The sequence below is a fragment of the Panicum hallii genome, chromosome 1 (assembly GCF_002211085.1).
Source record: "Panicum hallii strain FIL2 chromosome 1, PHallii_v3.1, whole genome shotgun sequence".
Taxonomy (NCBI): Eukaryota; Viridiplantae; Streptophyta; class Magnoliopsida; order Poales; family Poaceae; genus Panicum; species Panicum hallii.
Window position 1 is genome coordinate 44,166,149 of NC_038042.1, and position 68,861 is coordinate 44,235,009.

General features: G+C 45.1%; 8 protein-coding genes across 14 annotated transcripts in view; 5 read left to right on the top strand and 3 right to left on the bottom strand.

The window, feature by feature from the left end:
* LOC112892365 (chromatin assembly factor 1 subunit A) overlaps positions 1-5,554 on the top strand; it is a 10,956-nt gene extending 5,402 nt beyond the window's left edge. Inside the window, exons 5-13 of the mRNA XM_025959550.1 lie at positions 799-875; positions 1,375-1,454; positions 2,163-2,223; positions 3,119-3,186; positions 3,283-3,364; positions 3,479-3,565; positions 3,763-3,840; positions 5,021-5,140; positions 5,220-5,554. Of these exons, the coding sequence (XP_025815335.1) occupies positions 799-875; positions 1,375-1,454; positions 2,163-2,223; positions 3,119-3,186; positions 3,283-3,364; positions 3,479-3,565; positions 3,763-3,840; positions 5,021-5,140; positions 5,220-5,396 (830 nt within the window). The 3' untranslated portion in view covers positions 5,397-5,554. The remainder of the gene's footprint in view (positions 1-798; positions 876-1,374; positions 1,455-2,162; positions 2,224-3,118; positions 3,187-3,282; positions 3,365-3,478; positions 3,566-3,762; positions 3,841-5,020; positions 5,141-5,219) is intronic.
* LOC112892376 (stearoyl-[acyl-carrier-protein] 9-desaturase 5, chloroplastic-like) lies at positions 5,510-7,396 on the bottom strand. Of its 2 annotated transcripts, none has more exons than XM_025959559.1 (3): positions 7,102-7,396; positions 6,370-6,874; positions 5,510-6,275 (listed from the first exon to the last, which is right to left on the bottom strand). In XM_025959559.1, the coding sequence occupies exons 1-3, from the start codon at positions 7,242-7,244 to the stop codon at positions 5,709-5,711; spliced, it is 1,215 nt and encodes a 404-aa protein (XP_025815344.1). In that variant the 5' UTR covers positions 7,245-7,396; the 3' UTR covers positions 5,510-5,708. The 2 variants fall into 2 exon arrangements, with proteins under 2 accessions (XP_025815344.1, XP_025815350.1); XM_025959565.1 differs by having other exon boundaries at positions 7,105-7,124.
* A 1,906-nt stretch (positions 7,397-9,302) lies between these two features.
* LOC112890063 (F-box/kelch-repeat protein At1g67480-like) lies at positions 9,303-11,289 on the bottom strand. Its single transcript, XM_025956909.1, has 2 exons — positions 10,491-11,289; positions 9,303-10,258 (listed from the first exon to the last, which is right to left on the bottom strand). The coding sequence occupies exons 1-2, from the start codon at positions 11,018-11,020 to the stop codon at positions 9,631-9,633; spliced, it is 1,158 nt and encodes a 385-aa protein (XP_025812694.1). The 5' UTR covers positions 11,021-11,289; the 3' UTR covers positions 9,303-9,630.
* A 15,281-nt stretch (positions 11,290-26,570) lies between these two features.
* LOC112889822 (exocyst complex component EXO70B1-like) lies at positions 26,571-32,124 on the top strand. Of its 6 annotated transcripts, XR_003228206.1 has the most exons (4): positions 26,571-28,889; positions 31,057-31,150; positions 31,345-31,363; positions 31,540-31,734. XR_003228206.1 is itself a non-coding variant. In XM_025956617.1 (2 exons), the coding sequence occupies exon 1, from the start codon at positions 26,799-26,801 to the stop codon at positions 28,860-28,862; it is 2,064 nt and encodes a 687-aa protein (XP_025812402.1). In that variant the 5' UTR covers positions 26,571-26,798; the 3' UTR covers positions 28,863-28,889; positions 31,867-32,124. The 6 variants fall into 6 exon arrangements, 4 of the variants coding, with proteins under 4 accessions (XP_025812402.1, XP_025812410.1, XP_025812389.1 ...); XR_003228204.1 differs by lacking the exon at positions 31,540-31,734 and having other exon boundaries at positions 31,345-31,519; XM_025956617.1 differs by lacking the exons at positions 31,057-31,150; positions 31,345-31,363; positions 31,540-31,734 and adding an exon at positions 31,867-32,124.
* Positions 32,125-34,338: 2,214 nt separating this feature from the next.
* Positions 34,339-35,472, bottom strand: LOC112874900. Its single transcript, XM_025938480.1, has one exon. It carries the CDS (start codon positions 35,276-35,278, stop codon positions 34,625-34,627), a length of 654 nt encoding a protein of 217 aa, XP_025794265.1. The 5' UTR covers positions 35,279-35,472; the 3' UTR covers positions 34,339-34,624.
* A 7,707-nt stretch (positions 35,473-43,179) lies between these two features.
* Positions 43,180-47,483, top strand: LOC112879722. The gene is made up of 4 exons (XM_025944100.1): positions 43,180-43,525; positions 44,415-44,844; positions 44,922-45,047; positions 45,854-47,483. The coding sequence occupies exons 2-4, from the start codon at positions 44,422-44,424 to the stop codon at positions 47,183-47,185; spliced, it is 1,881 nt and encodes a 626-aa protein (XP_025799885.1). The 5' UTR covers positions 43,180-43,525; positions 44,415-44,421; the 3' UTR covers positions 47,186-47,483.
* Positions 47,484-50,175: 2,692 nt separating this feature from the next.
* On the top strand, positions 50,176-55,735 carry LOC112878818 (ubiquitin-like modifier-activating enzyme 5). The gene is made up of 14 exons (XM_025943046.1): positions 50,176-50,359; positions 50,469-50,534; positions 50,635-50,748; positions 51,187-51,315; positions 51,482-51,550; positions 51,941-52,087; positions 52,227-52,263; positions 52,875-52,957; positions 53,186-53,260; positions 53,735-53,809; positions 54,229-54,315; positions 54,404-54,519; positions 55,095-55,144; positions 55,237-55,735. Exons 1-14 carry the CDS (start codon positions 50,276-50,278, stop codon positions 55,374-55,376), a joined length of 1,272 nt encoding a protein of 423 aa, XP_025798831.1. The 5' UTR covers positions 50,176-50,275; the 3' UTR covers positions 55,377-55,735.
* Positions 55,736-65,100: 9,365 nt separating this feature from the next.
* Positions 65,101-66,123, top strand: LOC112876683 (chaperone protein DnaJ-like). The gene has a single exon (XM_025940849.1). The coding sequence runs from the start codon at positions 65,381-65,383 to the stop codon at positions 65,696-65,698; it is 318 nt and encodes a 105-aa protein (XP_025796634.1). The 5' UTR covers positions 65,101-65,380; the 3' UTR covers positions 65,699-66,123.
* The last annotated feature ends 2,738 nt before the right edge of the window (positions 66,124-68,861 follow it).

Below are 68,861 nucleotides of genomic sequence, written 5' to 3' on the forward strand. Positions count from 1 at the left end.
AATCATCCAATATGACCTGTTGTGTTTACTTGATTGTGTGACACTACTTAGATTTTTTGTCATTTGTACAAACCAAACTATGTAAAGTTAACAAGTGGCTTTACTTTCCTTTAGGAACTTAGGCTGTCAAGCAAATGAGCTCCCATGTAACCAATATAGTACTCTTTTAGATAAGATTCAGGATGAAACAACAACTTTCTACGAATCTGGTTAGGCTACTTGAACATGGGCATGACCATCTACCTCCGATCACAATGAGGATATGTTTCTGCTCACACCAGCTACACGTATTGAAATAAAATATGTCCATTCAGAAGACCAACAGATTTCTTTGTTTATCCAACAGATTTTTTCTCCAACTTATATACAAAGAGAGTAGAAAAGCATGATCTGTGGAATGTATTTTTTTTTCATGGCACTAAGATATTTTAGGCATCCGACTTGTAGGTCAAGACTTTACATGTCTGACTTAAGGTTTCATCATGAGATGAACAAATTGGGAGTATTTTCCTGGCAAGTGAATTATATACAACACTGAGTTCCAATTGTTTCCACTCTTGACTGTTTTGCCAAACTCTGATATGTTTGTTATGCTTTTAAGAACTCATGTGAGCCGTATTCTTAACTTGGTAAATAGATGATAGTTGTATAAAATTACTACAGTATCTGAAATTCTGAATATACCAACATAACTTCTTGTTTGGTGCTTTTACTAATACCATCTCATCTAATTGTAAAACAACAATACAATGATGTTCAATTGTTCATCCTGTGCTGAGCCATGTGCTTTTACTACAGGTAATAGCACCATCGAAGGTGCCATCAACTGGCTTTCTGAGCACCAGGAAGATGCAGATATTGATGAAATGCCTCTGGTATGATGATATTTTTTTCAACTTATCTTTGTAGTTTGTTCCTTTTGTTACTTCGATGGTGCTATTTGATCCCTATTTGAAAAGTTCGATGTTCTTGATACATCACTTAGTTGTCTTGCTATTGTGTTTTCATTAGGATGTGCTTCATAGTAGTTGTTTTGTTAACCTTTTTCATTATAGTTCCTATGTTATATTCTTGAAATCTCTGCAAGCAGCTAGTTTGATCCAAGTTGGTTTTTCCGGGTTGATGCTCAATTGCGTTGCCAAAATTTGTCCATTTATGCTTGTTTGTACATGCACAATTAGGAAGGACATTGGCCTTCAAATGTTTCATCAAACTTGCACACTAGGTTTCATTTGTTCCATCAAGCTTTCATCAGTTATTCTTAGTGGGGCATTGAAATATTCTATTCCTATGTTATATTAACACTTCAGCAGGAAGATTTCTTTTTTACCAGCTCATACTTCTACAGGTTACTTATCTTCTTTCATCTCGTAGGTACCAGCTAATTCAAAAACGGAGGCTAACAAACCCAGCCTGACTCCTGAGGAAATGAAGATTAAAGCGCAGGAGCTAAGGTGCTTTTATCAACCATTCTTTTGTGGGCTGAGTTAAACATTTGCTTCCAATTTGTTAGGATTTTTCATTTTGAGTGCTGTTTTTTTTTCTAGTTCTGTATCAGTTCACTTGCATTTAAATATTTTCTGTGCTTTGCATGGTTCAGCTAATATTCCATCTCGATACATAGCTGTGGAACAGTAAGAAACAATTTCACTTTAATTTCTTTTGAAAACAGAACCAGTATATTTGTGTCGATGAGCAAACTAATTTTATTAAGTGTATAATTATGACTTCTGCAAATTTCTGGTGACTTTGTTGCATTATGGCCCTGCTGCCAGGGGTCTTGTGCCTTTTTCCAGTGCTTAAAGGATGCTGACACAGGTTACACATGGAATCCTGAAAGCATTAGCCACATACATTGTACTGGGATAAACATATTTTTCTTAAAATCAGATTGAACATTTCTTTATAACGCTGCTGTTAGAAGATAATCTTTTTTAATATTTGCTTCTAGTTGTGGAATGCTATTATTCTTGAACGTTAAGGTTTACTCTCCTCTGTTTTAAACATATGACGAATAGGACAAGCTGATTAGTTCAATTTTTTAACTAATAGCTTGTCCTAAACACCATATATCTAAAAACGGAGGGAGTATTTTGGCGTATATGAAATATCGTTATTCTTTGGAAGACATCTTACGCTGAAAATTTTCCCTCCATTTATAGGGAACGCGCTCGTAAGAAGAAAGAGGAAGAAGAGAGAAGAATGGAAAGAGAAAGGGAAAAGGTATGGTCTCAACTCTCTTTTTTACCTTACTAGCTGGGTGCTGCTTACATTGATCGCAGTTCATGAACATATATTGAAACATGTGGAATAAATCAGTCAGGAAGCCATGATCTTTGTGAACACCATGTACATACTTGTATACACAAATCAATCCACAGAAAATCTGCAAAACCAAAGTGTAGAACCAAACCAGCATCTACTCCAAGTTTTTAAGTAGTAGAGATTGACATGTATTCATCTAGAGTGGCATTAAAAATGTATAGGAAAATACCATGAAAAAAATTTAACAGTGCGGTTTTATATCCCTTAATGTGCTTATTTTACCCCTTGAACCTTGCTTAGTATGCCTGGCGTTGACTACTGGATATCAACTCATCAGCATGACTTTTCAGACTTCGGAGTTCACTGTTTTGATACATTGATCAGCTGTGGGATTCACACTTACTACTATTGCCTACCCTACTATTGTGGTGATTTACAATCAGTGCAGTTTAGTAAAACAAGCTAGAGTGTTCCATTGATCTGTATTGTCTATGAATCAATCGACTGATCCAGTAACAGGGGATGTATTCAATTCTACCATTAAGTTTGATGCATGATGTTCACTGCTAGGCAGACTGAACATAGAGGTTCACTAGGAGGTGGTCAAATTTTGCTGTTTGGTTCCTAGGGTAGTTTGCTAAATCAGAAACTGGCATCTGGTGATATGATGTGCATTTCTTGGGTATCAGAACAAATAGAGCACATCGTCATTTTAATCTATACCATATAACATGCTTCTCCATCAGGGCTTTTTTAAGATCATTTTTTATTTAATTATTCAAAAAGGATTCTGGACAACACAAACTGAACAGAAAGTCAATTTACTTTGGCTCACATTTTTTACATTTTTCAGGAAAGAATACGAATTGGTAAAGAACTTCTTGAAGCCAAAAGAATTGAGGAACAGAATGAAAGGAAACGGTTGGTTTCTTTCCTTCTCCGTATTTGTGCTTGCACATGCTTCTGTTTGATTTTCTTGTACTCACTCCTGACTAATTTCTTTCCCTCCATTGGCAGCATGATAGAGTTACGAAGACTTGAGAAGGAAGAGGAGAAAAGGGCTAGAGAAAAAATCCGCCAGAAACTGGAAGAAGATAAGGTTTCTAATTTCTCCACCTCATCTTTAAGAATCTTTCTCGCTTTGTCATTCAAGTTTCTAATTGATGTAGATAATACTAATAATTTGGCCTCAAATTTTTTTTTCCTTTCGCAGGCTGAAAGGAGAAGGAAACTAGGATTGCCACCAGAAGACCCAGCAGCTTCCAAACCAAGTGCACCACCTCCTGTTGAAGAGAAGAAGGTAAATTTTTTTGAATTTTCTTTACCATCATAACTATTGTTTAAGCAGCATTCGCTACCATTTTTGAGCTCATGGTGCCTGACTATTGTTAAGAGTACTGAACTTCTTAGGGGAACATAACTTTGCTAGAAGATTAATCTTAATTGACTTGTCATTTTAATTTAACTCACTGCTCACTGTGATATGTGAATATTCAGAGTGCATTGCCTATCAGGCCAGCCACAAAGGCAGAACGGATGAGGGATTGTCTACGAAATCTTAAGCAACAGAACAAGGTAAAATGCGTAGGTTTTTCCCCTTGAGCCCTCTTTTTATTTCGTTTTATACACATCTGCCTGGGAAATCCATCTATTTGCTGGCATCTTTTTATTGATTAGTGGAGCAGCTTGGCACATTTACTTGTTCATTAGGTATTGATAAATATGATTGTAGATGAAAAAAAGAGACATACTAATTTTTAACACTGAAGTAATTAATCAGTGACAAGGTTCAAGTCTTGTAGGTCTGTGTGCTTTTAACCTTGTATATGTAAGTGGGCAAGCAGATGATAGACCTATGCTTGATGGCCGAATTAGTCTTCCAGACTTTGCACGTAGGAGAAATGTAACAGAATTATAAGATGTCTGCACATTACCTAGTAAGTTGCTCATTTAGAGGATGGACACAGTTTTTCGAACACAAAGAACTTCTGTAGTAAAAGGTGAAAAGATTAGGTTTCATCAGACTTCTGGCGATATCCCCTGCCAGCTGTTGGCTCAAGACATGATAATAGTCGTTAAACAGCATGAAACAGGAAATCTTATAGGATGTTTATTGGTAAAAGGATTAGAGTTGGTTTGATACTATTTTTTTTTGTCTAGTTTGAATGATAACTTGTAGAATGATGAATATGAAGTCTGGGTGGCTGGGGGTAGTCAGCAACCTCGTACTTTCTTCCATATATCACGTGAGTGCAGGATGTGCGCCTATCATGACCACTGCTTGCACCCACCACTCCAACTTCTTCACCTCTGACCGCCCTCCCTGTTGCCACCCATTGCTTGCCTCCTGGGTCTCCCTTTTGGCACACCACTTGACACCATTGCCAGTCATGCTTCTGCTGCCACAGCCCATTGCTGATGATGGAATACCCTCTGCCTTGCTACAGTCCCTCCACTCACTGCCCGCTCTAGACATCTTACTTGCTAGTCCTGTCGTCTTGTCACCATGGTGCTGACTGCCCTTCAAACTCGTGGCAAGCAATCACGCTTCTATGTAATCACACTGCCACCACTGCTGCACACTCTCTTTGCATGGTTGGGTGATCTGGTGAATCCTCACACTTAACTGGGGTAGCCTAACCCTAATCTCAGCCATCTAGTCTCCATTGTTGTAAAACATGTTAGCACCAGAAATTTTTTTCACAACATCAACATTGACGTTTCAATTTGTATAACCGTGCAATCATTTTGACAGGATGATGATGCCAAAGTGAAGAGGGCATTTCAAACACTCCTTACTTATATTGGAAATGTTGCCAAAAATCCTGATGAGGAGAAATTCAGAAAGATCAGACTCACCAATGCTACATTTCAGGTAAAACTATTGAATCTTGAAATTGGCAAAGTGCTTGTTATCCTGTTGAAGAACATGGGATTGTTAATTCACCTTACAGGAGAGGGTTGGAAATCTGCATGGGGGCATAGAGTTCCTTGAGCTCTGCGGATTCGAGAAACTTGAGGGCAATGAGTTCTTGTTTCTACCAAGGGACAAGGTTGACAAGGCCATCCTGAACACTGCTGGAGCCGAGCTGAATTCTGCGATCACCAACCCTTTCTTTGGAGTCCTTTGAGTTGTCGAGAACCTCAATGTACACAAACCTCTTGGCTTCACCTTTGCTTTACATGCAACTGTGTTTAACACATGGCATGGCCTGGATGGTAGTAGATTTGCAAGTCCCATACATATTTCACGAATGATTGCAGTTTACATCCATATATTCCTTCCGTACATTGCCGAGGCGAATTTTACCCTGCTATAGCATCCAAAACAAGTGTGCTATTTCTTTCTTACCCCCATCATTTTCTTAAGAATCACCAGATCAGGTCATTAAACCGCCATCTATCTTACGAACCTGGCAAATCGATCGATCGATCTGGGAGAGTCAGAGCTGAACTTGGCGGTCGTAGATCCAGCTGAAGGGCGCGAACTCGGCGTCGTCCTTTCCCCTGGCGGCCTGCGCCCTCTCCTCGAGCCTCCTGAACCGGGGCCCCAGCGAGCACACGAACTCCTGCGCGCGGCGCCCTTCGCCGGAGAGCCCCGTGAGGTCGGCGACGCCCCAGCGGCGGACCAGGAACTCGATGATGTCGGCGTAGTCCCTGGCCGTGTACACGCCCAGCCGCTGCGCGACGGCGCTGAAGCGCGCGAAGAGCCCGTCGTCCCGGCCGTCGTACATGAGGTGCGCCGGCATGGCCACCTTCTTGCGCATCATGTCGGCGAAGGCCCGCGCCGTGTAGTCCGGGTCCACCTCGAACAGCTTCGCCACGATCCGCTCGTACGCCGACTCGTGCCGCTTCTCGTCGGCGGCGATGGTGCCGCAGATCTGCGCCAGCTTGGCGTCGCCGTACCGCCTGGCGTGGCGCGCCGTGTTGCCGTGCGAGATGAAGGTGGCGCGCTCCTGGAACGACGTGTAGATGAACCCCATGTACGGGTTCATCTCCGTCTTGGGGTCCTGCATGCAGCGGTAGAGGCAGCCATGGCATCAGCAGGTCCATCGGGAACATGGCGGAATCATGCATGCATGGCAGAATCCGAGGATGGCTTGCCATTCCGGAGCCGATGAGGTACTGGATGGTCTTCTCGATCTGCCTCATGTCGACCCTGCCGGAGAGGAAGAGGTACTTGTTCATGAGGTCGCCGTGGCGGTTCTCCTCGGCGGTCCACGCCCTGGTCCAGACGGCCCAGCTGGTGGGGCTGGCGCCGGTCTCGTCGCGGACGCCGCCATCGAGGGTGTTGAGCATGGTCTGGTAGGTCGGGAGCGCCTCCTCGGTGACCATGTCGCCGACGAGGCAGACCAAGTAGTCGTCGGGGATCTCGCGGGCGCGCGCGCGGAGCTCGCGGACCTCGTCGCCGAACGACTCGGAGGACGCGTCCGGCAGGTAGTCCTGCGGCTGCCAGGAGCTCTCCACGGGCTTGAGGAGCGGCAGGATGGTGTCCGCCGCCCACGAGTTGAGCGACTCGAAGATCTCACGCTTCTGCGGCGGCAGCGAGTGCGCCACCGGCCGGTGCACCTCGCGGGGAGGGGCGAAGGGCTTCCGGGGAGCGCGCACCCTTGGCGAAATTTAAGAGGCAAACAGACAGGCCCATACAATTTTAGTTCCCACTGCTTGCTTAGATTAAAACAGAAAATGTTAGCAAAGATGTGCAGCGGACGAATTTGATCCGAATTTTGCAGGAAAACAAAACAGAATCCAGCAACCCAAGAGACGGGAAAACAAAACAGAATCCCTGGCTATAATGTTCAGAGGAGCATAAAAGCATAAAGTAGTGCCGCTCACTGCTGGGCCGCCGAAGCCATGGCCACCACCAGGGACAAGCAGGCTCTCCTCCTCCTGTTCCCCCGGCAAGGAGGCGCTGCCGCCGTCGGGGCACCGAATAACGCGCCGCGGGAAGGGAGGACCGCTGCCGCCATGAGAGGCATGGCTGCCACCTTCAGTCTCCGGCCGAGTGCGTGTATGGATGCCGGTGGGTGCCCTAGTCTAGTGTGTGCTTGGTGCTCACACCTTCATCACTAGTAAAGCGTGGCGCGTGTTTGCAGGTGCTTGCGAAGCTCAACCTGGTCACCTCGCGCGCTCCTTGTCGGAAACTCGGAACGCATGCCCAAGCTGCCAATAGCATGAAGAATGCATGACGGGGAGTGCACGGTTCCTCTCCGGGGAAAGGAATAATGCATGCACATGGTGGATTTGTGGAGACCGTCTAAATCACGCAGATACATATAGTAAGGAATTATTGAAGGAACTATCACAGAGATACCGCATCAATTTAAGCGAAAATTTCTTTTTGAATAATCCGCCACCGGTAGGAACTCCATTGAACAAGAATTTCGAGAAAAAAGTGTCAAGTTTTTTTTTCGAATAACTATGCAAGTCCTTACATAGTTATTGATTACATAAAACTAATAAAACTCGTACTCTCGGATAGCTTAACATAGGAAATCATAGTTATGATTACATGAAACTAAAAAAACTCGTACTCGAAGATGCACCTATTTCCCTCTTTCCATATATTACACGTCGTATACATTGATAGGGCCGCATTTCTGGTGGAACTTCTAGAGCTCCTAGTTAGTCTGTCTAAATTTCCCGCTGCATATCGGCAAAACTCTAAACAATTCCCAAAACTCTGTAATTCGAGTAACGAGATCAGGGCATATAAAAAATCTATGCGCAAAAGAAGCCTCTAAGAATAAGGACTGGCATGGTTTTCCTTGTTTGCTGCAGAATCTTAATCCTGCATCCCATGAATGAAATTTGAGCTTCTCCTGATCTCTCACTGAACTCCCACTGAAAGAATCTTGATCCTACACTCCAGCTGGGCAACACCAATATATATGGACCAAGTAGTCCTTAGTGGTGGATCTTGTATCACAATATATAGTGCAAAAAAAGCAATAATGATGAGACATGGAAAGAGAGGAGGAAGGAGAGAGATGGAGAGAAAAAGGGGAAGGAGAGAGATAAATTGCTATTTTATTTCTTATGAGTACTTTTTGCTATAGATCATTATATGGACCACTTCTATAACAGTTCAGGTAGGTTGATTGGAATACTTTAAACCCTATGGACTATTTTTAAAGTACATTGTGGACGAGCATCTCCAGAAGTATCCAATACATATCCAAAGAATCTCATACTGGGAATTAACATAAAAACTACTGCTCCAACGGTGGGCCAAACCTGTTCCCAATATTTCCACGCGTCCAAAAACAGGAGCAGACCGAGCTAGATTTCCGCCACTTTGGTGCACTCCCAATTGATGATTCCCGCCAAAATCGAGATCCTCCCGCGTCGAGGTCGTCTCTGTGCGCGCTAATTTTTGGATGCCCTCTGCGCCTTGCTGAAGATCGCCAGGACGCCGTGCCCTGCTGGAGACGCCGCCGCCGCCTCCGGTTATTGGGTCCATGACCGCGCCTCCCGTCGTCGAGTCCAGGACAGCGGCTCCAATCGTCCGGTCAACAGCGCGGGTTCCGTTCGTCGAGTCCAGGGCACCGCCTCCGTTTGTGCAGTCCAGGGTGCTCGACTCCTTCGTTCAGGTAGAGGCGTAGAGCAAAATTGGTTCTACGAAACCTGAAGAGCATACAGGTCCTTTCGTCCCTTTGATTTGCTAGAATGTCTTTATTATTTGCTCCAGGAATTAGTTCATCGGATTGCACTAAAGAAACAATGGTTATGGTTGTTGAGCGCTAATTGAAAAAAAAAGTCAAAGAGCTGGACCCACGAATTGGCAGAAATTGAAGTTTTTTACAACCAATTTTTGGGAACTGTTGGGTGAGAGGATTTTTTTTTCTCCTCCCAATACTTTTTGGCAAGGTCCCAAAATCAAGTTTTTTTTGTCTCTATTTTTTAGGCACGCTTGGAGATGCTCCAGCACGGGCTCTGCTTTCAGCTGCTCAGTTGTTTGCATATATGCAGAGTTAATAAGCTAAAAGCAACATATGAATCATGCCCAAGAACTTGGCAAAAGAAATACCATAGACTGATATAAGTAAACCAGTTTGCTAGCCACAATGCAACCATGAACTATTACAACTGAGCAGCAGCTATGAACACAGCTGCCTGCTGTTATAACGTGGGTGAACAGTAAAATGACCATATCAATTGAAGGCCCTATGGCCAGAACTAGAGTTCAATACAAGTGAAGTGATAATACATCATGGTGCTATGGCAATTCAATGAACCGACACATAAATGTCAAATTATTGTTTAAGAGTGCAACGAGCCAATAAAATACGGGAAGAGGAACCAAGCAGGATTCCATCCTATAAGGACAGTAAACTGCCACCACCTTCGCACTCTAGGGCATCATCATGCTTTGATGGTCACGCTGCACAGGCAAGACCCTGAGGGCTTCAGCTCTGACGTGCACCACTCAGACCCCGTAGGTGCAGTGGGATCATACATCAGCGTCTGATACCCAGGCTCTTCCTCCAGCGGGAAGAGCAGCAGCTTGTCATCATGTATACCCAATGAAAAACGAGTGCTTGAGCTACCTGTAAGTGGCACTGGGATCTTCTGCCACGAGTTATCGGCTGGGTTAAAGATTGCCAAAGACCTCTGGTTCTTCCATTCGATGCAGAAGAGCTTCTCACCAAGAACGGCGTGAGCCGTGACCATCACGCAGCCGTTCTTAAACTCACCCCAGGCATGATTGATAGGATTGTACACGTCAACGAAACGGGAGTTGCCAATTGTGAAGCTTGAACGGCCACCCATGACATAAAGCTTCCCTTCAATGCTGCACCCGAAACAGCCCCACCTTGGTCTGCGCAGGCTCTCAATCAGTGTCCATCTATTCTGTTCTGGGTCATAAACTTCGACGCTAGACAAACTGTCTCCATTTGGACCAAATCCACCAGCAACATATATCACCCCATTGACCTCTGCGCAGGCGAAGTCACATCGAGCCACATTCATCTTAGCAAGCAAAGTCCACCTGAGGAATGAGAGCTTTAAATGAATAAGCCTAATAACTTGAAATGCTATGACCTTAATTATTAATATGCATTTGAATAATATCAATGCTGATGAGTTTCTCTTGAGTGCATAGATTCTTTCAATTGCTAGTTTAGCCTTTGAACTTTGTGATAATAGTAAGATCATTCGATTCAATAGAATCTATCATAGTATAATTAACTTTATTGATATATAGGAGGATCCAACCATACCTGTTGAGGCAAGAATCATACTGGTAAACCTCATCTGAAACATATTCCTTCCCATGGTCAGCAGCATAGCCAGCAATAACAACGAGCTTCCCACCAATAACAACCACACCAAACCCAGCTTTGGTTAGTCCAGGCATACGCGGAAGAGGGCTTTGTGTTTGCCCTGAACACTCCAAAATCTCCCAGTGGGACCTTTTTGTGCCAGCTTCTGGAGTTAAGACATACACCCACTCCTCAAGTTTCCCAACCTCCTTTCTTACAGCTATTAAGTCCTTGCTCTCAAGAAATGACATCCACCGCTTGGAAACTGCACCCATAACAGGAAAATGACTACGAGGAACAAGGGCAAGACATATCTTTGCCAAGTCTTCAGGCAAGCCTGGTATTAAATCAGAGTATGAATCATGATCCTCTTCGGGCATAAACCCTGAATAAAGTTTGGGTCTTGTAGGAGGCTTGAGCAGCATCCTAGCACGGATGCACGTCTGTGGTTGAGCAAACTGTTCTTGTGACCCAACAAATGCAAGCATTATGAGATGCAGTAGGAAGCACCTCAAAGTTCGCCTCCTCTTGCAAACCAATAGGAATAAAAACCCTTGGCTTACTTAAAAAGCCTTGTCTACTATAAATGACAATGGCTGAAAGGGAAGGATTCGTGGAATCCGTCGCCTATGGGAATGGTCAGAGACAAGGGTTTGAATGATGCCGAAATGATGTTCTTCAACTTTGATGTCTCTGTTTTCATTACCCTTGCTGTCTCAAATGCCATCCGATATTGAGAGACTGTGAAATGGTTTTTCCTGATAGAATCAACAGTACTCTCCTTATTGACAAGGTAGAAACAGTTTCCTCCCTCACACATGGCCCCAATACCTAAAGAAAATATGAACACAAGCTGTTAGCAGGAGGTAAAACTTTAGTTGCCAGGTACCTACAGAGAGAGCAGGAGACACATACCTATGTCCATATAAATTTGTATCACAATTAGCCAGCAGTAGCATCCATTTTTTAAGTCTAATCGGCTGCAATCATTATAGAAACTTAGACCAAGGAAAAAATCAGATTGACTTAGGATAATGAACTTGATTTCATAGGGCACAAACATTCCAAGTAATTGCAGGTTACTGTCTAGGCAGAGGCTTCGAAACGACAGAGTAAACCATTCATGGCAACAGTCATACTATTGATGCTATTTCAAAGCTTGACAAGAGAAAAGGAGTATCTGACTAGTCCATATCTTCAGTGGTATTACAAAGAGAAAGGAATATATATCTAATCGTAGGGGATAGCAATAAATCCTGATTCCACCCACAAGCAGAAAAGATGGACTTGCTAACGATAACTCATTCGACTTTTTCTAGAAAAATGATTGGGGACTCGAGGCAAAGAATTCCTCAATCTCTCCTACGCAGGCAAAATTATGCTGAAGGCAAAAACGCAATAGCTGTGTTATAATTGTGGCAATAGAAGAGGCAAACACATATCAGAAACAGTTATAACCAGAACAAATAACATCCACCGGACAAGCTAAGCATTCAGAAACGGGGAGGCAGGCGTAAGGTGGTTCAGCTGAATCCCAAGATTCTGGGAAATTAAACTAGCGTCAGTACTCCACCACGCAGCAAGCAAATCCGTAACAGACAGGAATGGGGATTTGGATTCGACTGCCCTGCAGCGTGAGATGACTCCCGAGGACATAAACGAGCAATAATCTGTGGACAGACAAGCCAGAGCTTTTCCTTACCGGCGTGAGGAGGAACCAACCCAAGCCCGCCCGGATGGACCAGCGGCGTCCCGGGGAGGACGGCCACGGAAGGGGAGGGGAGGGGAGGGGAGAGGCGCGGCGACGGCGAAATGGAGGGATCTGGATCGAGGGGAGGGCGGTGGAGGGGAGCCGACAGAAACTTTGGGGGTTCGGCGGGCACGGTTGGTGAGGGAACGGTGGATGAGCACGGTTGGGTTGGCACGGGTCGAGCTCGAGCTGGATAATGAATTTATAGGAGAGCCGCCGCTAGAAAACGGCACGGAGGGAATGATCAGTGTATTCCCGTTTTTCCGGTGTTTATCTGAAAATCAGAGTCAACGACTCCACTCTTTTTTCCCAACCCTTTTTCACGCATTTTTCCAATTCATTTCAATCATCCCACGTCCCATCTCTTCTCCTAAGGAGGACCACACTGAAAAGTAGTCTATAGAAAATAAATAATTGCTCGAAACTATCAAAATACATTGTGCAACCAGCGTGTACAGTAGTCCATAGTAAAGGTACTGGTATGAATTTGTGCAGCACATAAAAAATAAATAAATATTAGTCTCTCTCTTCTCATATATCATCTCTCTCCGCGCTTGCTTGACGACTGATTTTTACTCAATTGTAGAATCCACCTTACTACCTCCTTTCACTTCAACATTGTGCAATCGGTAACAACGGAAGACGACCACTTTATGTAGATCATATTTATATGGAGTACTTGCTCCAAATACTTTGGCTCCATCCTTAAACAAGAAGACAGTGGTCAAATCCTTTCTCATGCCTCTCCATAGAGCCCCTCCTTCCATCTCACAGGTCGCTGCTCATCGCCATTTGCATCTCCACCGTGTGATCCCGATCCTTTCATATGGCAATGGCCGATGACATATTGTCTCGCTATCCCACATATCATCGGTAGCCCATTGTTTGGCTTCCCTTCTACCGCAGATTCTAAATTTAGAAGACTAAGAGGGAGCGATCCCAAAACCTACAATCTAATCCCCCCGCTTGTAACCTTGGAGGAGCTTCATCAGCTCCAACAACAGCGATAGATGTAAGTTTTTTGCTTTCTTATTTTCTTTTGGGAGTATATGTTGTGGAGTATTAACAAATAGATATTAATCTAGTGGTTGACTATTTTATAGCAAATATAGCGTTCCTACTAGCTCATCCCGTAGCTACGCCGACAATTCAAGCTTATTACTCCCTCCGTTTTAATTTATATATCGTATTAGACTTGTCTTAAATCAAATTTGATCAATTTTAACCAAATTTATAGAAAAAGCTAATAATATTTTTAATTTTAAATTTATTTCATTGAATCCACCATGAAATATATTTTGATAGTACATATATGTTGGGTAGTATTATTATTGCTATATTTTTCTATGGACTTGGTCAAAGTTAGCTGTTTGACTTAGAACCGAACTAACACGACATGTAAATAAAAATGGAGGGAGTACTAACTACTGCTCTGCCACTGAGGCAAGTATGCACTGCATCCTCCAGCTATTGGGTTGCTTCCACAACTCTTGCTCTTTATCTTATCCCTTATCCGTATATCACCTGCGTATGCTATTGTGGTACAGCCATGCTAGATATAATGCTTTGATATGAGAATCCCTCGATATCGGCGACACGAAATTAGTATTTTGGAATTGGATTTAATATGCGCGCATCCTTGAATTTGGTATTGAATTCACCATGACTTTTGGAATTTGACAGTCCGCACATAAATTCTTTTAGCTCAGGAGTTTCTCTCCTGTTTCTCCATTTTTCCTTCTTTCATTTTCTTTTCCTTTTCCTTTTTCTATCCCTAATGACTAGTAGATGTTTTTGCCCTGACTGAAGTATAATTCATGGACCGCACATGGATTCTACTTTGGTGGTTTCAGTAGTACAACCAAAACTCCATCCATATTGGCAAAAAGAAAGGTTGGGTGGCTGAAATGCCTTGGTTAAGGGAACTGGTGGCGGTGAAATCGCCCCCAGCTTGATGTGTCATTTCAGTATGCTAACTATTCTCGTCTTTGACAAAGCACAACAGTTGTGCTTTTTTTTCCCTCGCAAAAAGAAGGCACAACTTGTGTGCGTGGAGGGATGGGTGCTTGCTATTATCCGAGTCACCAGCTTCATCTTGCTGGTAGAGCAACGGTGATGATAGCTCTCTTAAAAATACTTGATCCTGAGGTGTACTATATATTATTAACTTGTAGGCGATAAGTGGCGCTTGGGATTCATATGGCTGATGACATTTGAATTTTTATCCTCGTACTAACAACTTAACAAGGCCTTGCATCATCTATAACATGTATGCTAAACTGCTTGATGCAGCTGAAGTTGCAGACTTTGGTCTCCTTTTCTAGTTACATATATGAAGAATGGACGTAGAAAGATAATATGTGCAGGTTTGTGTTCAGATAGAGCTAAACTCACAGTGTTACTATTACATCATGTTTTGTAAACATACAACTGACGGATTATAGTACTATAATAATTTACTCGCTGAAATATCGCACGTGTCTTATAGTACACACCGTTTGTTACTAGCACTGCACGCACGAATGACCCGAGTCCTTGCTGAGCTAAGCTGATGCTGCTGAAGGATTTGTTATCTGCAACTAGCTGCTGGTTAGTTGTACTGACAAAAGAACAAAGAAATAAAAAAAGTAGCTGCTTGTTGCGTGTGACGACGGCCGGTGTGAGCTCCAGCATCCGGTGAAGAGATAAATGCCTATCAAATCATCAAGTTGCAGACTTTCAGTGCCTCGTTGGGTTGGGTTGTTGCGATGGGCGGAGGAGCCACCAGGCGATCGAGCAAGCGCAGCAGCCACACCTGAGGGAGGCCACAACCGAGGAGAGCCGGCCGTTGCGATCAAACATATATTCTGGGGTTTTGTGGCTTGCAACGAATACAGCGAGGCAGGCAGGTCGTCAGAGATTATTTCTCTTGAGATCCACCCGGCTACTTTAGTGTTCGTCTGCTTCTGTCCGGGGTGGATTCTATTCTGGGTGATCGTCTCGATCATACATCCCGCAAAAAAGAGAAAAAGAAAAAGGAGGAGAGTGAGGTGAGATCCCTGCTTGGAGTTTCGTTGAGCTGACCATTGGCGTTTACATGGAGCGCCTGATGCCACTTCGATTCTTAGAAAATAAAAACTGCCAGGCCTTTGTTGTCGCAAAAGAAGTTGGCTGCTAAATCTCGACTTGAGAGCACAACTGCTGGTGGAGTGGTAGCTTCAGCTAGCAGAAGCCCTTCGCTTTTGATCGGTTCTTGGGCGGCGTGTGTGGTTGGTGCGTGGAGGAAACCCAAGCAGGAGTAGCTGCGAGGAAAGAGGAGCCAGGGGGAGGCTTCGTGCAGTGGAGTCGTGTGCTAGCCTCGTGTTGTTGTTGGGTGGCTGTTGAATTGATCTTGAGAATGGAGAATGTGTGCTGCTCGCCACGCGGAGGTGGGGGTGGCGTGGGGCCGCCGCGGGCAATAATTGCGATTCATCTGGTTCGGTGGGTGGGCCCCACTGCCACCATGCAGGAGAGGAGAGGAGAGGCTTCTCCCGTCCCGTCTCCGCTTTCTTTGGGATCGGTGGGGAGGAGAAGGCCACGAGACAAGCTCAACGTCGGCGATTTTAAAACTCTTGAAAACCCCCAGCCGGCCCGCGTTTGTTTTTCTTTTTTTTCTGAGAGGACCCCGCGGCTAGGCGGGCCCCGTCTGGCGACTTTTTGACCGCTCGCACGAGCGAGCGAGAGGATTTCGTTTATTGGGCCTATTTTGGGCCCGTTCTTGGAGGCCCAGGTAGAATCTGACCCAGATATGACCCGGGCAGCCGGGCGAGTTTTTTTTAAAAAGGGGATAAAAAAAAACAAAATTCGAAAAAGGGGTGCCAGTTGGAGAAATTTAGGGAAATGGGTGCCTCCCGCCCGCTGGGAGGGCGGAAAGAAGCATCCTGCCCAACCATAGGGCGGAATGCTCAAAAAAAATTTCCAGGGACCTCTTCGCGAATAAGAAAACTTTTTTTATTCGCGAAGTGGTCCCTGAAGCAGGCCTCCCGCCCGGCCACTGGGCGGGATGCCTCCCGCCCGGCAACTGGGCGGGATGCCTCCCGGTGCACTGTTATTTCATGTGTATGTGTTTTCTGGCTTCCAAAATTCGTAACAATTCACAGAAAAATCCAAAAATAGCAAAACTAGTTTTGTTAGAAAGTAGATTTCAAACTCTATAACTTTTGTTAATGGAGTTTAGTTTGAAACAAAATACTTTTACTCCTATTTTAAAACTAAGATTAAGGAAAGTTTATGCATAACTTTAGGATTTCATGCTTTGTTGTTTATAAAGTTTGGTATGACTATTCTATAAACTCTAGGTACCTTTGTGCAAAGTTTCAAACTCAAATTTGATGTAAATTTAACTTCTTTTGTCTTGAATTTTTCAAATTTGAAATGTTAACTAAACCTAATTATAACCCTTTTCTAATTAAAATCTATTGTTATTCTCTAATGTGATATTATTTAATATCTAATATATAGTCAAAGTTCTAAAACCTATAAAGTTCTAAAACCTATAATCTTATGCTCCTGGTCCATTTTTGTTATATTTTTTCTTAGATTATTTGTTTCAGAAACTATTTGAAATTCAGAATTTTTTCAAATATAAGATTCATTCGCCATACTCTTATGTATGCACATAAAATTTTAATTCAATTTTCCAAAGAAGATTACGGTATCTAAAACTCGTACGAAGATAGTTAAACGATAACGTTTGCAACGTAGAATCTAAATATTACGATAGTACAATACATGAAGCCATTTAAAATAAAATAATATGATAATGAACATTACAAATATTACAAATACATGAATCCAAATATTGTGTCTTCAGTCAATGCGGCAAATATTACAAATACATATCTAGGTCTGATAGAATCTCAACGCAGCAAATATTACATATGAGCAAACAACGTTTAAATAAAATTACAACTAAATGATGCCTGATGACGTACTAGCACTCGATCGGCGACATCTCCCACTTCTTGATGCAACCGGAGGTCTTCCATCTGTAGCATCACCTGTAGGGCCAGCTTCAGCACAACTGGGGCCAGCATCATTGGTTGGACAACGTTTATACGTGTGTCCAATCTGATTACATGCACTGCAGCGTTGTATCCTCGGACGGAGCTCTGACTCATCCATATCATTACGAATACGCCGTGACTGACGGCGTCCTCTCTTAACCCGTGATGATCTTGGGTCTGGAATATAGATAACAGGATTCGCTGTCTCAGTGAACGATCCAACCAAACGGAACCCATAGATCTCATACTGCCAGGTGCTAGCAATTGTCTCTTTTCTGAAGTAATGTGAAACATATATATCGACAGGATGTCCAATATCTGCACAAGCAGCCATTACATGAGAACAAGGTAAGTGCAGCAACTTGGGCCTCATGCATGAGCAACAACAAGTTCCATCGAACTTGAGAATGCACTCCTTTACAGGAGTTTGACGCCTCATGCCATGTCGCGCCCTATCTTTAGGAGATACCTCAAACTTGAGCTCCTGTGTTCCACATTGCCGTACATGGTGTAGCCGGGCGCTTTCTGCCTTCTTAGTCATGTATTCTGTTACCTTGAATCCAAAATTTCTGTCTGGATCTCGCATGAATATCTGATTTTTATTGAACCGTTCCCGAAAGTAATCGGTAGACCCGCGGACAATGAATTCAACAATTGCAACCAGTGGAAGCCCACGAACACCTCGCAGCACCCAATTGTAAACTTCGGCGAAGTTGATGGTCATTATACCGTATCTTGCACCATCGGTATCATAAAGTAACGCCCACTTCTCCTTAGGTTCATTCTCAATCCATTCAGAAAATTTTTTCACCGCTGACCCAGACCTTCTGCGAGTACGTGCAGTATCTGTTGGCAAAGAGCACAAAGCCTCTGCTTCATCCTGTGCAGTTATGTTTTTTGATGCGTCCTCGGCTCTTTTCTTCCCGGTCAGTTCATCAAGTTTCTGCCACTGCTTGTTAAATTTTTGCTGATTCGTTTCCTTGCATAGCCTCTTGAACATATCCATAAGGTGCTTGTTCTTGAATTGCCTGAAAAAGTTTGCACCGATATGCCTCATGCACCACCTACTGCGAATATCACGCCACTTGGGCGGCTCTCCGGTCTCCACACACCCCTGCTGCAAATCTAGAATTGCCCTCAGTATGCCGGCGTGACGATCATGAATCAGGCAGACATCTTCCCTATCCCGAACGACTGCAAGCTTAACCCGTTCCAGAAACCAGTACCAACTGTCTGTGTTCTCACTCTCAACAAAAGCAAAAGCAACAGGCAGCAATTGATTGTTTCCATCCACTCCAATAGCTGTCAGCATTTGCAATCTATACTTTCCTGTGAGAAAGGTCCCGTCGATGCACAGGATAGGCCGGCAGTGATGGAATGCGTTAATGCATGGACCCAAGCTGAAAAAGACCCGCTGCAATATGTGGGGCGGACCTTCTCCTCTGTCTAGAGTTTTTAGGTCATAGTAGCTTCCAGGATTTCTCTGACATAGGACGGCCAGCATTCGAGGAACATTATCATATGCAGCCTCGAACGTACCAAACCTCATCTCCAACACCTTTTGTTTTGCACTCCACGCCTTACTGTATGAGATGGTATACTTGTACTTTTCCTGAATGTACCTGATAATAGACTTTAGTTCATATGACAAGTTCTGTACTATCGTCCCGTACATCTCATTTGCGATGTATTGCGACGTGAGGTTGCGATGGCTCTTCTGCACCCCAGGCAAATGACAAGTGTGCTGAGTGACAATGGAGCATTCCCAATAATCTTTCCATTTACCCTTGTAGGCATGCACCCGCCATGGACAGCCATCCTTCACACATACCACATCGTACTTACGAGATTTGCACTCGACTGTCTTAAACTCTCGCATAAGAGAGAGAGACCAGCACTTAACAGCTTCCTTCACCTCTTCAATTGAGTGGTACCTTGCACCCTGGATAATTTCATTCTCCCTGCAATCCGAAGGCCAGCTACATCCGTCATCTACGACAAGATGACTGAAGTCGCTGCTTACCCAATCTTGAGGCACATCATCGTCATCATCAGACGAATCGGCATTCATTGCTTCATCCAATTCACGTTCTTCGTCTTGCAGCTGTTCAACAATAAAGGGTATGTTCTCCCCCTCATCAGCCACGCATTGAGGTGCTGCGGTGCCACCTGCCTCAATGTTTGCCTCCTCGACTTCTTCATCAATATTTTCATCCCCCGGACCAGTTTCAATGTTTATCAAAGGAGGGTTTTGGTGCACACTGACAAGGAGTACCAGTGGCCACTGCCAATGACTTGCATTTTGCAGATAAGTTAGCCAGTTCTCGTTGCTTGCAAGTGGCATAAGCTCCCAGATCAAAGCGTGAGTGGTACGATTTATGACGCATTGAACACTCACAGTGTGTGTCTCCTGATTAATCCTTAGTCCCCTCATTAACCAGTTGCATAGGGATTCAAATGTCCTCTCGTGCGGTCTGGTAATTCCTCTGACCGCACAGTTGAATTCACTTAAATCTACCCCATTCGGCCCATAAATCACATTTCCTTCTCCGTAGTATATACTGAAAATACCCTTCTCGGAAGACATATCTGTCAATCATTAATAAACTAGTTATACTACATATTAATACACAACGAACGACGATCCTAAATTTCAGCGACTCTCAGATTATATTTTACAGATTCTAAACTATTCAGATTATAAATTATACTAAAAACAAATGAAAATACTAAAACTATTCAAAACATAACTACTCTAACAAATATTTCCTAAATTATAGTTATTTTCAAGTACTTATATGGCTAGAACGAGAATATACCTCAAAATCGACGCGTGGACAGGGCTTCGCCGCTTCCTCTTCTCTCTTCCTCTTCTCTCTTTCTCTTTTTTCTGATTTTTGCTGGATAAAATGGCATTTTTGGGGCAGGTTGGGGCTTAAATAGCCGGTGGGGGGACCTCCCGCCCGACCAAAGGGCGGGATGCCTCCCGCCCGCTAAACGGGCGGGATGCGTGGGGCCCGGGACATCCCGCCCTTTGGTTGGGCGGGATGCCCTCCCAGGGACCTCTTCGCAAATAATTTATTTGCGAAGAGGCCCTCGGGTGACATCCCGCCCTCTGGGTGGGCGGGATGTCCCGGGCCCCACGCGTCCCGCCCGTTCAGCGGGCGGGAAGCACCCATTTCTCTAAATTTTCCCAACGGCCACCCCTTTTTCGAATTTTAGTTTTTTTTATCCCTTTTTTAAAAAAAATTCGGCAGCCGGGCTTGGAGGTAGCAGGATAGGCTGGCTCTATGATAGCTCCCGAGCGAGAGGCCGAGGATAGCGAAACTGCGGTTTACCACCCAGTGGCGGACCCAGGGATCGAAAAGAGCCTCTAAGCCAAGCTTAAGACAATACCATCTCCAGTAGAAGAAGATTACGATCACAATCGATCATATTTGAACCTCTAGCCATGTGCTGTGCTTTTAATTTTTTTTGTTTCTTCGCTTCTCCATTTTTCTTTCATTTTCGTAGTAACTTATTTCTCTTTGTTTTACTTTTTTTCCTTGTTCATTAATTCTAAATTTTCTTGTTCTTTTCCCTTTAATTTCGTTTTCTTATCGTTTCTCTCTTTTTATTTTTGTTCCTCATGTTTCTTTTATATTTTTTATAATACTTAATTTTTTTTCTTGTCTTTGTTTTTCTCTTTTAAATTTATTTTTATATTAACTTGTTCGATACTTGTACATATTTAATTCGTGATGTGAGTGTGTTTGTTCCGCATGTAGAACTATTTGTTCGGCGTGTGGACCTATTTTGTCCATTTGTTTCTTTTGTAGACTAATTTATTCATGATGTTAAAATTATTGATTATCTTTGCATTTATAATTGTTTGACTATAAGAAAATTTTATTTACACTCATGCCCTGATGTTTACCTTTGCTTTTAGTTATTTTGATTCCTCCACTCGTGCTCACCGCGGCACCCTCCCAAAGGACCCTGGCTTAACTAGATATGAGAACTCGGTGGAGGCAATAAGTGGACTGGAGGGCCCCATGCAGAATGACATCAAGATCCCAATTGGCGACCTAAGGCATGTCGCGGTTTGGGCTAGCAGAGCTCATGGATGGTTCGTATTTCTTTTTTCTCGATTACATAGAAAAGTTACATATCATTACATTAAAATAGAAGAAGAAAGCTAAAATAGCCGTACAGACACCACTCCACCCCTCCCCAGAAAGGGAAGGAAGTTGGAAGGTTTTCTAGGTTACATACGCGCCCCGGGATAGATGAAAAAACGACCCTAGACCTACCCATCAAGGTTGTTTGCTCACCAAAGCTAACAACATCCAGAACTCCGCTTCCTCCTGTGCAAGAAGAAGAGCCTGACTGATTCTGGGTGGCACCCCATTGAAGACCACATCATTCCACGTTTTCAAAATAGTCCAGGCCCCCGAAGCAACCAAGACATTGAACCCTCGCCTAAATTGGTACGTATTTACCCTCCTTGATGATTTCTAATCTCAGTGCGTCCTCTTTTCTTATGTGGTATGTGACTTCAAAAGAGCTCTAAGTTGTAGTTGATTGCCAAGAAAAGAAGTCAAAATTTGAACTACGTATTCCATAGTTGTATTGATCCTTCGATGAGATATCTTGTTTTCCCTCTCTCACTAGCAAATTTAATGGATAAGTCTATCCCTGATCTGTGGCGTGATCGCATTGCGTATGACCCGTCGTTGACGTGTAGCCTCTGATAAGACCGTGGGGTTAGGGGTCGGAGGTTTCTAGGGTTGGAGATCACCGATGGCTATTGAAGAAGCTTTAGTCAGTCAGTTCCAACCAACAAACTATGCTGCAGTGTCTATGATATGCTATGTTATATAGACATCATCTAAGAAACTATAGCTCTCAATGCATAATTTATAATTGTAGGTACAAAATAAATTCCTCCAATAACCTTTCTCTTCTTTCTACCGGCCCCCTTCCTCCCCACTCTTTAATTCTATCTTGGTATTTGTGATATCCATCCTAATGGATTTTATGTAGTTTCTTCGACTTTAATTTTTATGCAAGAAACCATGTTTCTTGAACTTTTCATCTCTCTTCTCTTTAATTGCATTGCCAAATCAGAAAAATATCCTACATGGCAGCTTATTAAATACTATGGAAACTATCCTAGTCATAGCATTGGGACTGCCCTTAGGATGGCAGTCGAGATACAGCAGTGGGCCGCAGCTAAGATGCAAGTTATATATATTTTGGGTCATTAGGTCAACCTAAAAGGTTGATAAAATAAGCTAAAATGACATTCTTTGTAAATAATTTGGAAGCAGAAATAAACTAGAATGGTACCATCATAATTAATTAGCTAATTAAAAAATATAATTGAACATCCATTTGCATCCTTAGCCGCGGCACAACTGAACCTGCGGGCAGTCGGAGGGCGGTGCGGTGATCGGAGCCGCCGGCTGCGGGCGGAAGCATGCGAGGGTGGAAGGGGTCGTGCCATCCCTTATCCGGAGGTGGGTCGAGCTTTAACTCTATGTAAATTTAATTAATTAGCGGTGCCATTCAATTTTGTTTTTTCTCAAAAGAATTTCATGAAGAAATAAATACTCTGATGGTAGTCACTATAGAATTTACGTGGGAGAAGTGGGTGATCTTATTCATCAGATCATAAATTACATAGCTAGTTCTTTTGAATTATTTGCATAAATAGAATTTCTTTTTGTCGGTGTTTTGATCACCCACTAGTAATTAGCGCTGTTCTTCTACGTAGTATGGATGGTGTTCTTCGTGTTTTTTTTCATTCGAGTGTTGGGTGCTTACAACGAGGCGCTTGTAAGCAGTGTGTGTTGCGTAGAGTTCAGATTATCTGAGAGAAGTGAAAGTGCATTTGCCCCCGCTAAGTGGGTTTTAGTGTTGATGACATACAAAATTAAGGAGCTCATGAGTTTATGAGTTATGAACATGCTAAAATTTAATAAAATGAAAAAGAGCAAGAAAAGACGTCAAATTTGCTTAAAGGACGGTGTTAGGCTCAAAAGAAGATCTTTATTTATTTTATAGTTTGAATTTGAGTATAGGAAATACCGTACTATTAAGAGGGATGTGAAGAGATGACTTGAAGATCTCAAAGTGCTTAATTGAGATGCTAATCTCCTATGAGAGATATAAATCACACTTGCACATTTGTGTTCCTGCAGTTTCTGCATTTGTCGGAAGTTCCGACAGGGTGTCGGAAGTTCGGACACGTCGGAAGTAACTTGATTCTTCCGACAGGCGGTCCTCGGCCAGCTGGTTTTAAAAGGGTCGGAAGTTTCGATCCTGTGTCGGAAGTTCCAACAATCATTTAACCAGTGCACTAACGGCTAGTTTTTGGGGCTCAGGTATTTATACCCCCTCAGCCCCTCCTTCACTTGATGATGATCTAATCCGAGACAAACACCTCCAAGAGCATTTACTACTCCTCACCAATCCCTTCTTGAGCTAATCATTTAGTTGGTTTGAGCTAGGGCTTGGGTGAGAGTAAGATTGAGGTGTGAGACTCAACAATTTAAGTGAGAGGGCAGCTGAGTTCATCTCAAGAGCACTTGAAGCATCTTCATCCTTCGATTCACATTTGTTACTCTTGAAGCTTGCTTCTATACGGTTTGGTGTCGCCCGTGGAGCGTCCTCTCGTGTGTGTGCGCCCCGAGAAGATTGTATTACTCTATTTTTTGTGGATTTCATAGTAAGTGACTCAATTCTCTTTTGTGGTTAATTGAGTGAGGTAAAGGGTTAGTGGAAGACCCGGCTCTTTGTGAGCTCCTCAACGGAGACGTAGCTTCCTTAGTGGAATTGAACTTCGGGAACAAATCTCTTGTGTCTTGGGCTTATTGCATTTATTTAGTTCTTATTGACCTAGAGTTTGTTTTGTGCCGATCTACGTACTCGAGTTGTTGTGCTCGCAAATATCACCTGCAGAAGTCTCCTGGTATCATTGTGCAACTTTTGATTCAGCCAGGTTGTGCAGTTTCAAGTTTAATTTTGAATTTCGTATAAGAACTTTTCTTTTGCCGGAAGTTCCCATAAGTTCTGACCCGTCGGAACTTCTTACACAGTGTCGAAAGTTCCGACAGATTTGATCGCTGCGAAGAATTTTTCAGATTTTACAGTTACTCGTATTCACCCCTCCCTCTAGGCATCACCAAGATCCTTTTAAGAAGACCCAACTCCACCTTATATATCTGGTGGGTTGGGCTACAATACGAGAGAGAGAGAGAGAGAGGGGGGGGGGGTACCTCGTCCTCCGGGGTTGCCATCCCTGGAAGGAGGTCAGAAGTCCTACACGTGTCCTAGCCGGGGCCCTCGAGCGATCGGACTCTACTGCGTCCTGAAGCCAAGTCCTGTCTGCTTGGTCCGTGGCGCCGCCTGTCGTGTCCTTCGGTCCCATCCGCCACCCCTGTGGCAGGGAATGTCGCTGTCGTACTTGAGGCACGCCCCCTCCCGGTGCGCCGAAGGCAGGCCTCTTATCTGGTTGGCAGGGCCAGCTTCCCTCATGGTGGTCGGGAGGCCGGGCGCCCTATTACTGTCACCGTCGGCTCGAGGCGGGGCCCGCTAGCTCGGCGCGCCCGCCTCGCCCTACGTCTAATGGCGGAAGGTGACCCGTTACGATCTGTCCTGTTGAGTTGACGGAGGCGGGGGGGGCAACCGGCGAGAGCGCGGGTCGCGGCGTCATGATGGCCTGACTGACCGGGGGTGCTCTTGCCGGTCCTCCGGTCCGTAGATGGCGCCTCTACCCCAACTGTCAGATGAGGGACGTGCATGCATGTCTTATCAAGCCGGCGCGGTTAATGCCTCCTCGCCCTTCCCCCGAGGGATCTCGGGGTCGGGCTCCGCCTCTGGGTCAGCACGAGCCTCCTGACCTAGTGTGGCTCGCTGCGGATCGGGATGGCGCCACGTGTCCAGGGCTTTGTTGTTGGGCCTTTGTGTTTTGTCCCACCGATGGGCCGGTGCTGGCCGTATCTCTGTCCTGGCAGGGCGGGCTGCCTGCAAAGACCATTGAGGACCTTTCTTTAGCTTACCTGTGGTACTTAACCCGGTCACTTTTGCATGACTATATATTTTGTTGGATACTGTATTGAAAGTAAAGTTACTAATCTTCTAAAACTGTAGAATTTATGTTATTAAATTCTTATATGTAGGTAATCACTTACATTCCTAGATTCATTATATTAAGAACTCAAAATTTAAATACAATTTAATTTTTGTAATTACCAACTGTTGAGTATGCTATTGTATTGTTACTTCAAATTAGAAAATAATCTGCTACCATATCCATGACATCAAACACTAGATCAGAAGTAAAGAATGCCAATAGTAGTTGTCATTCGGAGTTTATATTTTCATTTTCGTTGAGCAAGTAGAAAGAGAAAAGGTAGTGTCAACAATTAAGAAAGAGAATAGCTTAATGGTAGCCGTACAGAGCAACAACGTCCCCTTATATAGGCACTATAATACGAGACTACATGATATTCTCATTCTATTTTGACATAAAAAATATCTAACTAGAAATCACTACACACGTCTTAAATTAGATTATTATTAGGGTGTGACGAAGTTACTAGCTTCTAGATAAAAAACAAATATTTTTATAATTATATAAGATAGCCAGATAGGTTGGACAAACATAAATCTATGTTTGGTTTATTGACAAACAAGTGACGACGATTTTTTTAGCATACTCCACATGTCATGCACATAGATTCTTAGCACATTTTTCTGAATAAAATTCAGAAAAAATATAAGCACTTATGCTGAGTCGTAGACTAAAATCCGGATGGTTAGGTTTCATAAAAAGAAAACTCACTAACTTTTCCGTCTTTTCTCTTTTTAGCTATCAGAATTCACAAAAGTTAGATGCAATAGAAAAAGGCGTGGTATCTAAAGAAATAAACCAACTGGTTTTCTCTTATTAAAATAAAAATCACCATGTTGTCCTAACGTCATACTTTATTTCCTAACGATTATATATAATTTTCAGCCATTGCACGTATAAAATATCGTCAAAACAATTTGCTGCGAAAAATGGACTCTGCACGGTCAAAGTATCGTCAAATAAAACCTGATAGAATACATTTTTGCCAGAGTAGCCTCGGTCAAAACAACAGGGGAAAATTTAGAGCACGCCGACGGCTGTTTGCCGTTGGTGGGAAGCTGTGGAGTTGGCCGGTGGTGGCCGGCCGGCGCAGGGTACATGTTCTCCCAGCTTTTTTAAGCTGAAGATAGCAGGGCCGAGGATCCAGTCGCGCGAATCGCACTGACACACCGCCTGCTGCTGGCTGCTGACACACTCTCGGCCAGAGGAGGCAAAGACTCCGCTGCGACCCAACGCAGCGGTCAAACAAAGGCAGCGGCAGCAGCGGAGCAGCGGCGGCGCAACACCCAATCCATAGCCACCTCCGCTCCGCTCGGCCCCGCCCAGCTCCAAAATTCCCCCACCCCACGCCACGCCCGAGGCGGCCAGCGGTGATGTCGTCAGCGGCGCCCGCGCCCCCGCCGCCCCAGCCGGAGTCCCCCTCCGCCGGCGGCGGCGACAAGGTCCTGGCCGCGGCGCAGCACATCGTCAAGTCCCTCGCGACCTCCAAGAACGCCGCCGACGACATGATCCGCATCCTCTCCGGCTTCGACAACCGCCTCTCCTCCATCACCAACGACCACCTCTTCCCCTCCCCGGACCCCTCCTCCGGCTCCGGCTCCGGCTCCGCCTCCGCCTCGGGCTCCTCCGCCTCCGAGATCTCCGCCGCCGCCGCCTTCGACGCCGCGGACCAGCTCATCCAGCTCTGGGACGCCACCCCGGAGGCGCTCGTCTTCGAGGCCCCCGAGGACGACGTCGCGCAGTACCTCGCCGCGGTCGACGTCGCCGTCGAGCACCTCGCGCGAGGGGGCCCCGGCGGCGCGCGTGCGGGCGTCGCCGTGCAGCTCGCCATGGCGCGGCTCGAGGAGGAGCTCCGCCACCTCATGGTCCGCCACGCCGTGCCGATCGACCCCACGGGGCTCTTCTTCTCGCTGCGCCGCCTCTCGCTCGAGTCCATGGACGACCTCGACGCCTCCTCCGAGTTCGACGCCGCCACGCCGCACAGCCTGGACGGCACCCCCGCGGGGTCGGAGACAGCGCGCGGCGCTGCGCTGGGATCCAACCCCTTCGAGGACCAGGTGTTCGACCCCGTGCGCCCCGAGGCCGTCGACGAGCTGCGCGCCATCGCCGACCGGATGGCGCGCGCGGGCTACTCCCGCGAGCTCGCCGACGCCTACTGCGGCGTCCGGCGCGACCTGCTCGACGAGTACCTCTCCGTGCTCGGCGTCGAGCGCCTAAGCATCGACGAGGTACAGCGCATCGAGTGGAAGCTTCTCAACGACAAGATGAAGAAGTGGGTGCAAGGCGTCAAGACGGTCGTGCGCGTGCTGCTTGCTGGTGAGCGCCGCCTCTGTGACCAGGTGCTTGCCGTCTCCGATGACCTTATGGAGGAGTGCTTCCTTGAGTCCACCAAAGGATGCATTATGCAGATTCTCAGCTTTGGGGATGCTGTGACTGTGTGCCCCCGCTCGCCGGAGAAGGTGCCCCGGATCCTTGACATGTATGAGGTGCTTGCAGAGGTGATTCCTGAAATGAGGGACTTGTGCATAGGAAGTTCTGGGGATGGTGTGATCAGTGACGTGCAGGCCATTCTTGATAGGCTTGGTGATGCCGTGAGGGGTAACCTGTTTGAGTTTGGGAAGATGTTGCAGCAGGAGACATCACGGAGGGCGATGACGGCTGGTGAGATCCACCCGATGACACGCTATGTCATGAACTATTTGAGGTTGCTGGTTGTTTACAGTGAGACACTTGATGTCCTCTTGGCTGATGACAATAGTGATCACGATGCTTTAAGAAATTCTGATGATCAGGATCAGGAACACTTGGAGAGCATGACCCCTCTTGGAAGGCGTCTCCTGAAGCTGATATCTTATTTGGAGGCCAATTTGGAGGAAAAATCTAAGCTCTATGAAGATGCTGCCCTTGAGTGCATATTTGCCATGAACAATTTGCTCTATATTGTTCAGAAGGTAAAGGATTCTGAGCTAGGGAAGATTTTAGGTGATCACTGGATAAAAAGGCGGAGTGGTAAGATTCGGCAGTATTCAAAGAGCTATCTAAGGATTTCTTGGACCAAACCTTTGTCATATTTCAAGGAAGATGGATATGGGAGTGGGAGCGGAAGCGGGAGTGGCAGTGGCAGTGGGCATTCAAGTTCTAGGATGTCCATCAAGGAAAAGTTCAAGAACTTCAACATGGCCTTTGAGGAAATTTACAGGAACCAAACACTCTGGAAAGTTCCAGATCCTCAACTCCGGGAAGAACTGAAAATATCAATATCTGAAAATGTAATTCCAGCATATCGTGCTTTTCTAGGCAGATATGGTAATCAAGTAGATGGGGGAAGAAATCCAGGAAAATATATAAAATACACACCAGATGATTTGGAGAGCCAGTTATCTGATTTATTTGAAGGGTCATCAGTTTCTGTCAACAACTCTAGGAGAAGAGCATAGTTCATGGTTGACAGGATAATTTTTCAGGTATGATCTGGTTGGAAGGATCTACATTCATGAACGTCATTACACATCATATCTATTGATTGATGCTTGTTCCCACAGTAGTCATGACAATACTGTAATACAACATGTGGACCTTTTGGTGTGCTTACTGCTGCATAGTTTGTACAAAGAAATTCTGTAAATTTATTATCCTTTTGTTAATTGTGATATGTGCTTACTATCTCACATTGGTTGTTAAGGGCCATTTGCCACTAGGTAGATTATTGAGTGTCCTAGAGAACTTTCTCGGTTGGATTAATTGGGGTTGCCATATTTGCTAGGAGTTGTGCAGTCATATTCTATTAATGATGATGGAGAAACATGTGGTGCCAAATAGAAAAAGTTTTGATCTTGCACCTTCATGTTTTGGATTATCCATTTTGTACTTGCAAAGTTAGAAAAAGAAAGCCTACCAGCTTGCTCATTCTCAACAGTCAACACTCTAGAGGTAGCTCTGCCTTTGTTATTTCTGACTTGTGACTTGTGAGCATCTTGAGTAAGGAACACTTCCATTTAGTCATTGATGATAAATATTGCTCTTTATCACTTCTTACTTTTTCAATGTTTTATTTTCCATACATTGCTGTCTTATTCAGCCTCATTTTTATATATAATGGGTTGCCATTCTAAAATTTTTATTTATGTGGTGTGCTCTGCAAGCAGTGTGCTGAAGTATGTGTGCATTTCTCACTTCCTTCAATATTAAGCTTTTAAGGAAATTGGTTATGCATGGAACTCAACTTGGCATAAAAAAAACAGAGGTCCTGTGTTTGAGACTGATTGGCCCAAATTCATGGAAACCATAATTGGAATGTTTTTGGTGGTCTCAACGGTTTAAAGTGAGACAAGTGGAACTCATTGGTCGACATGGTGAGACAAGTGGCCATGGGTTGGCATGGTCCCACCATTGTCGAGTTCAGAATACAGTTGTAGTTCGCTGCATGCTTGAACGAGAGTGTTTTAATTATGATCAGGTTTGCCTGTTTTTCACAGTGTTTAAAGTATGATTAGATTGCCTGTTTTCCTCAGCAGCTGAACTTTGGACTGAATTGGTTAATGCTATAAACTCAACTCTAAGCCAATGTTTCATTGCTTAGTACCTGAATGACTGAATCTACATGTGATTACCACCGGAGGCTAAACCCTAGGATGAAATTATGGCTTTCCATTCAAAAGTTCTTTTACTTGATAGAACTCCCCAACTGTTGCTTGCTTCTGCCTAAACATGGATTTTCTGTATATGAATTGGAAATTCTGATATGGTAGTATGGTATCTGAAACTTATCTTATATAGAAGTAGGATTTTCTAATACCTCTGATTTGACCAAAATTATGTTCCCACCTCTGGTAATTGGTAACTTTGACCATGCTTTGATTTGGATGCAGGGGTATCAAGCATAGTTGTCATTAGTGGAAAGAGTGTCCTACTAATATCTTGATAGTATATATGCACTGCATCTCTTAGGAAGGTCGTTGAGGTTTATTATACATTGTTGGACAGTAGACACTTACGCATAGCATATTTGCTCATCTCAGCACATTCTCTACATCTGTTCTACAAAAATCTTTCTGCCTTTGCCATCACTGTCCAAGTTTGATATTAAAACCATGTGTAAATACTTTCGACATAAAAATATGGAGCAAACTCATTAGATGTTGCTACCTGAAGAAGGGAAATCATTTTGTTAATTAGAGAGATAGCCTGTAAATTTCAAATCCGATACTTGACTTAAATTGGAAAAGCACGGGTGTCCAGGATCTTCTATGGTTCCTAACTTTCTCAAATCTGTAAAATGGTTAGCCAAAGTAATCCTGAACTGAAAATTTTAGATCATAAATATGGAAAGAAAAATATATAAAGAGGAATTGGGAAGTTTTTTCTTTTCATTTTGGAGTTTGGGAATTGGGAGCATTTGTAGGATAATATAGAAGAAAATAAATAATGAAGTTTGGACCTTTCTGTCCAAAGTAGCTTACTAGGACCTGGTACTGGCAACAGCAAATACTGGATGCGGTAGATCACACATTCACATAACTTATCTAAAACCCAAACTATGTAAAGATGAAATTTAAAACTAGAGCATATTACTGTCAGTCTGCTATACAATCCGCAGAGCGCTAATGGCTATTCGGGTTCTAACGTGTACAGGTTAAGCTATCAGCACGTTGATTGCCAAAATATCAAATAGATCATCTGTTCAGCTTCAGTGTGCCAATATCTAGACCAGCTATTCAGCTAAAGTGTATGTATCACCGTGCTCTTATACTAAATTACTAATGTAAACTTGATGTGCTCTCATATACAACCTGAGAAGTATGATGCTTGGCATCAGCTTTCTGACATCATACTAGGCCAACCAAAAAACACAATCTCATGTTGGCCTCCTATAGGTCTTCTTTCCCATTTGCTATTGACCGTGTTCCAATTTTCTTTCAGGCCTTCCACATGTAACTATGTAAGTAAGCTATAAGCATGCCTTGGTTATGCTGCCAAACTTTTTTTTTTAAGAAAACAGCAGGAGCACTGCCAAACTTGTACATTCTAAAACAAATCCTTCATCCACATTTGAAGGGGGCTTAAGGCTGTTTACTTTATATATATGTTATTGATGGATACTTCTGCCTTTTGTAGTACAAGTTGGATGATATTCATTTTGTGGTGAGTCGAAGCTTGACCTGGAATTTAGTGCTTTATCTTTGTATTGTTGATAGTGTTGGGTGTTCTCTTTCAGCTTTATTTAGCAAATGATTCCTCCAGTGATGCATTGATTGTTTCTGTCAAAAATAAAGTGAACTGTTGGTTTCTGCCTTTTGCTTATAGCAGTAATTGATTCCCTCCTTTTCAAATATTGGCCAATTTCTATTATTATTATATTTATGATGTTTTTTTAACTTTGTTTTCTTTTTTTTCATTTGTCAACATATTTTGTGGCAAAATGCTGTTGGCTGTTTAATGTAGATTATGATGAAGTCTTTTGTGGTGTTGCTGAATGATTGTAGCTTTATAATGAAGTCACCAAATCTACAACAATACTTGTTTAATGTCCAAACAGAAACAGGACTTCGTCAATTTGCTGAAAGAATTACAGAAAGGATTCTAGTCTCTATTTTCAATTTCTAGTTTTGATTCAACTTGTTATTGATTTTGTAAATCCTTACTGCTACTCTATTTTTATGCCCTGTACTGTTAATTTCTTAAGTCCCTCCTTGTCTGAAATTTTGGTTCATTGTGTAATGTCAACGTGTAGAGAATGTGGGGGGCCATCAGATTTTGTTGTGCTGCTTATTGCAGTGAGTGAACTTGCGCTGGTATTGGCTTTTGGCTGAAGCTAGCTATAGGTGCCTTTACGGTGATTTCAGACTAGGAACCTGTTTGTGCTGCTATTTCTGCGTCAGTTCAGGCGGTTTTTACTTTCCTCTGAGAGACCATTACTTTTATTTTAGTGATGCTATAAAGGATGAACTCAAGTTGATGGTATAATGCAAAACTTAATTTTCTGATAACTTCTTGCAAAATAGTACCTGATCCTTTACCATGTGTCCTGGGAAATCTGTCTGTGACACACTTTCTTGTATTAGCACTATTGTACTGGCCCAGTGGGCCCTCCATTGTGTACAAATCCACCAGTGGACACTGCACGTCATGCTTTTTAAATGTGGGCCTCTTGATTTGCTTGCTTGCAAGGAGCTTTTATCAAGGCAAACAGATGTGACATGCTGCACTGTTCACATAGCATGGTTAACGTCTTTGAGAGATTGAGTGGCTGGCCTGATATTTTTACAGCTTTAGCACGCCTCCTCTAAAAGCGTCTAGATTTTTCATGTGTGTAACTGTGTAAGAGCATCTCCAAGAGCCTCTGTAAGAGGAGTTGGATAGATAAAAATAGCTAAATTGGGTAAAACGGATCCAACGGCCTCTCCATTTCCCTGTCCTCGCTATCTCGCTAGCCATCCGCGGTGCCCTGCCAGCTATCTTTTTCGAGCCCACCGCTCCTACCCGCCAGTGCGATGCTCCAGGGCGGCTGTCCTGCGCGCCCGCCACCGACATGCCGTTAGCAGCTGCGATGAAGGCCAAGCAGGCGCCAACGTCTCCCAAGGCCGAAGAGGACGATGGGGAAGGGCGCTCGGCGGGGGGGGGGGGGGGGGGGGGGGGGGGGGGGGGGAGCGGCAGCAACTGCTTGGGCTCGGCGCGGCAGTGGCGGAGGGGCAGGAGACGCGAGGTCTGCGGCTGCTCAGCCTCCTGCTCCAGTGCGCGGAGGCGGTGGCCATGGACCAGCTGATGGAGGCGCAGGAGCTGCTGCCCAAGATCGTTGAGCTGGCGTCGCCATTCGGGTCCTCCCCAAAGCTCGGCGTTTCGGCGGAAAAGAAAAGATACGAACGGATGTTGGAAATTTTGAACATGGAGAGTCGAGATAATACCTGGTCCGTTGGATAGCCTAGCGTTTTAGGAAGGTTTCTATTTTTACAAAGGACGTAAAATCTGTAAATTTAGATAATATTTTACCTAGCCTCTTAGAGATGCTCTAAGAGCATCTCCAAGAGCCTACGTAAAACAAGTTGACTAGCTAAAATAGCAAAATTGGGATTAAAATCGGATCCAACAGTCTATCCAAAATCCTCTCCTCGCTATCTAGCTCGGTATCCAGCCCCCTCCGCTAGCCATCTTTCGCGAGCCCTCTCCGCTCGCCATCCCCTCGTCCCACGCGCTTCATCCTCCTCTCACGTGCCATCCCCGCCCCAGCCCCTTCTTGCCGGCAGGGCTCGTCCCCACCGCGCCTCCCCTGCCGGCGCGGCTTTCCCCGCCACGCCTCCCCCCCCCCCGAGGCGCCTCGTACGGGCGAGGCACCAGGAACTTGTTGCGCTACTCCTCGGTCTCTGCTGCTGCTGGGTCGCTGCTGAGGCGGCCGAGCAGCTCCTCTTCCTCCAGCTTAGTAGACGCCGCCAGCTCCTTCGATTCTGATCTGGATCTAGTTGGGGGCTTGCTTCGATCTCTTAATTTGTTGTCTTGCCCTTGTTGCTTGTTATTTGTTTGTTAGGGAATCCAATCCAATAGATCGGAGGAGGAGGGCGAGATGTCCCAGTCGGCGAGCAAGGTGCTCTTGCGAGTGCTGCGGGAGAGCAGGGAGGACTTGAGCTTGGACAGCATGTACAAATCTCTCTCCGGCGAGGCTCCCGTGGAGACTACTGTTACTGTGAGTGGCAGCAGGAGGTGGCGTATCCACGGATGGATATGAATATGGAGAGTGATTTGGCTAATTTGTTGGAATTTACTGAAATATGGAGAGAGAATGTTAGCTAAATGGATTGATAAATGGAATATAGAAAGTAAGATTTGACCAGCCTCCTGCGGATGCTCTAAGCGCCTCCTCAAAAAGCCACACACTTACAGTACGAAGCTTGGGTTTTTATGGACTTCAAGACGAAATGTTCGGTCAGGATCGAGAGCTCTAATTCCGAAGGAGAAAGCTCAAATCTCCATTAAAAAAACAAGAACATGAGTACATCTCTCTCCAGCCCATGACACCCTCCAATTTTACTCCAAGAAACGAGCTCGATTTTCTTGTCACTTATTCTAGGTAATAGATACACCCCCAATCTCTTCCTTAGTTAATTAGGTTGGATCGACCGTTACCACGCAAGCATGCGGTCGATTAGTTGATCAGTAGGAGTAGTCATCAGTAGCAGGGGCCATCATGTGCATGGACATGGATGGATGATCAGGCGCCCCTCTCGAGCATCTCGCAGAACCTCTTGAAGGACTCGAGCTTCTGCAGCTTCATCTGGTCGTGGAACCGCCGGATGAACACGTCCGCCACGCGGTCGATCTCGTCCTCCAGCCGGAACTCCCCCTCCACCGCCGACCCCGCGGCGGCGGCGGCTGCGATCGCCTGCTTCTCGCAGCTGCCGTCGTTGTATTCCACTACCTCCTCCCCGCCGGCCAGCGGCGAGCGGGCCAGGCCCGCGCCGCCGTCCCGCTCGAGCGCGAAGCTCGGCAGGCTGCTGAGCACGACGGCCCTGCTCTCCTGCTCCACCACGAAGCTCGGCAGGCTCTGCAGCACGGCGGCCTTCCTGCCGCCTCCGAGGAGCAGGCGCCCGCCGGCGCCTCCACGTACTGCGCCCTCAGTCGTCGTACCGCCCTCGCCGCCGCCGTGGGTGGCCACCGCATTGCTGTGGCCGCCCTGGCCGCTGCCGCCCATGATGGCGTGGATCTTGCTCTGGATGGCGCTCAGCAGTAGCTTCTTGTTGCGCATGATGCCGAGCACGATGAGCCGCGTCCGCAGGGAGCTGGCCCTGGTGCCCACCGCCGTGGACTTCACCGCCGCCACGACGGCGGCGAAGAGCTGCTTCATGTACCTGGTCGCCTTCTTCATCTTCGATCCCCAATCCACGGCCAATGCAAGAAAATGCAGCTACTTCCCCGCTTCCGTCCCCTCCTCAATGCTAGCTATGCAAATGAGAGATCAAGAACTCCTGGTGCAGCTGGTGATTGCTTGTTGCTAGTACTGGTAGTGTGCAATGAACTGTGTATGCATCCAAGGACCTGTGTGTTTTGGCATGGAGTTTGGTCAGGAGGGTTTCATGGGTATATATAGAGGTGGCATGAGATCTTCGCCATCTTCTTCTTTCCAAGAAGCTTCAGCCTCACATGGATCCACACTTGCATGGTCGCCAGGAATTATGGGCACCGAGGAAAAGGAGGGTTGGGGGCAAAAGTAACCCAACATCCATCGACCAATCGATCTAAGGCTACTGATTAAAGCAAAAGCGGTAACAAAAGATGATGCGCAGGCATGGTAACAAAGTCACAAAGACACCAATGTTGTATGCATCATCAGATCATCCATTAAAAAAAGGGCCGAGCGAGGGATGATGTTTAGTTTGTGTCATGCTCCCAATTATGGGATTCCAATGGACCCTAGCTAGCGAGGGCTTGCCCAAGTGCAACGCTTGCGCAAGTTGGCATGATCGGTCGTGTCCATTTGCTGGTTCCTTTCTGAGGATTTGGTGAAACATCTCGTGCTTGTGGAGATGCAACTGCAAGCCTGCAACCTGCAACTCTGCTGGATTGAGTTTTGCCGCTTCGTGATTGTGGTTTGATTTGCTGGCTTGTCATTGTCTAATACTTTGCGCTATTCAAAGACTTGTCATTTTTCCTCCAACCCAATGGCATCTAATCCCGGAGCTGAAGACTGAAGTGGATGGAGGGGCAGACTGGCTAAGTCTGCATTATGTTAGGACTTGGGAGCTGAATGCATGGTTTCAAGATTTGAACTCTGAAACTGAATGCATTACGTAAATAATCTCGGGATATACTGTTTTCACATGTCCAATTTTAAGTACGTCTATTTATATTTTTTCTCATCTCACTGGCCCCAAGTTAAGAAAGTTTTAGATTGCATCATGCCATCTCTCAACTGAACGAAATCGCTCTGTTATACATGCATTTAGCTAAATGCATGCTTTTTCAGCTAACAGATCATACAGATATAATTTCTGAAATATACAAGTAATCCATCATAATTGTTGTGCTAATCCATCATGGCTAGGGCCTAAACCGGAATCTCAGCAGCTAACCGTTGACGCCTTTTGGAACGAAGCCTTCGCCGCTAAGGCTCATGCATGCAGCTGGCCGGATCCCATGCGGTGAGCCAGTGATCAGCAGCAGCGCCCTGGCATTTGTGGCCACCCTACCATGCCGTACCCTACCTAGGGTGGCATGCAGCAGTACAAACACAATGTCCGTCAGTACACTGCAACTGTTCCTCAGGGACCAAAGTTTAGCCTTTCCAAATGCCAAAGCTGAAATGTAGGCCGAATCCTTCCCCTTTCTTTTCCTCTCTTATATATCTTTCTTGGACCCTCTGTAAATGTCATTGTTTGACAACATTTATCGTATATGTGTTATACTCCCTCCCTTCTTAAAATATATCGTTTGACATTAGTTAGTTTTAAAATAAACTAATTTATTTGTCGTCATATATTTAAGAACAGAGGTAGTATATATATTTATATATAATATTACTAGAGAGTAGGCTTATTTACCTCTTATGTTTGTGTGTGTATGAATATGATTTTAGATCCATGAACAAAAGCCACCAAAGGTAGTACCGTAGTACTAGGTAGGTCAGGGAGTCTGGCGATTGCCATTCCTGCTGTGGATGATTAGCTGTGATTCTTTAGGTGGCCGGCCGCCGTACGAGCCGCTGAGCTTTGCCGACTTCCGACGGCCGGCCAACCGTGCCGGCCGGCCGGCTTGGGTGCGCGTCAGCTGGCAATGATCGTCTTCTTCCTGAGACATGATCTGGTGACGCGGAGCGAGCTGATCTGTGATACCATAGTTGAGTTTTTGTCTGATCTACAATGTTTCTGAAACTATTTTCAGGATGGAAGCTCTACGAATCTCGGTACTGAGTGTGTATTTGCTATCTTTTTTATATGCGATTTTCAAATTCTGATGACTGAGACACAACCAACAACATACAAAAATATGTTTGTTTTTTAAAAAAAAATGCTGTCAGAGATGGTGAATCGGCTGAAGGGAGTTTTACATGGGAAACCAACAGGGTTAATTAGAATACTAGAGCCCAGCTCTTGTATTTAGAAAACAAAAACAAATAAATAAAAAGGAGATCAGCACATGGAGATGGAGCTTTTATCTGAGAAAATTCCATGGACCATTGCATATCCGTCCATGGAGAGAACAGGGAAGGTACCACGAATCTGTGCATGCGTGCGTGGACACCAAGGTTCATGCACATTCTGCATATCCCACTCGAGAGCCAGGGCAGCCCTTGTCTGCCTCCGATCCCGTAGTCATCAGAAACTAAAGCACATCTCTTAGCTACAAAACCCAATTATTATTATCGATCTAATCCCTCTGCGATGAACCCAAGCAAGCCCGAACTTGGCAAGCTCCCTTTTGGTGCCTGCTTTTAGCGTCTTGTCACCCGCACATGGACGCACACCACCAGAATCGCACGCACACCCATGATCCATCGATGGCAGCTAGATTCATTCGAGGTCGGCACCGTTGCCTTAACTGCTAATGCTGATGACAGCAGCGCATTCAGCCTGCATGGCGTAATGTTGACAGCGCCCGGCCACCAGAACCAGATATTTTGCGGAGATTATATTCTCAACACCGACATGCACTCGGTTGGGTTTCTTTTGCAGTTTGGCGACTCTTCCGCGCCGTAAGAGAACGAGAGAAAAGCCGTAGCTTTTTTACTTACAAAGTTATTACTATTGCATTGGCCCTGTCCCTGTCTGAAAGGCAGCTGGGGGGCAAAGGTTTTCAGTTCTCATTCCCCCCTGGAAATTTCGGGCCATGATCGGGGCCACTCCCTTCATCAAGCCGAATTTAGAGCTGGGAAATGGGTCTTTACATGGTGTTGTGATTTTATTTTTCATAAAAATCGAATTTCATCAGTTCTCAGTACGCAACGCAGCGATTAGAATTCATTTCTATGGCGTATCTGCAAATTTTGCCAGTAGAATTGTATGATCTGAGATGTACCATCCAAGTTAATTTAGACACTTTGATGTGATACAGATGCAAAGAGGGAAGGAAACAATGGAGGCACAAAAAAAATGGTGCCCATTTGCTGCTGTTGCCACCATTATACTGTTTCTTCCATCCTCCTCCGCTCTTTCGTATCTAATTCCCTAGCAAACATCTCGCACTTTCTGCTACCCCGTGACCCCAATTCCTCTCCCAGCAGCAAGAGTGAGGGCCTGTTTGGAGGAGCTAAAATTAGATGTTAAACTTTAGCACCTACTAGCACTCATATCCCATATTAAAGTTTTTGAATCTTATCTAAAGTTTAGTCCACCCTATTAGTACTCTTATTTGGAGAAGAGTGCTAAAGTTTAGCACTTTTATCTCCTTGCTGCAGGAGATCATCTCCCCAAGCCAGAGCGCTTTTATCCCGGGAAGGATGATCACAGATAATGCGTTAATCGCTTTTGAGTGCATACATGCCATCAACTCAAACTCATATGAGAGAAGTGAGTTTTGTGTGTACAAATTGGACCTATCCAAGGCGTATGACGGAGTAGATTGGAGATGTTTGTGTTCTTCTGAAGCTGGGCTTCCAAAGTTCATGGGTTCAGCGGATCATGACGTGTGTATCATAGTCCGCTACTTGGTGCGCTTCAACGGTGCCATGTCGGCGCTTTTTTCTCCAACTCGTGGCCTTCGCCAAGGTGATCCACTCTCGCCATATTTATTTCTCTTTGTTGCTGATGGCTTGTCTAAGTTGATCGACAGGAAGGTTCAAATGGGACATTGCAGGAACTCAAAATTTGCAGAGCTGCTCCGGGGATCTCCCATCTCCTTTTTGCTGATGACACACTCCTATTTTTTAAGGCAAACTCAGATCAAGCAGGCCATGTTAAAGATGTGCTTGAGACATATTCACGATGCACTGGACAGTCCATCAACCCGGCCAAGTGCTCCATAATGTTCAATGAAAAAGGGCAACAGACAGTACATGATGAGGTCAAGCAAATTTTGGGTGTTCAACTAGCAGCTTTCGAGGCCAAATACTTGGGCCTACCCACCCCGTCTGGCAGAATGAAGGGAGATCGTTTTCAGAACCTGAAGGAAAGATTGGGGAAACGCTTGAATGATTATACTGAGAAGAACATGTCGGCAGCAGCGAATGAGGTCCTAATCAAATCAGTGGCGCAGGCCCTTCCCACTTACATCATGAGTGTGTTCAAGTTACCGCTTGGTTTCTGCGACGACCTCACAAATATTATCAGGACCTTCTGGTGGGGAATGGAAAACGGTAAAAGGAAGATGGCATGGGTTGCCTGGAAGGACTTAGTTCTGAAGAAGAGCTGTGGTGGTTTAGGTTTCAAGGACCTACGGTTATTCAACCAAGCACTGTTAGCGCGACAAGCTTGGCGTCTTGTGGAATTCCCAGATAGTCTCTGTGCACGGCTGATGAAGGCAAGATACTATCCCCGGGGATAGTATCTGATTGATACAGCGTTCTGCTCGAACTCTTCTGCAGTTTGGCAATCGATTCTCCACGGACTCGAGCTGTTAAAAAAAGGAATAATTTGGCGAGTTGGATGCGGCTCTCAAATTCGTATCTGGCGCGACCCTTGGATTCCAAGAGAACTATCCCTACGGGTGACCACCAGGAAAGGTAGAAGCAGGTCAAAATGGGTGTCGGAATTGCTTGATATTAATGGAAGGGACTGGGACCTTGACAAGCTGGCTGTCCTATTTAACCCTGCAGATGCAGATGTGTTAGCTCTCTAATGACTCTCCTGCAGTTGGATCTGGCCTAAGGCCCAGGCGCGCCGCTCGGCCCAATGCTCGCGTCGCAGGCCCAGAGTGGTCCAAGTAGATTCAGAGTATATCTAGTCTAGGAGAGAGCAGAGAGAGGACATGAACATTTGTAACAATTATTCTCCCTAATCAAGCAGACCTCCGCTCATCCGTCCCCTTCGTTCTCTGCTTGCTTCCTCCTCCTCCCGGACTCCTCTTCTCTTCTTCTTCCCCACTACCAATTGCTAACAAGATGCAATCGCCAAAATAAAGCTACCAACGCGTGGTTCTGAGGATTTTTTTGGCTTGGCATATGGAAAAACAGGTACCTTCGCAGTTCGTAGTGCTTATAGCTTAGCCCTGAAACTTCAGAATCTGGAGGAATCAACTAGCTCAAGCTCTTCTCCGAATGGAGACAGAAAGCTGTGGAGCCATGTTTGGCAGGGCCGAGTGCCCCCAAAGGTAAATATTTTTATCTGGAAATTATGCAGAGATGCCCTCCCAACAAAGAAGTGCAAGGCTGTGAGAAGAATGGAGGTGGAGGATGTTTGTGACCTATGCGGACTGGAGGCAGAAACGGGTTTTCATCCTACCGTTGTTTGCCCACAAGCATACAACCTCAGGCAAGTAATGCGTCATCGCAGGAACCTGCCAAATGAGAACATGTTCTGCTGGCTCCTACTACTATTGGACAGGTGCACAAAGGAACAGAGAGACCTGACCAAATTACTCTTGTGGCGTGCCTGGTCAGTTCATAACAATATAACGCACCAGGCAGACCCAACGAGTATTACAGATTCAGAGCATTTCCTGCTAGCCTTAGTCAAATCTCTGCAGGAGGACAGACAGCATGACACCGTGAAGAGTAAGGGGAAACGGAACTGTGGCGTGTCCGACAATGGGAAGGAGATGGTCACTGACCCAAAACTGAGTCCGGGGCCAACAGCTTGGGTCTGTCCACCAGACGACTGGATCAAGATTAACGTGGATGGTTCCTTTGTGGAGCAGACAGGAGAGGCAGGTGTCGGGGTGATCGCGAGGAACAGTAAAGGGGAGGTCATCTTCTCGGCATGGCGAGTTCTTTTCCGCTGAACAAACGCGGTGGAGGCTGAAGCATGTGCCTGCGTTTGAAGGATTCAGGCTCGCCGCACAATGGGCACGTCAAGGGACAATCATTCTGGTGGAGTCGGATTGCGCTCGTTTGGTGGAGGCAATGAGGAAGAAGAAAGACATCTCGAGTCTTAGTTTCATCTTCAAGGAAGCCCTGGAGCATGCTCGATTGCTGGAGAAATGGAGAGTAGAAAAGGTAAAAAGAGAGTGTAATTTCGTGGCACATGAATTAGCACGGTTAGCTCGACGTAATAGACGCACAGCGCGGTGTGGTTGAGGCAGGCGCCTGCGTGCGTTCTTGACCTCAGCTGGGCTGCCATAAGCCTCGTGCTGGTCTTGAATTGCGTTTGGGTCGTTTCTGGTCCATGCCGTACCTATTTAGGCCCAACACGAAACCTGGCCCTCAAGGGACCCGGGAGAGCATACTAGCATAGCCCGACCCAGGTACAAAAATCTCAGCCCACTTTCAGTAGCCCAAGAAACCCCGTGTCAGACGTGAGCGAAGTGCTTCCTCCTCTCTCTCTCTCTCTCAAAAAAAAAACAAGAAGAAGAAGAAGGGACGATATCAATATATCATGGATTCATGGTGCTAACAACAGCAAAACCCAGTGTACTTTGCCCCTCCCTTTTTTTCCACTCTACCCAAGTTGAATCTCACCTGAAGATGATGGACATGCATGGTCATGGATAGTCGCTGCCACAAGAACAGTGCACGCTGCGCTTCATGTGAGCGATTGGCTACCACCACCTTTCATGGCCCCGCACCCACCATCTGTCCATCTCCTACCATCCGAACGTTCCATCCGGATCTGCATTCATCACACTGCCCCCACGATCCCAACAGTACCCAAACAAGAAAGAGGAGCAACGGCTGAATCTCCCATGCTCCGCGCTCCCGGAACCGAACCGGCCGGTCAGCGTCCCTGGTCCCCCCGGGCGGCGACGTGCGCGGCCGCCACCACGTCGCCGTGCCGGGCGGCATCCGCACGAGATAATCGAGATCTCGGACCCCGGCCGGAGGACGCGCGCGCGGCCGCCTCCACGCTGGATCATCAGCTCGCTGATCACCTCTCCGCCCTTGAGATCCGGGAGCACATGCCGCCCGATCCTGTGGCGCCGGCCGATGCCGCCGCGCGGGTGGGACAGCGCCAAAAGGAGCTCGCTGCTCCGCCCTCCCCATCATGTGCGCATTGTTTTCTGCTCCCATGGTGGCGCCGAGACGACTGAGGATTCACGCAGCCGCTAATGTCGGGGGACTGAACCTATGCCAATGCGGCTAATGCACCTACTAGTAACGATTGTTTAACCTGATTGTCGTCTGCTGGTTTCCAAATCGTTAGGGATCGGATTAGACGCGGCCGATTATGGACATGAGCTCGCAGCAAAAACTGGAAGCCCTGAACCTGAGCTGTGGTTGTGCCATACTGTAAAAAAGGACAAACACGATGACTTTCAAGGATCAACCGACCAGCCCAAGAAAAGAAATGGGAGCTTTCTCGGGAGAAAATAATTGAGCAGTTTTTACGAATTTTACAAGGTGGGTACTTCTACTAATTTCTTCTCGTTTTTCGAGCAGGTGCTCATGCAAACTATTCAGCTGGAAGAGCAGATGCGTTAAACTTGGAGTTTTGTGATAATAACTTGGACATGCAAATTGTATTTTTGTGAGGGCACACCTAACGATAAGAGAGTCCAGTTTTTGGTTGATTCAGTGCATTCCATACTAATCGACTATTAACCTGTACCTGCCCCCCTTAAAATGGATTAGTTCAATGCACCAGGCAGCCTGGCTGGCCTCTCTTCAGTTTCCCCCCAAACAAACGAACCAGAGCTCGCATTATTTGATCTCTCTCGCCATGGCCCCATGGGAGCTTCAGCTTTCTCCCCCTTGGAAACCGAAGGCAACCCCCGCAGACAAGCGGAGGGCGTCGAATCCCCCAATCATAGGCAACAGCCAGACAGCTCATGCGTGCCGCTTCCAATCTGCATGCCGCCAACGGCGCCCATGATATGAACGATCCACACAAGCACACCCTTCCCCACACACCCATCAGTCCATCACCTCTGCCTGTCTCCTCCGTCCTCCCACACGCTCGTGTGTCCTGCGTGCCATCGTCTCCGCACAGGCAGCTGCAGATTGGCGCGCAAGAGCTGGGTGGGTGATCCTACTGCTACCAAGGAGAGATCGATCACGCTAGCGCTCGCCGTTCCTCCTCTTCCATGGGTACAACTCCGACCTGTCCCTCCATTCATAGAGTTCCAATTTTATACTTGGGTTGGAAGCTGCTGCTGTGTTCTTGGCCTACTGCCTTGCTCTGAGATTTTGTCATACATGTAGTTTGGCCTATCTTGGCACAAAGTTCCACGCAGGTTTCTTTTTCCTTGGATGTCCTGTTGATTTTTGTACAGTTACTTTGAACTCATTCTGAGCATGTGGTGGTCCTGCTGTGATCTCTGGTTCCTACCACTGTATCTTTGCTTTGTTGGTACTGTAAGAACTCGGCAATCTTTTCAGGCGTACGTCTACTCGGTTCCTTCGATCTCGTACTTCCTGGCATTCGCGTTGGTTTACTAGTCGTATTTGCTGCATTTCGAGGCGTATGTATCTCTGAATTTTTATCGGTATCCGGGACTCGAATCCGTCGTGGCTTTGCACTGTTCAAAGGCAGAGAGACAGAGATAGAACCTCCATCTTCTTTCGCTTGCTTCTATTCCTTCTACCACCAAAGCTGCCTCCATCCGAGTCACAGCCCTTTCAGCTTTTCCTTTCCCCCGCCCTTTGATCAGCTGGCTGGATGTGAAAGAACTGTTCATCTGAATCCTGCATCCTGATCCCATCGAATAGAAGAGCTGGCGGCGCCGTCCCCATTGGCGTTGCTGCGGTCGCTGTTGAGCAAAAGCAGGACCCAAATCCCGATGTGAATCGGAGAACATGATTAGCCCCGCATCATTTTGCTGCTTTTGTTCCCCTTGCTGTTTATATTCAGGTCGATTCTTGTTATGGTCTTTGATCTTTGATGTGAAAGCATTTCATTTACGCATTGGTTCTCGTAAGCGATGTCTCTCGTGGCGAGAAGAAGCCATCGTCTTTACCTGCTGGTGTCTGAATCCAGGACTGCGATGCTGAGGGAAGCCGCCGCTGAGCTGACCGTGACAGGAGGAGCATCCATAGCCACGAAGATCCGCAAGCGCTGCGCCGTGTCGCCGTTGGGCGCGTCGCCGGACCGCCAGAGGAGGACGCTGAGGCTGAAGCGGGGCGTGCGGCTGATCGGCCACCGGAGGGGAGGCGGCACCGGCGCGTCTCCGTGCGCGAGCAGCGGGAGGAAGAGGAGGATGTCGGAGTCGTCGTGGAACCGGCACGGCCGCCACGGCCACGCCGACGTCGAGACTCGGTCCGCGGCGTCGGCGCGGAAGCTCGTCAGCGCGCTCTGGCAGCTCAACAAGGGGGACGGCGGCGCGTTAGAGGAGGAAGAGGAGGAGATCGGGTGGGACGCGGCGGCCGCGCGCCGGAGCTCGGATCACCGGCGCAGCGCGTCCCTGGAGGTGAGTGCCATTTAGTGCTCGTTTCTGCGGCGATCGTTCGTTCGCGGCTCTGAGCCTGACGTTGACTCCGTCCACAGTTCTCCAAGATTTCGAGAAGGAATAGTAAGGCTCTGAAGGATGATGGAGATCAGAGGAGCTGGCACAATGGCCATGCCCATGGCCAGTGGTTCTCAGATGTGATGAGCAATGGCGGCACAGTGAAGGTAAGTTCGAATCTCCTTACAAGCTAAGCCCGAGAATGTTTCATCCAATACTATTCAGAGTAGCTAGGATGTTGCTGTATCTTCAGTTCTTCACATTATCGTAGAGATTAGAGACTGCCATTGGCAATGGGGTTAGAGAGCTGAAAATCTGCAGGGTTAGCTCTGCATTCTGGATGCCAATGGCCGGCTCTAGAGCATTTCCAATGATGCATCCCCCTTGTGGTAGCCACATGCTATCTTTGTCCACTTGCTCCACCGGCTGTACACCAACCGGGGCTTGTTTATTCGTTCATCCACCTGCCGATGCGATTCGCATCGCCATGCCTAGCAGTCTAGCCTGTTAGGTGTTAGTAGCGGCGGATCCGCCGTTGGACACCGAGCAGCGGTTACCTGCTCGGTGCCTTTCTAGTCTCTAGCTCTGCGCTGCGCGGCGCGGCGCGGCAGCGCGAATGATTTGGCGGTTAATTTTGGAGCCGGCTTCCGCTGGCGAGCTGAGATGGCAGATTCGGCGGTTGTCAGGGTTGGTTGGTTGGTTGGTTGGTTGGTTGAAACTTGTTTGTCAATGGGTACAGCCCGTTGAAGAAGAAGAAGAGGGCCATGTCAGCCTCAGCTCTGACTGTGTGTCTGTCAGCGGCGCCTAATCAGGCCACTGTTCCTTTCGTCTCGCTCATCATCCTGCACTTTGTACTTGCCATGGTCCTTCAAATGGCGATCGAGATCAACTCTAAGCACTCTGACATGTTTACTGACAGAATGCAGTATCTGAACAGTTCATGAGACGGTCTCTCTTACCATCCATTTTTCAGGTGCACACATGTCCGCAGGGCCGCACCCCGGCACGTCCGGGTGGCGACAGGGCGGCGCAGGCGCAGGACCTGTACAACAGCCTCACGGCGTCCGCCGAGCTCGTCAGGGTCCTGGCCAACGTCCTGGGCCCCGCCGGCGCGCTCGGCCCCACCGCGGCGTCGCTTCTCGCCGCGCTGCGCTCCGAGCTCGACGCCGCGCGCGCCCGTGCCCGGCGGCTCGCGAGGCAGCACCACGGCCGCGACGAGGAGGAGCACCACCGCCTGCGGAGGCAGCTAGCGGAGGAGGTGCGCGCGTGGAAGGCCAGGCACAGGGAGAAGGCCGCGGCGGCCGCGCGGCTGGTCGCCTCGGAGCTGGACGGCGAGCGCCGGTCGCGGCGCCGCGCCGAGCGGGTGGGCAAGAAGCTGGCCGAGGCGCTGGCGGACGCCGAGGGGTCGCTGCGGGCGGCCACGCGGGAGCTGGAGCGCGAGAAGGCGGCCAGGGCGCGGCTGGAGAAGGTGTGCGACGAGCTCTCCAGGGGCGTTGGCGGCGGCGGTGCGGTGGCGGAGGAGGAGGAGCTCAGACGGGAGGCCGCCGAGGCCGCGCGGGAGGAGCTGGAGAGGGAGCGGGAGATGCTGCAGCTCGCCGACGAGCTGCGCGAGGAGCGGGTCCGGATGAAGCTGGCCGAGGCCAGGATCCAGTTCGAGGAGAAGAACGCCGCCGTCGACCGCCTGCGCCAAGAGCTCGAGGCCTTCTTGGGCACCAGCAGCAAGGAGGACCATCAAGAATCGCCTTTCCACGACGAACACCGCCATACCGTCGATGATCACCGGTCGTTGCAACTGGTTCTTGCGTCTGAATTCGGCGTCGACGGCATCGACCGCGTGGTCACAGACAAGACCGGACAAGTTGAAAATGGGAACGACGGTGAAGCCGATGATGGCTCGGAAGGCAGCGACATCGAGCTCAACATGGACGGCAACAGCTGGAGCTACAAGACAACCTCCAGGGCGACGACGGCCAAGAACGCGGCGTCAGTGCACGGCTCACTTTCGGACAGAGGGACGGAAAGCGGCGCCGGGGCCGGGGCCGGGGCCGGCGCCTTCGACCGGAGATCTCAGGGCACGCGAGATGCACTGGAGCTGCAGGAGTGGGACGACGTGTGCAGCGACGACGGGGCCAGCACCAAGGACCTGGACGAGGACGCGGAGAGGTACGAGGCCATCAAGAACCTCCGGGAGCAGATGCTGGCCGGCCACGGCTTCGTCTTCCTGTCGCAAGGCGATGCAGACGCCGACAGGGATCGGCATCGCCAGGGTTTGGTACCTCAATTCGAAGATGGGGGACTCTGGTGAGCCAAATTGATTGGCGTTGAACGGTTGGCACCTGGCAGCGACACCAGCCCTGCTCCTTCAGAATTTGTGCATAGCTTTGATTTTGGGGTTCCTTTTGCACAGTTTGTAGTAGAGCGCGCGCGCTCTCTCTCTCTCTCTCTCTCTCTCTCTCGCGCGCGCGCTCTCTCTGAGGTTTGGGTCATTACTGTACTTCCATAGGAGTATTTGGTTTCAATTTTCTTTTTATGTTTTTGGCAGTGACTCAGTGACATTTTGCGTTTGATATCAGGATCAGAAATCACCAATGCTTGTATCTGTATATACAGAGTTACAGACTCGAGTGTTCACCATTTATTTTTTTTAAATGGATACGATTTTCCATCCCGCACGGCTAACTAGAATTAATAAAAAAATAGACTTATAGCTAATAATTATAATTATCTATCTCACGCTCTCTTTCATCTATTAAATATTCTAACACATACCTTAAAATACATATTTATTATTATCTAATTGCAATAGATTTTATTTTGCATCACACCTCCACGTATGTTTGATATATATTTAATTGAACCATTTGTTGAATTGGTATTCTTATATTTTACATCATACATGAATACACGGTGGCATATATCATGGGTAGTATTTTATATAAATAATATATTAATAATGATAGAATAATAATTTAGAAATTTATATTGGTGCATTTCGATATCTTGTTATAATTATATAATTTAGATTCAGATTTAGGGATTACTTTAACTTTTAATAATGATATAATTGGATAATTATATGCAAATTTAGGGGATTATTTGCATTACTTTTATAATGATATAGGTGGATAATTTATTAGAAAAGATAACAGATCCAATAACTATTATGATTAGAGTTGTCGGATTGATGGCCGGATGTTTCTGATTTTTATGAGGATTTCTCTATATTTTTTAAGTATCCATGTAGGATCCTAGGTGGCTTCACGTGGAAGCTTTAAAAAAATCCTTCCAATTAGTAATAGTATGATTGTGGTTCCACAAGTAATTGCTTTGTTTTCAAAATATTCCGATATTTATGAGTGGATCGAACACCTTGGTGTGGATGGGTTTCACTTCAACAGTCTCTTTTTTTTTCCCTAAATACACAGAAGAGTTACGAATCACTCGATTAAATAAGAAATATAAAAGACTTTGTTTACACAACATGCTTCTCGGAGGAAGCACAGGAGCTGCTAGAGATGAAACGGAAGACAGAAGGGCTACATACAAACTGTCTACTAACTTGATACTTCATTTGTGCATCTTCTCTGTTCTATATATACAAGTAGAGGTGAGCTCCATTTGTAAGATTTTTAGATGTAAGGATCCTCTTACTCTGGGACGTGGCTAATCTACGACCGGTCTATTATAGACCATCGGTATCGGTATGACCTCTCTTTTTGACAGAAAAAAACTTTACAGGCCATCTTTCCTCAGCAATACACCAATGTCGGCATGCTGCATGTATGTGAGGGAGCAAGGAGAAAAATAAAAATAAGAAATGACGTAAGCTTATGCATGCATATGTAAAGAGAGAAAAAGAATGGATAGCCAGAGGATGCACATAATTTTAAAATAAAAAAATTGTAGTTTCAAAATTGAGCATCGAAATCAAATTTCGATTACACCGTTATGTTTGTTTCGATAAGAATTTCAAAACAAGATCTCACACCACTAAATTTCAATGATATATTTTTATGAGAGAAAATATTTTTAAGTGTATTCTAATTTACTTACGAGTTTTAAAAAAAGTTACTTATGGCTTTACAAAATGTTGCTTCACACGTCTGAGTTCACTTAACTCGACATTGGTGTTGACTAGCAAATATGCGCGTACGTTGCTGCAGGAAGCCTTATAAATATATTAATTAGCATATAAAATTATATATATTATACATTATATGTATTTTATAATAACATAGTACGTGTCGAGCGAGAATTTTAATCTTTCTCTATTTTACTTGCTAAGCGTTAATTCTGAATGGTTTCAAACTCTTAATTCAATATACAGTCACCTAGATTCCGATTCGGACTCCGATTGATGGACCAAGAAATCATTGCTTGCTTTAGTAATAGTAGAGATATTGCGAAGATAGATTGCTTGGTGTGATTAGGGATGACAGTAAACAACTTTGTTGGGGTATGTGAGTGTTTATTGTATGATCAATAATAGGCAACTTTAGCAGATCAGTTGAGCATTTTAACTAATTTATTTTGATATTTTTCCGTTACACATAAAGCACAATTTGTGTGTCTTTGAAAAATATTATCAAAATATAAACAAGTGGAGTTTTATTTTGAATGTCTCTTTTAAATGTGCAATCGAAATTTGAGTTTAAAGAATGACTTAAGAACTATAACTTTTAAGTTTTAAAATTGCTTGCACGTGCTACTCCAATTGAGTGGCTGTCATCGAATTAGAGTTTATTGCACTTTGTATACTGCACAAAAAATTGAAAGGATCTATAATTTCATGTGGTCTGGTTGGTATAGTTGATGAGTTAGATGAGCATATATGCATATAGCAAGCAATAATATCTATCGAAAAAGTGTGCGTACGTATGGATAAAATTATAATTACAATTAGTTGTAGGGAAGTTCTTACCCTTGCTCTGGACCTGTCTCAACTATTTATTTTATTTATTTTTTACATACAAAAATGGTGGGCAGCCTGGCCCGACCTAATACCACCGAGGTGGATGAAAAGTATGTGCTGATAGAATTAGTCAACGAATGTTGGAAAATTTAAAACATAATAAACCATCGACGAGGATCAAATCATAGAGAAACAAAAAGATGAATAAAAGCAGCTGAGCATTTTCCCGTGCTGGGCTGCTCCTATACCTCTTTGTGGGCCGAACTGGGTTGCCACATCACCTGGTAAAGCTCCACCCTGTCTGCCACGTCAGGACGAACGCGTCATCGACGCGACACCTCGGACCGGTGCTCAAAGCGGAAGGGCACTACTACCCCAGGCGCGCGTCTCTGAACTGAAGTCACGCTCGGCTGCATCCTGTCCGTGTCACCGGGCACCGGCGGCGGAGGAGCAGAGCAGCAAGCAAGCGGCGGCGAGGCGGCCATGGAGGAGGAGCAGCTTCAGGCGCTGCTCCGCGACCTCGACGCGCTCAAGCAGCGCCCCGACGACCCCGCCTCCATCGATCGGGTAACCCCCTCTCCCGCCGCGCCGCTCCCTGGATCTCGGCAGTTTGCCTCGCCATCTTCCTTTCTTCCGTATCTTTCCCATTATCGATCACTGCACCTCTGATTGCTAGATGCGGGAGCGGGTAGTGGCGATGATGAACCCGGCCGCCGGCGCCGGTTCGCGATCCAAGATCAAGGTACGATCTGACGCTGAGGGTACGGCGTACTGCAGATTGGGCGGTACATCTTCGGATAAATTGTGAATTTTACTTTGTGTGCGCGAAATTGAGGGAGCAGGACATGAGCGCGGAGGTGGTGGACAGCAACCCCTACAGCAGGCTTATGGCGCTGCAGCGGATGGGCGTCGTGGAAAATTATGAGCGCATCAGGGACTACTCCGTCGCCATCGTTGTAAGCGTCCTTCTCGCCTAGTTTGGCATTGCAACTCTTCAAATTTATTTATGCCTTCAAAGTTCCATCCTTGAGTAGATGAGGTCTCTCCAAGGTACTATGTATGCACCGAAAATGTCATGTGGATATCACGAACCTCGATTATTATTTGAGACCACACAATACTTGAATTGCTCTGGAGAATGGTCTAGGTGTACCATGCACCAGGTGCTTATTAAGGAAAATGTAGTTATAATACATATTTTGAAAAACCAGCTGTTGTTATTTCTGTATGTTAGTGTTCATTTCAGCTTGCTTTAGTACAATAATCCAAAGTTTGAAAGGAGAAGGCAACTTGTAGCTTCATTGCAGCATACATGAAAAGATTTGATTTAGCACACATAAGTGTCGAAATTCAACTCAGAGCAAACCTTTGATTAATGGTCATATGCTTTACAGGGCATAGGTGGTGTTGGTAGTGTTGCTGCAGAGATGCTCACTAGGTGTGGAATTGGACGTCTCTTGTTGTATGACTATGACACAGTCGAGTTGGCTAACATGAATAGGTTGTTCTTTCGTCCAGAACAGGTAAGCTTCCAGTATGGTATGTTATATGTTTGTCTCATCTCTTCTTACTCCATGGTTGTTTGTTTTACACCGAAATATTTTATGTTGAAGTACTTTTGTTCACTGCTCTGCAAGAAAATAATCCAAATCAGACCGTGACTCATATTCAGTTCCTATGTTTTGATAGGTTGGAATGACTAAAACAGATGCTGCTGTACAGACGCTTTCTGGAATAAATCCTGATGTTGTGTTGGAGGTAAGCAACTATACCCAGTATCAGTATTTATCAGTTATCCTTTTTCCTAATTCAATAAACCAATTGTTTCATCAAATCCAGAACACTGTTAGTTTTTGGTAGAAGTGACAAAACCTAGGATGTGCAGTTTTTGAACTATCCATTGCCTAATGTTGTCTACTTTCCACTACTTATTTATCTTCCAGTTTCCACCGTATATGTTTGAAAAAAGAAGATTTTTTTGTATTTTTTCCCTCTTTACTACCTTTTTTTCGTACTCCAAGGTGGCACATTGTCATATGATGTGCAAAAGTGCGCATGCTTTATTTTATTGGGATATATTGGATTGTTTAACAGTACCTTTATATTCCTCCTGCTTATAAGAAAACCGACTTACCTTTTCTGCTGCAGAGCTACTCACTTAATATTACTACAGTTAAAGGATTTGAAACATTTTTGGCAAGTCTAAAAGCCAGGAGCTCTCATGAGCGTAGCACTGGAGTTGATCTTGTCTTGAGCTGTGTAGATAACTATGAAGCTCGTATGGTTGTAAACCAGGTGACTTGTCCACACAAAACTAAATTATTTTTTATCCCTCCTCCCTGTGCCTTACTTTGACATTAGGTGCATAGATATGTATTTTTGTGCCATTCATTGGTGTGCATCCGCTTATTAGTTCTTTGTACTTGATTTTCAGGCATGCAATGAGCTTGGTCAGACCTGGATGGAGTCTGGTAAGTTATAAATCACATTTGTTGACAGTTGACAGCAAAACATTTCAGAAACTTTATTTGTAGTTTTGGATATCATGCTTATTGCCAACTATTCATGTGTAATGCTGCCATTGTGTCTCGCTGTATACCCTAGTTGTTCAAAAGTATGAAGCCAGCTTGGTTGTATAGTTGCTTTACCTTCTTTTATATCACTATGTAGTGTGCACTTCAGCCATCATACTTGGTCACTCGTTAAAACTTGGGAATTTCTCAACTTGTGCAAGGCACACATTTAAATGGGATATTAATTTTCTGTTAGGATTCTGTTGTACTGCATTCCTGCTAAATTTTTGCAACAATATTGCTAGTTAGGCACGATGATTGATTGAAAGAAAATCTATGTTTCACATAATTGGTTTGGGAAATAGTAAATGCAATCCACAGAAATACAGGCCCAAGTATGTATTGAGGTCTACTACTATACTAGGTTACATTCCTATCCTTATAGAACACATAGCGACAATGCGACTCTGACATGGCCTGTTTGTTAGCTTCTAATTCAATGCTAGCCCTCTATTAACATTAATCTCAACAATGTGAACAGCAATTAATGTGAGATATTTATGTATCAGGTGTCTCGGAAGATGCTGTTTCTGGTCATATACAACTGCTGGTTCCAGGTGAAACTGCATGCTTTGCATGTGCTCCTCCATTGGTATGTTCTTATGATCTTATATTTGCTACTCTGGTTTAATGGTCTGCTTATACATTTGATAATTTTAGATTGTGGATGTGCCTTTCATATTGTCAGGTCTAACATTTTCATTGCTACAATTTTAATCATTATTTTGGCTTGACAATGATTTTCCCCTATGTACTTCCATTACAATTTTCATTTCTGTTTCATTTCTTATTTACCTGTTTGTAATTCCTTTAATTGTAGGTTGTAGCCTCAGGAGTGGATGAGCGTACACTTAAGAGAGAAGGTGTTTGTGCTGCCTCTTTGCCAACTACAATGGTGAGGCCTTGTTTTATATTTTTACTATTTTCCTTTTCACTTTTGTCTTTTCGTTATCTCAATGACATGGAAGCTTAAATGACTGATAATTCAGTTATATGTGTAGTGTAGCTGCTGATAGCATTATGTGGTCTAGTGCATCTTTTCATTAGATTCTTGAAACATCTACATAATTTTTCCCTGTGCTGTAAAGTGTAAATAACTGCAGTGCGATATAGAAGCTATATTTGTATAGCTTCCAAGTTGCCTTTTACTTGTAAAAATCTACAGTATATTCTCTGCATCTTTGGAAACCATTGCAATGCAGTGGATCAAACATTTCATGATCTGTGCACTACCTCCCCGAGTGACGGTGTATTGGCGTATTGCAGTCTTTACACTTGGACATCTATAGAATTCTTGTTTAGTCTTCACCAGAAGTCCAGAGCTCCTGTTCTATTTTCTTTTCTGTTCTAATAAACATGGTGTTTGCAGGGTGTTGTTGCCGGTCTGCTGGTCCAGAATGCTCTGAAATATCTGTTGAATTTTGGACAAGTTTCCCCGTACTTGGTAATTACTTTGATTCTAACTATGGCATTCATAATCCAGCAAACTTCACTAATGTGTATTCTTGCTGACATAAAGTCAGGGAGTTATTTTGCACCATCAGTTGTTGATCCGTCCACAAAGCGTTATTATTTAGATTCTTTAGTTTGCAAATACTGTTTCTTTTGTTATTTAGATTCTTTAGTTTGCAAATACTGTCTATTTTATTATTAAGATTCTTTAGTTTGCAAATACAGTTTCTTTTATTTCTTTTGCATTTGCAAACGTGGTGCATATGATAGTTTTTTGAGGTGAAATACAGATATAATCTTAGGCTTGAAATGTTGTACCACAGCAGCACATGTTGATCCAGTATAGCTCTCTCTGCATTCCATGTAAATGCCAGTTTCTTAAAATCCTGTGATGTCTTCATGAATGTGCAGGGGTATAACTCACTTAAGGATTATTTTCCAACAATGGAAATGAGGCCAAATCCCCAGTGTTCGAATCCAGCATGTGTTCAGAGACAGGTGTTTGCCCTTCTGACAAATTATTGTTATGGCTAAAAATAAAATGATGAAGGATTTCTAATGTGGTCCTTGTTTTCATCATTTTCAGAAAGAATATATGGACTCCAAACCTGCTAGAGATGCAGCAGCAAAGGTTAAGATGGAAGCTGAAGCGTCTGCAGCAAGTGAATGCCCTGTCCACCTAGACAACGAGTGGAACATTAGGTACACCATTCCACATCAACTTCAATTTATTTTTACCCAGAATGTGATTTATTTCTGTGTCCTAGACTAGATTTTTTTTTGTCCTAGACAAATGCATAGCATCTTAAGATCAAGACATGTGCATTACCTAGAAATACTACTGATAAGAATATTAGTGATGCATCACATAATTTTTTTTATCACAGATTAGGATGCTATCCATTTCGATTCAGTGGATTGTGCATGTATAGTTAATCGAGCTAATATCACTCTGGTGGACAAACAGAACACAGTACCCATCCGCGAAGTTCAAGCCACTCCAGTTTTTAGCACTCTCATTAGCAAGACTGCATCATAGTTTAATTATACTTCACTAGTTTGAAGATTCACTTGAGGGTCTATGCATCGCTTAAAACTATTCTTTTTCTTAGCATGTATGATGTAGAAACTACACAGCTAAGGCTCGCAGCTGATGCTTACTGTATTTCCAGTATTTTGCTTCTCTACCGCGCAGCAAGTTGACATGCTTTGAATCATAAATATCAACAGAGAAGCTGTGGATGATAGCTGACTTAGAACTTTTTGTTCTTGTGCAGTGTTGTTGATGATGAAGACGCAGCAACATCAAGCATTCGTAGCACTGCAGGTAAATCAAATGCCTTTTTGGATCAGAACGAAGTATGTTTCCTTAATCTGCCATCTTCTGGACACCTTTTTACTCATTGTGAAATTCTACAGACGTCCTACCAGAAGGCCTTGTCCGCGAACTCCCAGCTGCTGATTTGTATCCAGAACCACCTGCTGCGGCGAGCTCCAGCGCTATCGATGATGATCTTGAGGAGCTCCAGCGGCAACTTGATGCCCTAAACTCGTCTTAGCCAGGCTGGTTCATCTGAGTCTCGCCTTTTCCCCCAAATCCCAACATGGACGGGAAACAGGCTTCGCATGCTGTTGTTTGTGTCTGTTCCAACAGAGTCGGTAAATTCACCGGATATAGTCTTCCTTCGTAGCACCGAGGTAGCCAAAGAAAATGCTAGTTATACAGTTTTTGCGTTTTGACCTACAATTTTGGTTGAGAAAATATACATTTATGAGCCGGGGAACTCGTTGGTGACTAATACCTGCGTTGTTGTCGATTGCTGACAAGTCAGCCATCAGGAGCAGGTCTGATAACTGGTGATATTCAAAAGGTGTGTCTGGCACCGTTGGAGGATATTCAGACGTTCCTATTGCTGCCTTTGAAAGTCTCTGATGAAATATTTATCTGATTGTGAAGAGTTAAACTCTTGCAAAAAGGGCTTGTCTATATAGAACTAATAATCCCGGAACATGCGGATTACCACGAGGCGGATTACGCCCAAGCGGCAAGCGCCTATCGAACTGACGAATGGGAATCTGAACTGGCTACTTGCTCCCAGGAATGGCTGCAGAAGCTGCAGGCCACCGCGTGGCGCTGCCGCGGCTGGTTCAGCCCCCAGCACCTCCCGCGCCGCCCAGTTCAATGCTAGGAACGAACGTGGCCGCACGCCTGGCGCAGGTTCGAAGAGCGACGTGATCGAGAGCGCCATGTGACGAAATGAGGGCCACTTATATTAACCGGAGGACCTTGCCGAAACGCTGAACAGGCGACGGCTGAAGAAGAGCTAGGAAAAATTAGCTCTTCGATTCGTTCCCAAGCTGGTGCACAGCTTTCGCATCACCGGCCGCGTGATGCTGCGGTTCAGCGCCCCTCCGATCCTGCACCGCTGCCGACCTCTCCATGCATGTGATGGAAATGAGGCAACTTGACCGGGCTGCTTCTGCTCACCACCCTACCAAAATACGGTTAACAACGACAGTGACCGACTTGGTACGTGCCTCGCCGCCTGTCTGCGCACAGCACACAAACATTGTGTTGTGCATGTTTGTTTGTGCACATATAGGGGTATTATCCTGCTAGCAAGGTGTGTGCCTGTGTTGTGCCTCATTTAGAATATAATGTTCTTGCATGGGGGTTTCCTTAGGGTTGCAGTAACGATGTGTATCCTGGACGAAGGAAAATAGATAGACGAAAAGCCCTAGTATTCCTCTAGTAGCGTGCAGTTATGGATGCAAAGATGAGTTTCCTGATTGGTGGGCTGCAGATGCAGTAGATTTTTTAGGCTAACATGGGCCATGTTGCACCACGTGTTGTGGTGCAATTGCATCAAAGGGGCTAAAATGAGGGCGTATTTTGCATCCGCCAGGAAAGTATGCAACAATGGAAGCAAGGCATCAAACAACTTTCTTCATGAGCCACGACATTATTATTGTATGCTTTATGATTTTTTTACAAAACACAGTACACACACCCCTATCAATACACGCACACAATCCCACCACTAGCTAGCTATAGGAGAACATCCGAGAGACTCGGAGCTCTGTGGCTTCTTGAAGGAAGCGTAACATGGAATTTGGTGTCAAATTAAACTTTCCCATCAAAAGGTGTCGCGATGAGGAGTATTTTCTGACATTTTCCATACCAAGATTGAGAACTTATTTCCAGTGGAAACCTTTAGGACCATCAGTACAGTTCAATGTTGTTTTTCTGTTCTTTTCCATAAGGTAAGGTTTCAAAGTCCCCAAAGAAAAAAAAAAGAAAAAAATCCAACCTATATAATTCTTCGACAAATAATCATGAAACCTAAGCATCAATCGATTTTAACCACTGCACGAGTTTTTCTGCTCCATTTGCTCTGTATTGTTGTTAGTCTTTTTTAGGTTACCAAGAAAGGGGAACCATTATAAGAAAGAAAGAAAGAAAGAAAGGGGACCATGCCTAGAGATTTGTACTCGTACTCAAACCCGACCTTGCATTCAGCTGCCAAACATTGGTAGCATACCATATTAAATACCATTAGTAGAATTGTAGTGTTGAATTCATGAGAGAACTGTGTAATTTGCCAATTATATATCACCACTTTGAACACTTACCTTTGGTCTACTGCCTCCAATTTGAGGACTTGTATTAGTTTCGGCCGACTGATGACTATCTAAATGCATGGTTTCACAGTTCATCCTAGGACTTAATATGATATATGTGGTTTTTGTGAATTTTCTTTTCCCTTTCAGCGCAATAAACTCATTTGACTGTACCACGTATGGTGCCACACTGTCGGCATATCGTCATAAAATGCAAAAAGAATGCTTAATAAGAAGGCTCCCAATTATTCGGCAGTGCGGCACATCATTGACAAAAGCACTCAAGTATCTATCCAACACAAGCACTTCATTCCTTTTTTATTTCAAGCCGGCCCTTCAATTTTTCAAATGTGCTGATTAGATAGTTTTCATGGTAAATATGAGTGCTTAATTAGATAGTTTGGAAATTTAACATCCCTAGTGGCACATCCATGAAGCCGCGGCCATGGGCATGCTGGTTGGTGTGCTAGGCAGCATGGGTTCAAACTAGATCCTCCTACCTTAAGAACATGTCAAGGGCCTCAACCTCAAGGGAACGTTTCTATTTTCTCTCGTCGGCTTCATCCTCCACCTAATCAAATTCCACTTGTAAATTTGCCATTGGTCCAGGAAAAAGAAGAATAAAGAAGCTGTTTCGCCAGTGTCAGTATCATGCATCGGCTCATAGCAGAACAAGTCAGGAAAAAAAAAGCTATCTAGATTATATTAATCAATAATCAATTGGTCGAGCCAAGTCAAACTGAGCCAGGCACATTTTTTAAATAAAAAAATGCATGTTGTTATATCTGATCCTGACAGCAAACGAGTGAAATAGACCCAAGTCAAACAGGCACGTGGCCAATTTAATTTCCTGCGGGCTTTACCAGTCCACCACACCGTTGATCTCAGCTACACTCAGCTGACTTATATATCTCTAGCAGCTGCCTTCTGACCAAGGCAACTATGCTACGATCTCTCCTTTTTAAATTGATTGTGATGTAAATTTAAACAATGCATTTGGATTGAAGCTAAGCAGGGGGGTGATGACGACGCGTTATATTTTATGGCTGGCACATCCACCGGACCGGTCCATGACAGCAGCAGATATAAAATAAATCTAGTAGCTAGATCCGCAGCTCCGTCTACCAAAATAATTGTCGAGAAATAAATTAAAGCTTAATCTGAAATCCGCATCACCAGTGGCCAGTAATAATTAATCTTACCACAAATTGCAGTGGCTGGCAGCGTTCATCAATTATCAAGTACCAGCAGGCAGGAAATTAGGCTGGGCCTTTTGACCGTGTCAGCACCATTTTCATGCCCTGAGCTCAGTGATAAATCACCAGCTTACTTGAGGGGCGGATGAGGGGGTGACCTGTATTTGAAAATTGGTTTCTTAGGCAGGTCGCGACGTGACCTATCCCTACAGATCAAATAAAAAAATAAAAAAAATCGCCGGCAGCTGGCAGCCGCCGCCGCTCTCCGCGCCGGCAGCTGCTGCTCCCCCGCGCCGACTCGGGGCATGCCGCCAGGGACGGAGAGCATCGCCGCCTCCGCCGCTCGTGCGCTTGCCGCCGGAATCTGCCCATGCACTCGCTCGCTGACGAATCCACCCGTGCGCTCGCTGCCTGATCTACCCGCCGGCATGCTCGCCGCCAGACCCACCCGCGCACTCGCCGCCGTCTCTCACCGCCAGATCGGGCTGATGCTGCCACATCCGCCTCCCTCTCCTGCGCCGCGCCGCCACTGCTTCCCCGTGTCGTGCCGAGCCGCTACTCCTCCCCCGCACCAGCAGCTCCCCCGCACTGGCAGCTCCGCGCGCCGCGGAGGCCCCGCGTCGATCGTCCCATGCGCTGCTTTCCCCCTCGCGCCGCGCAGCCCTCCTAGCGCCGCTGTAGTCCCCCTCGCACCGCCGTGGCTCCGGGTGGCGGGGGAGAGGAGGGGAGGTGGCGGCGAGGGAGGAGCGGCTTGATCCGCGCCATCGCAGCCCCTCTCGAGCCACCGTGAATCCGCCAGGCGGGAGAGGGAAGGGCGGTGGGGAAGGGAGAGGAGGGGAAGGGGAGGGAGAGGAGGAAGAGAATTGAGGACGGCAGGGGAGAGAAGGGAGGGGCGACGCGGCGAGAGAGGAGGGATCGAGAGAGGAAGGGAGGGGATCGGAGGGAGAGAGAAGGAAGCAGGCGGGTTGTGTAGAGGCCGTGACGGCACACGATTGGCGGAGCGTGAGGGAATGCGGATCGATGATGTGGGATTGGGGAGCGAACGAGGGATGGCTCAATTTTTAGAGATGGGTGATGCCATCACCCGCCCCTAGAAATCCATTTCTAGGGGTAGGTGATGCCACCACCCGGCTCTAAAAATATTTTTTATTTTATTCCAAAAACTCATCTAAATCTTTACATATAGCAAAACAAATAAAAAAGTGAAACTTCTACGCTATGGTTATGGTGAACTATAGATAAAAAATATGCTAAGTATATTTCAGTGTATATAAATGTTAAGATTGTTGAAACCTCAAAGTATGACTTGAGTTGTATGAGATTCTATATAGTCATAGCCATATGTAGGTTTATAATAATATTTTGGACTATTAAATAACCTTAAATGAAAAAGTTATAAACTACAAAGTTTTTGATCTCATCATTATATACAATTTTGATATAAAGTTTGATTTCATCCGAGATCATATGAAAAAGTTACGAATTTTTTGTGTGGAATCATTTTTAGGGGCAGGTCATGCCATCACCTACCTCTAAAACGTATTTTTAGGGATGGATAACGTCATCACCCGCCTCTAGAAATGCCACCATTTTCAGGGACGGGTGGTGACTTCACCCGCTTCTACTATTTTGATGGACGGATGACTGCAAATGACCCATTTGCAGGGGCGGGTGGTGGCGTCACCCGCCCCTGAAAATACGTTTTTACAGGCGGGTGGGATGCTATAGTAACCATGCTCGCTCCATTTGTAGAAGCGAGTTACCTTTTGACCCGCCTCTAGAAAAACAGGACGTCCCTGCAAATTATTTTTTAGTAGTGTTTCATTTTGTATTTAATTATATTGTTCACATGGTATATTACTTTATAATATGCATGCCACTGTGGTTGAGGGGGATCCTTATTATAATTTAACTAGATGGACCTTAATTTGCATAATGTTATGGTACACAATTAGTTAACCCGTGTTATTACGCATCAAAATAGAGGCACTCAGTAAAAAACATCGGAAAAAACCACTACGGCACTGTACTCTTGATTTTGTAGATGGACAATACTCGGTTCAAGATGCCACCTGTTAATGCAACAAAATGCATAAATAATATAATATTAAAACAAATGAACAAAATGGATGAATAATATAATATTAAAACAAATGACTAGCTAGCATATCATGGAAACATAGATGTTTTGGGAAAAAAATAGTAAGACCATTATTTTGTTGTTAATATAGACGTATGTTGATTAGGTGCACAATCACCAGGACACTATATTACTAGGCCCTTCTTTGTGTTTCGACCTTATTTTAACTATGTCGTAAAAAGACCCTCTCTAATATTACCGGAACACTAGTACTTCCTCTTATGTTTTGACCTTAATCTAGCTATGGGGTAAAACACTTCCGTAAGGAAAATAGCCCCATTAGGCTATTAATTATGATTTGGTGATTGTATAAGGACATATTTATTGGGATTGGCGAGTCTGTTAGGTGTATAGTTGTAGGATTTTTAGATCTCATAGATAAAATCCAAATTATAGCAAGACCATCCAACAAAACAAGTGATACAAACCATAGCAAGTGAAAGTTATAGAAAAAAACCAGACAAATTAATGATGGGAGAAGCTGAATTCAGAGTGATACTTGATGATCCGGTACCTTACTCAGAGGTTGTGAACTAATGGCTAATTCATCTCGTACTCTACTTGGTAGCTTATCGAAATCTTGGAGGATTTCACTTTTTAGTACCGAATGATCCAATACTAAATGCATGGAGCAGCGGAATAAGTGCCAGACACGGATGATGCAGTGTCCAGAAGGTTTTAGAAGAATCTTCTTCGGCACCGGATGATCTGACGTGGTGCCAGACTAATAAGTGCCGGATGATCCGGTCCTCCCCCTCGTAGTGAGTATTGCATACTTTACATTGATTTATAGTATTTGCTGGCATTTTTTTTTCACTCGCACCAATAAAAAAGTGTGTGTTTTAACTGATGATCGTCGGCAGCACAACTACGCGCGTGACATCGCAATAGTTTCCGCACGTTTTTGTGGGAAGAGAATACATTTCAAACAAGTCATTATCGCGTCATAATTCTTGATCAATGCGTTGTCCTTCCTATCCACCAGAACGATCGAAGAGCGCCCTTGCGGAAAAATAAATTAAAAAGGAAAAGGCATATCAGATGTGGATTACACAAATTAAAAGTAATTGTGACAGCACTGGAATGACCTATATTAAAGCGACATTTGTTGACAATAATAAACTTGTGGAGCTTTCTTGAGCAATAGCCACAGCCAAAAAATTTATTAGATGTAGTTGGCTGTCTAATCACCTTTTCTCAATCAATTCTTAAAATTGTTAGCTTAGTCAATCGTTCATGCACCAACAACCTTGTGCAAAAAGAGAAGGGACAAAGTGATTGTATTAACTGTTGGTTCGGGACACTATGGGTTCTCAATAATTGAGCGTTGAGACATATATTAATTGATGTAGATCATATCCACCATAGGCATGCATACCCTCTTTTCTTTTAGTATGAATCACGACAGAGTTTGCTTTATACTAATTTAATTGCCCATCGTTTGAATATTCTTCTTTGTTGTGTGATATTCTTAATTATATCAGTCCTTGCTTTCAGTAAATGTCGTTTATCAGTTTTTGTCAAGTTTCCTAAGGGTTGGGATGATGAACCTACATATAATATTCTAGATAAGTGTTTACTAAGTCTAATAAGAGTTGGCCATTGCAAATTTTATATTGAAATGTTACGTGTTGGCTGTGAACTTAGAAATAAATAAGTACCTTAAAAGGCCACCATAATTCAGGCAAACCTTTATTTGCGATGCACTAACAGACTATATGTACACTTGCTCTGACACAATGTATATGTTACCACTCAAAAGTGGCTAAAAGGAAAAGGATGTTTACAAAAATTACAAAGGGAAATTAGAAAATATGGCCTTCATTATATCCATGAAAACTAGTGTAAGTGGTTAGCAAGATTTTGTTGTGAACGGGAGAAAATCGTGTTCACACATAAGAAAAAATATGTTCATTCAAATACAAAGCTGAGAAAAAATGATATTTTTATGGGCAAATTCTAAAAAAACACAGCCCCATATGTTTTCTTATTCTGAAATTTTATTCTATAGGATATTTTACTGCATTGCAAATAACAACCCCAAAAGAAACATAGTTTTGTTGAAAAATCAGACCGCAGCGCCTATGCCAAGTCGATTATGCATGTCCTTTTTCTTTTCCAGTGCTAATGGAGTTCTACTTTTGTGAACTTTGTGGAGCTTCCACCAAAGGAATCGCCATTGAATGCTTAAGGATGATCATACTAATTTTTGCTATATCTTCGAAATTAATTTCTTCATCATGACATGATGAGTAAGCATAGTCAAGCACTGGAAGAAGTTTGACTCAGCTAACTTGGCCCACACAAGCTCCATAATGTGCGTATCGGCTGAGCGCATTTGTGGTGGCATATTTCAAGGAAGCTGACACTACTACAAAAATAATTTGTACGGAGCATCCTATTTTTTAGGAGCAGCTGAGAAATTATCCGCTCCTAATATTGACGACTGGTATGGTAGTATCCGAGTTGTTCCAGTAAATAGATTTCTAGAGGCGGACAGCAGGGTCAACCGTATGTGAAAATCACTATAATTTCCATGAGCGGACGATAACATGGACTGCACCTAAAAATATACACTACCAAGTGTGGCTCGCGTTCCCATCCACCTCTAGAAAGCATGATGTTTTCAGGAACGGTTCATCCCCAGTCCCATCCCGAAAACCTATTTCCAGGAGCGGTGTGCAACATCAGCCACTTCTAAATAAATTGAATAAAACAGTGCTGCACCTTCTTGTTCCTCAAGCTTACCAGCATAATGGCAGCCCGAAAAAGGGGAGGTGTTGCCCAAATTTATTGCAGCTGCAGTGAAACATGCAATGATGATTCAGAAGACAAAGAATATCTATGTTGTTCATGCAAAACATGCAAGAAGTTGAAGGTATTTAAGACAACAACTACTATCAGATCGCATTTGATCATTGGTGGTTTCGTTGTGAACTACAAGATTTAGGTATTTCTTGGTAAAATACAACCATCCTCGAAATCTGAAATCCATAATAACACCACTGCAAACTAGATGGGTGGTCATGAGCGGTTCGAGAAGATGATAAATGACCCCTATTTTGATATTGTGGAGGACTTTTGCAGGGGCGGACCACGCTGTTACCCACCTTTGATGAGTTCAGTAGCAAGGGCAGATGACGCCATTACTTGTAAAACTGTTACAAAGGTGGACTGATGGCGAGGTCCATCCCTGTAGATTGCATTTGTTCTACATTTGTAGAGGCGGACCACTCCATCACCTGGTCCTAGAAAACTATTACCATGGACGGATGATGGTGCGGTCCGCCCCTAAAAATGCAGTTTTACCCGCTCCTACAAATATTTTCTGTAGTAGTGTGAATACATAGCTGGGTCGGTATTTGTAAAAAAATATTTTAGAGGGTGGAATCTTAAAAACCAAAGTGATATATAGTTTTTTGTATTTTTCCTTCTTTTATTATCTTAGTAATAGTAGTCTTGTTGCAATTTCCTTAGAAAACTATCTTTTTTTATAAAATAATTGACATCCCTTGGTTAGATTGAAACAACATAACTCAATAACAATATCAAATCATGTGTTGAAACTCGCTAGGCTTCTAGGGCTTATTGGCATAGCTCCAACTCCTAGATCTATGCTGGATGGTAGCTCATAGACTATGGTTCAAATATTCATATTTAGTCTAACTAAAGCTGAAATTATTCATCTAAATGTTTCCGATATATTTCCAGCTCTAAATCCAGGATTTCTTGAAACCACATATATATAGTTCTGGAGCTATGCTAAACAGGATTAATGAAATAATAGGAATCTTTATTTTTAACGAATAGGAGAGTTTGCCTGTTATATTAAAAAAAGTTGGAAGCCTGATAGATCAAAGTAAGGAAAAAAGTCGTGACGAGGGGGCAGGAATAATAAGTCAAGAGAGATCCTAAATTTTCACGGTTATAGAAGTCTAGAGATAATTAGACCCCAAGCTCTAACTAACAAAGTAGGTACCGTGAGGCAATAATTCACAGAAGAGAGAAAACCTTAAAAGAAAAATAAAATAGAACTTCAGCCTCGTGACGAAAATGAAAGGAGAGAAGCAGGGGAAAAAAAATCCATCCAGCCACGGCATCTCGCTGGCTGTAGCTCACATGCATGCACGGAACGGCAACACACACCTCCAGCCGCGCAACGCGCAGCACAGAGGTCACCACTCACCGCGGGCGGCAGGACGCGCGCAGGCCAAGCGGGCAAGGCAAGGTACCAAGGCGGACACGCCTCCCCCGCCTCGCTACCCTCCAAATCCACCACCCAACCAGACGCGCAACGCAGCCTCCTTCACGAAACCACCGGAAAAATCCTATAAGACGACGCGCGCCCCCTCCTCCCCCGCGCCGTCGTAGCCCCCTTCTCCTACACAGAATCGCCGCCGCCTCCGGCCAAAAAACCGTCGGCACACACGGCCCCCAAATCTTTTCCTCTCCACAGACCACAGGCCGGCAGTCGAGTCGTCGCCGGTACATACGAAAGGAAGCCAAGGAAAACACTCCTCTTTCTCTCCCTCTCCCTCTCCCTTCCATTCCCTTCCATCCCATATCCAAGAACCAAAGCTCCGGACAGCTTGAGATCCGATCGAGGATGGTGGCGCCGGTGGTGATCGCGTCGGCGGGGCTGGGCATGCTGGCGGGCCTGGCGATGGCGAACCGGTCGCTGGGGGACGGGCTCCCGGCGGCGTCCAGGTGGGACGCGCGCCCGCGCTGCGCCACGTGCGGCGGCTCCGGCCGGGTCGAGTGCCTGTGCAACCGCTGGTCCGACGGCGACTCCGGCTGCCGGACCTGCGCCGGCTCGGGCAGGATGCCCTGCCGCAGCTGCGGCGGGTCCGGCACGGGCAGGCCGCTCCCCGCGCGGCTCACGGTCCAGCACCACAAGCCGCCGCCGCCGGCCGGCTACAACTGACGGTGGATCGATTGATTAGGTATATGTCCATATCCATGGATGATTATAGCTCGTTCTTTGCGCTACAGGCGCAAGCGAAAATTTAAACTCCCCTAGCTAGTATATACGTCCATTCGATCGTGTGGATGAGATCGGTGTTGTATATGTGTCTCTGCTTCAAGACTTGTAGTAATTGAGCATACTTGTGTTGATGTTGTTCGTAATTTGCAAATCGCGCAACACACAAGAAGGAAGAAGAGGAAAAAAAAGAGAGGGAGAATTTGGAGATCTACCCGAGAACATGCACGATTGAGAGGAGAGAGGGGCAAGAGATGAAGAACAGTTTTGCTGGCAAGTTTGTAGTTATGGTGGTGGATGTAATATATATCATATATGCTAAGATTACGCGTTAATATATGCGCGCACATACACATGATTTACAGAGATTTGTTGTGAGTGCCCTTTTCTTGGATGTCCTTCTTGTTTGTTAGTGACTCGGTGGTGCTCGGTTGGTTGATTGCCCTTTGCATATGGTTCTCTAGCTATGGATCTAATTCTTCTTTATATTTGTGTTGTTGTGTTTGCTCTTGTTGAAGCTTCCTTTCTCTTTCCTTGGAACATCAATACTACGCTTGTTAAATCTTTTCCAATTGTAGAATAAGACCATATGTCAGATTTGGTTTGTGTGATCGGTTGCTTTTGCTTTGTGTACTTTGAACATCCTATAGCTCTTTGTCAGTTTTTAGGCTCAAATATACATTACCTCTTTATGCATATTAGCCCTATTGATTCCAAGCTGATGCGTCTGTATAGTAGCTCTTTATGCGTATTAGACCTTCGAAGCTGATGCATCTAAGAAGTAAAGGTTTTCAAAATCATATATTCTCAATCGCATTTGTGAGGTTTTCTGATAGAATCATAGAACTATAGTTATGGGAATTGGGACTACATGGACTCTCTACAAACCAGAACCGTAGAATCAGTCCAGTCAATGTAGATCATAAAGCTGTAAAATCTGATTAGGAAATGAAGATTCCAATAGCCATGCTTTATAAGGCCCTAGGTTTTAGTTTCAGCCATGAGCTTTACGTCAAGATCCATCCTCTCGTACCAGCTACCGATCATCGGACCCCTCTGAAGTTGGTGGTGGGAAGTTAGACCTAAGTGTCGCATATAAATATGAATAACCTTCCCATGTATTTTCAAGTGGACTGTATAGTTAAATAGCATGTGTTATAACTAGTCAGGTGTAGATAAATTATCAGTACTCTGAGGTGCCTATACAAGTCGTTCGATACCATTTGGGATTAGATCTGCCTGAACCCTGAAGCTTCTGCGCAAGAACACAGCAAGTGCAAGATATATACAGATATTATCTTGTCGTGCATGTGACTACTGTCTTCTTTGTTTTCTGAAGCACAGTTTTTTTGGAACAAACATGATTATGCCGGCAGGCTGACGACATGGATGATGAGCATGGGCAGGGAGCAGCAAGTATGGGCTGGATAGGCTTGGCCAGAGATCTTGTGGTCGAGAGGAGCTCAGCATCAGATCCACAGGCTTGCAAGAAAAAGATCCCGTAGCGTAGCCTTGCCACCAGGCACTAGCTTTGGACGGTACGGGTCCACCAATGTGCCATACACACATTATCAGGGAAAAAAGTGACATACACGTGCACTGAGAGCCTTTGGAAACAAGTGCCGTCTGTTTGGTGGCTTCAAACTCCGATCGCTCTCCTAGGCACTAAAAAAAATCAGGAGATGTTTGCTTGTGAGCCGGCTCAGCGTGTGGCTTACAAGCAAATAATGAGAATTCTGGTTGCCTATTGTTTAAATATTGATTTAGAGGAAGATAGTGCATCTAAGGATTCTAATTTTTGTCAACGTGGCACTCTGTCACATGCAGCTAGGGGTGGTATTGGATAAAAAATTTAGCCTAGAAATTTTAAAAATCAGGCTTAAAATAGGATGGGCTAATATTTTATATAATTTTAAGTTGAGAATGATTAAAGATTGAGCTGGATTATGAAGGGGGTATTAGGACCATGACCTATTACCACTACGCAGCGTGTGTCTTCTGATAACAAGTTGTCTAGATAAACTTTAAACCAAATCTTAGAATCAGACCAGGAACCCCTTTCCCAACACAATTTGTTTCCTCGGCCCTTTTATGGAGTATCGTATGGACGACCCTTTTACTCCAATTTTTTTCAAACAACAAAGTGCACATTGCCAAATATCAAAACTAGGCAGTGTTTTGTCAGGGTTCAGGTTCCAGCTCTAAAAAGTGCACTTTTTCAAACAATAAAGTGCGCATTTTGTCAGGGAACTAAATCTTTTCTTTTTGAGCTGATGATGCTATGCAAAACACATCCTAGACCTCTACCACGCACGCGCCCTCACCCTTCCGCTTTGCTCCGTTGAGCCCTCGCCCTCTGGAGATTGGGTTGATGTCAGCACTGACATGCAACAAGCTTGTCAGACATGCACGAACGTAGCCTGCAGCTTCCTATCTGCCAGATTCATTTAGTTATAATATCAATCTGCATGTGCACAAATGTATGCATGCATTTGACCTGCAATACAATAGAAAAGATGAACATACATGTATATATATTGTGTTTGCTCTGATAATCTTCGATGTCAACACTTGTGATAGCTTGGAGGTCTCTTAAAAAGTTGCTTTTACGTCTCCTCTCAAACAAGGAGCTCTATCCAAAGTTACTCTGATTCTACACTTGTTGGTTACTTTGGACTGCCAAGTTAATTCCGGATTTTACTAGCAGTACGAGCACCGACAGTGCAGTGTTATTACACAGTAGTTCAGTGGTTATGCTGCAGTTGGCACATCCAGATTCCAGCAATATGTGATGCAGAGAAGTTAGAACGGTGGGATAACGCAACCTGCACCTTCCGATACTGGCATGTACGAGCCAACTCTTTCTGGCACATGCCTGTCGCATCATCCATTTGTTTTAGTAGTTATATAATAAGAGTAAACATCCGATGTCCAAGTCGACCAACCGATCGACGACAGGGTCCTCATCGATCCATCTGCTATTTTTCTGTCATGTAGCTTTCAGCTGCCACCTCCTGGCTTATTAGTGTATATAAAAAGATAGCCATGCACCATCGTTCACCATATATCATGTTACGTGGACTTGGTTGGTCTTCGTTGCTATTAC

Excerpts from the sequence above, each read along its gene's own strand:
- LOC112879722 (XM_025944100.1), top strand. The coding sequence starts at position 44,422 with ATGCTGAGGGAAGCCGCCGCTGAGCTGACCGTGACAGGAGGAGCATCC. Across the intron at positions 44,845-44,921 it reads GGCGCAGCGCGTCCCTGGAG|TTCTCCAAGATTTCGAGAAG; the intron begins GTGAGTGCCATT and ends CTCCGTCCACAG. Across the intron at positions 45,048-45,853 it reads GCAATGGCGGCACAGTGAAG|GTGCACACATGTCCGCAGGG; the intron begins GTAAGTTCGAAT and ends TCCATTTTTCAG.
- LOC112890063 (XM_025956909.1), bottom strand. The coding sequence starts at position 11,020 with ATGCTTGCATTTGTTGGGTCACAAGAACAGTTTGCTCAACCACAGACG. Across the intron at positions 10,259-10,490 it reads TATGATTCTTGCCTCAACAG|GTGGACTTTGCTTGCTAAGA; the intron begins GTATGGTTGGAT and ends CTCATTCCTCAG.
- LOC112874900 (XM_025938480.1), bottom strand. The coding sequence starts at position 35,278 with ATGAAGAAGGCGACCAGGTACATGAAGCAGCTCTTCGCCGCCGTCGTG.
- LOC112876683 (XM_025940849.1), top strand. The coding sequence starts at position 65,381 with ATGGTGGCGCCGGTGGTGATCGCGTCGGCGGGGCTGGGCATGCTGGCG.
- LOC112889822 (XM_025956617.1), top strand. The coding sequence starts at position 26,799 with ATGTCGTCAGCGGCGCCCGCGCCCCCGCCGCCCCAGCCGGAGTCCCCC.
- LOC112878818 (XM_025943046.1), top strand. The coding sequence starts at position 50,276 with ATGGAGGAGGAGCAGCTTCAGGCGCTGCTCCGCGACCTCGACGCGCTC. Across the intron at positions 50,535-50,634 it reads GTTCGCGATCCAAGATCAAG|GACATGAGCGCGGAGGTGGT; the intron begins GTACGATCTGAC and ends TTGAGGGAGCAG. Across the intron at positions 51,551-51,940 it reads ATCCTGATGTTGTGTTGGAG|AGCTACTCACTTAATATTAC; the intron begins GTAAGCAACTAT and ends TTTCTGCTGCAG.
- LOC112892376 (XM_025959559.1), bottom strand. The coding sequence starts at position 7,244 with ATGCCTCTCATGGCGGCAGCGGTCCTCCCTTCCCGCGGCGCGTTATTC. Across the intron at positions 6,875-7,101 it reads ATGGCTTCGGCGGCCCAGCA|GGTGCGCGCTCCCCGGAAGC; the intron begins GTGAGCGGCACT and ends AATTTCGCCAAG. Across the intron at positions 6,276-6,369 it reads ACCTCATCGGCTCCGGAATG|GACCCCAAGACGGAGATGAA; the intron begins GCAAGCCATCCT and ends CGCTGCATGCAG.